Raw genomic sequence first — 72,089 nt, forward strand, 5'->3', positions numbered from 1 at the left:
CGAGCCTTGCCACATAGACTTTTTCTTTTTCTCTCTCCTTTGAAAACAATATCTCTCTTCACTTCTTTTGGTTTTCTTGTGGCCTTACATTTTTCTTTTCTTTCCTTCTTCCATCTTTTTTCCTTCACTATGCCTAAGTCATTATGTCTAGAACAGGGTATCATTTAGGCCTTCTGGTTATACTTGACTCAAACCAGTTTAAGAGAAGTTATTAAGTAGCTACTGTTTACAAAGCCCTATTCTCAGTGATGGATATACAGATATAGGTTTTTTTGCTCAAAGAGCTTAGCATCTGATAGAGAAAAAGAGCATGTACTTAAGTAGCTACATAAGAGGGAAATAAGTGAAAAGAAGATTCCCTAGGCTGCTTGGAGTAAGGAGAACCACCTTGGTGCAGACATAATATTCACCCTATTCATGTCCAGAGAGCTCACACTGGGATTTTCTTGGTTAGATAAAATGTTTGTAGCATCAGTCTAAGAGAATAAGCCTTTCTGCTGGAGCTTTCTCAACTGGGACACAAAAGAACCTTCCTGATTCTGAACAGAAATCAGGAGGTGGAGCCTTGTGATAAAAGCACAAAAATGGGGGTGGGGGGAGCCATTTCTGACATCCTGAGCCTTAAAGCTCTTTGTGAATTGTCATGGAAAACCAGATATACACACTTAAAAATCACTGAATCAAGTTCTATACAATATTTACTTCTGGAATGACACAATGTCCCCATCAGTCTGCTGGACATCTTTGCCTCTATCATTCCCTCTACCTGTGATGCCTATCCAAATTCTTTTACTCTTTTAAGTCCTAGTTCATATGTCAAGTCATCTCTTTCTACTATAAACTTATCTGGTTCTTCCCTTGTACCATTTACTTGCCATTTACAACCCCTGCTTCCTTGTATTGTAACCATTTGTGTGTATGCTAGTCTCATTTGCTAAATGATCAGATCCATGAGCACAGAAGACTTGCCTTAAATCATACTCTGTGATTTGTAGAATATAGTCTTTGTATATAATAACATCCAATAATAAGATCATAAGAAACATAGGATTTGGAGCTAAAGAGGACTTGGAAACTATTAGTTTTTAGAAACCTCTTAGTTTTATTGATGAGGAAAGCAAATGCTCCAAACTAAAACATGTACCCCCACAAAAGAAGTGGTTACTGGGAAAGCATCAATAACTATGCATCCATATGTTTCTCTCCTCTACAAAATAAAAGAACCATTTACAACATGTATTATTTAAGTCATCCTTGATGAAGGTATAAGAAGAGCTAGGGATCTGATAGTGTACAATAGAACACACATTTTGAGTCTCACAATTGATTGAAAAGGTTTCGGAGATCCAAAATCTCACTGTAATCATCTCTAGTTGACTATAAAAATCATTTGATTTGGTATCATAGAAGGACACTTTAATGGCTCTCCTCCAAAACAGCTTTGCCCTCTCCACATATCAAAATCAAAATGCAACAACAAAGATATCTTTGTTTGACAACTTTGTGATCATAAATATCATTTGAGGTATAATGCAAGGTTCCATCTGCTGTCATGGAGGATGTCCAAAGTAGAGTACAAATGGAAGAGAGATTCTCTGCAGATGGTAAGGTCCTTCAATTGCTCTTGTTTGTGAATGACATGGTGTTAAACCCAGTAAGCCCTAAACATTGCAAAGCCTTTTATTTTATTTTTTGTTTGTTCTTAGTTTTTAAACATTATTTTATTTGGTCATTTTCATACATTATTCATTGGAAACAGAGATCATTTTCTTTTCCTCCCCCCCTTCCAGCCACACCTCCCTTAGCTGAGGCACGATTCCACTGGGTATCACATGTGTCCTTGTTCCAAACCCATTTCCTTGTTGTTGGTATTTGCATTAGAGTGTTCATTTACCGTCTCTCCTCAATCATATCCCCTCAACCCCTGTAGTCAAGCAGTTGCCTTTCCTCAGTGTTTTTACTCCCACAGTTTGTCCTCTGTTTAAGGATAGTGTTTTTCCTCCTAGATCCCTGCAGATTATTCAGGGACATTGCAATACCATTAATGGAGAAGTCCATTACATTCGATTGTAACACAGTGTATCAGTCTCTGTGTATAATGTTCTCCTGGCTCTGCTCCTTTCACTCTTCATCACTTCCTGGAGGTTGTTCCAGTCACCATGGAAATCCTCCACTTTATTATTCATTTGAGCACAATAGTATTCCATCACCAACATATACCACAATTTGTTCAGCCGTTCCCCAATTGAAGGGCATCCCCTCATTTTCCAATTTTTGGCCACCACAAAGAGTGCAGCTATGAATATTCTTGTACAAGTCTTTTTACTTATTGTTTCTTTGGGGTACAAACCCAGCAGTGCTATGTCTGGCTCAAAGGGCAGACAGTCTTTTATTGTCCTTTGGGCATAGTTCCAAATTGCCCTCCAGAATGGTTGTATCAATTCACAAATCCACCAGCAATGCATTAGTGTCCCAACTTTGCCACATCCCCTCCAGCATTCATTACTTTCCTTAGCTGTCATGTTAGCCAATCTGCTAGGTGTGAGGTGATATCTCAGAGTTGTTTTGATTTGCATCTCTCTGATTATAAGTGATTTAGAACATTTTTTTCACATGCTTATTAGTAGTTTTGATTTCCTTAACTGAAAATTGCCTATTCATGCCCTTGCCCATTCATCAATTGGAGAATGGCTTGATTTTTTTGTACAATTGATTTAGCTCTTTATAAATTTGAGTAATTAGACCTTTGTCAGAGGTTTTTGTTATGAAGATTGTTTCCCAATTGGTTGCTTCCCTTCTAATTTTGGTTACATTGGTTTTGTTGGTACAAAAACTTTTTAATTTGATGTAATCAAAATTATTTATTTTACATTTTGTGACTCTTTCTAAGTCTTGCTTGGTTTTAAAATCTTTCCCTTCCCAAAGGTCTGACAAGAATACTATTCTGTGTCCACCTAATTTACTTATTCTTTCCTTCTTTATATTCAAGTCATTCACCCATTCTGAGTTTATCTTGGTGTAGGGTGTGAGATGTTGATCCAAACTTAATCTCTCCCACACTGCCTTCCAATTTTCCCAGCAGTTTTTATCAAATAGTGGATTTTTGTTCCAAAATCTGGGTTTTTGGGGTTTATCATAGACTGTCTTGCTGAGGTCATTTACCCCAAGTCTATTCCACTGATTCTCCTTTCTATGTCTTAGCCAGTACCAAATTGTTTTGATGACCACTGCTTTGTAATATAGTTTGAGATCTGGGACTGCAAGGCCACCTTCCTTTGTATTTTTTTCATTATTTCCCTGGATATCCTTCATCCTTTGATCTTCCAAATAAACTTTGTTATGGTTTTCTCTAATTCAGTAAAAAAGTTTTTTGGAAGTTCAATGGGTATGGGACTAAATAGATAAGTTTGGGTAGGATGGTCATTTTTATTATCTGAGAATGTCCCACCCATGAGCCATCAATGTTTTTCTAATTGTTTAGATCTAGTTTTAATTCTATGGGGAGTGTTTTATAGTTGTGTTCATATAGTTCCTGTGTTTATCTTGGCAGATAGATTCCTAAGTATTTTATATTGTCTCCGGTGACTTTAAATGGAATTTCTCTTTCTAATTCTTGCTGCTGAACTGGGTTGGAGATATATATTAATGCAGATGACTTATGTGGGTTTATTTTGTATCCTTCAACTTTGCTAAAGTTGTTGATTATTTTGGCTAGCTTTTTCGTTGATTCTCTAGGATTCTTTAAGTAAATCATCATATCATCCACAAAGAATGACAGCTTGATCTCCTCATTGCCTATTTTAATACCTTCAATTTCTTTTTCTTCTCTAGTTGCTACTGCTAGTGTTTCTAGTACAATATTAAATAATAGAGGTGATAATGGGCATCCTTGTTTTACTCCAGATCTTATTGGGAAGACTCTAAGTTTATCCCCATTGCAGATGATGTTGGCTGATGGTTTTAGATAGATACTGTTTATTATTTTTAGGAAACGCCCTTCTATTCCTATACTTTCTAGTGTTTTCAATAGAAATAGGTGTTGTATTTTGTAAAAGGCTTTTTCTGCATCTATTGAGATAATCATGTGATTTTTGTCGGTTTCTTGTTAATATGGTCAATTATGTGGATACTTTTCCTAATATTGAACCATCCTTGCATTCCTGGTATGAATCCTACCTGATCATAGTGGATAACCCTTGTGATGACTTGCTGGAGTCTTTTTGCTATAATCCTATTTAAGATTTTTGGATCTATATTCATTAGGGAGATTGGCCTATTGTTTTCTTTCTCTGTTTTTGACCTGCCTGGCTTTGGGATCAGTACCATGTTTGTGTCCTAAAAAGAATTTGGTAGAACCCCTTCTTGGCTTGTTCTGTCAAATAGTTTGTATAATATTGGAATTAGTTGTTCTTTGAATGTTTGATAGAATTTATTTGTGCCATCTGGACCTGGGGATTTTTTCTTAGGGAGTTCTTTGATGGCTTGTTCAATTTTTTTTTCTGATATGGGGTTGTATAGGTAATTTATTTCTTCTTTTAGTCTAGGCAATTGATATTTTTGTAAGTATACATCCATATCATCTAGATTACCATATTTGTTGCCATATAATTGGGCATAGTAGTTTTTAATGATTGCCTTAATTTCCTCTTCATTAGAGGTGAGGTCTCCCTTTTCATCTTGGATACTGTCAATTTGGTTTTTTCTTTCCTTCTTTTAATTAGACTGACTAGTGCATTGTCTATTTTATTTTTTCAAAGTACCAGCTTTTAGTCTTATTTATTAAATCAATAGTTCTTTGACTTTCAATTTTATTGATTTCTCCTTTGATTTTTAGGATCTCCAATTTAGTCTTCATCTGATGATTTTTAATTTGTTCATTTCTAGTTTTTTAATTTGCACGCCCAATTCATTGACCTCTGCCCTTCTTAATTTGTTTATATATGAACTCAAGGATATAAATTTCCCCCTGAGTACTGTATCCCATAGGTTTTGAAAGGATGTCTCACCATTGTCATTTTCTTCAATAAAGTTCTTAATTCTTTCTATGGTTTGTTCTTTAAATAGTCGGTTTTGGAGAATCATATTGTTTAGTTTCCAATAAATTATTGATTTATCTCTCCATGTACCCTTACTAATTATTATTTTCATTGTATTGTGGTCTGAAAAGGTTACATTTATTATTTCTGCCCTTTTACACTTGTTTGCAATGTTTTTGTGCCCTAATACATTGTCAATTTTTGTGAATGTACCATGTGCTGCTGAAAAGAAGTATTCCTTTTTGTCCATATTTATTTTTCTCCCTATGTCTACTAACTCTAAATTTTCTAAGATTTCATTCACTTCTCTAACCTCTTATTTATTTTTTGGTTTGATTTATCTAGTTCGGATAGAGGAAGGTTCAGGTCTCTGACTAGTATAGTTTTTCTATCTATTTCGTCCTTGAGGTCCTCTAGTTTCTCCTTTAGAAATCTGGATGCTATGCCATTTGGTGCATACATATTGAGTACAGATATTTCCTCATTGTCTATACTGCCTTTTATCAGAATGTAATTACCTTCCCTATCTCTTTTGACTAGATTTATTTTTACTTTATCTTTCTCAGATACCATGATTGAGACTCCTGCCTTCTTTTTATCAGTTGATGCCCAATAGATTTGGCTCCATCCTCTTACTTTCACCCTATGCGTATCTACCTTCTTCATGTGTGTTTCTTGTAGACAGCATATGGTAGGGTTTGGGATTCTAATCCACTCTGCTATTCGCTTGTGTTTTATGGGTGAGTTCATTCCATTCATATTCAGAGTTATGATTACTAGCTGTGTATTTCCCAGCATTTTGATTTCTACTCCTGGTCCTGCCTTTTCTTCTTTCACTATTTCCTTCTAAACCAATGTTTGTTTATAGTCAGTCCCCCCTAGTTCCTACCCTTATTTTATTTCCCTTTCTAACCACCTCTCTTCTTATTTCCCCCTTATTTTCTCCTGTAGTCTTTTTAAAATTGTCCCCGCCACCCACCCTCTCCCTCCCTTGTACTGCTTCCTTCCCCACCAGTTCATTTTTTACCCTTCTTCTCCCCTATAAGGCACAAATCTATTCTCTTCCCCAATGGTTTGGATTGTTCCTCCCTCTTTGGGTCAGTTTCAAAGCATGTAAGAGTTGAGTATTTCCTATCTCCAACCTCTTTACCCTTCCAGTGTATTGATGTTCTTCCCTCTCCCGCCATGAGCTTCTTTGTGACATATAAATTTACCCTCATTTTTTTCTTTTTCTATTTCTTTTAGTATTTACCTATTTTTTTAGCTCTGGTTGTATATATATACACACACACACACATACACATGTATATGTATTTATGCATGCATATATCTATATACCTATTTATGTCTTGTCCTTTCATCCTATACAGTTTGTCACTGTTCCCTCTAAGTGTAATTCTTCTTACTGCCCAGGTGAGAGCAACAGTTTTTAAGAGTTACCAGTGACCTCTTTTCTTATAGGGATACATATCATTTTAACTTATTGAGTCTCTTAAACTTTTTTTTGTTGTTTTGTTTTTCTTTTTCCTCTCTTTTTAAATTACCTTTTGATGATTCTCTTGAGTTCTGTGCTTGGACATCAAATATTCTGTTCAGGTCTGGTCTTTTCTTCACGAATACTTGGAATTCTTCTATTGTGTTGACTAAAAATACTTTCCTCTGTAATAATATAGTCAGTTTTGATGGGTAATTGATTCTTGGTTGTAGACCTAATTCCCTTTCTTTCTGGAATATCATATTCCATGCCTTTCGGTCCTTCAGTGTGGATGCAGCCAGGTCCTGTGTTATCCTCACTGTGTTTCCATGGTATCTGAATGGCTTCTTCTTGGCAGCTTGTAATAACTTTTCTTTGGTCTGATAGTTTTTGAATTTGGCTATACTATTCCTGGATGTTGTCAGATGGGGATTAAATACAGGAGGTGATCTGTGGATTCTTTCAATCTCCACTTTCCCCTCTTGTTCTAGGATATTGGGATAGTTTTCCTGAATAATTTCCTGAAGTATTATGTCCAGGCTTTTTCTTTTGTCGTGGTCTTCTGGTAGACCAATGATTCTTAAATTGTCTCTTCTCGAACAATTTTCTAAATTGTCTGTTTTGTGAATGAGATGCTTCATATTTTCCTCCATTTTTTCATTCTTTTGGTTTTGTTTAATAATGTCCTACTGCCTTGTGAGGTCACTTAATTCCAGTTGTTGTATCCTGGTTCTTAAAGACTGGATTTCATCTCTGGCTTTTTGGTCATCCTTTTCCTTCTGGTCTGATTTTCTTTGAAGCTCATCTTTTATCCTCTTTACCTTTTCTTTCATCTCCTTTGCTTCATCTTTCATCTCCTTTGCTTCATTTTCCAGCTGGTTGATTTTGGCTTTCAAGACACTATTTTCTTATTTTAGTTCAAGTGCCTCTGTTTCCAGATGACTTATCTTAATTTTTAAGTTCTTTTCCCAATTGTCTTCAGCCTCTCTTAGTTGTGTTTTGAGTTCTTCCACAGCCTGTATCCAATTCGCTGGGATTTCTGGTTTATCGTTTGCTGATCTCTCCCCCTCTGTTCCATTTGCTGAGTGGAAGCTGTCTATTGTAGTTCCTTTCTTCTTTTTCTGTTGTTTGCTCAAATTCACCCCTTCTTTACTCCCTGTATTTGTCTGTGCTTTTGCTCCTCTCATTTTTTAGGTTTTGATGGCTTCTGTCAGTCTCCCCTCTTGGACCTTTAACAGAAGATCTCTTGGCGTAGTCTCTGGTGGTGGGTTGTTGGGGTTTGAACTTCCCTGTCCTCTGGAGGCTTTTGATTGGATTAAAGTCCAGCAGTCAAGGAGATGGGTATGGAGTCTGGGCTTCCCTGAGTTCTGGAGACTTTTTATGAGATTAAGTTCAGCTCAATTGGGCTGGGTATGCTCTGAGTCCAATACTTCCTGGAAGGCTGGAGCAAATATGGAGGATCTCTACAGCTTTGGCCAGGCTGCCATGTCTATGCTCCCTCTCTAGCTCCTTCCCCTCAGTCTGTGTTGGACGCTCTAAACTTAGCACTGCCCTGCTCGCAAGGTACACCCTCCAGACCAGCACCTTTGTCCACCCATAGGTTCTTGCTGCCACTGGAGTCTCAGAGCTCTGTGTGGGAGGGGGAATGGGTCCTGGGACCTTCCTTCTGTCTTCCCCTTAAACCCTAGTGTTCTCGGATTCTGGCTTTTCAGGGGGGCATACCTTTTGAATTAAGTCCAGCAGGAGGGTTCCTTGACTCTGTCTTCTTCTTAAGTTTGATTTTCAGTCCCCTGGGAGCATTCAGTTTGTGATCGGTTAGGAAGGGTCTTCAGAGGTCTGAACTTCTGCTCCTTCTGGGCCGCCATCTTGACTCCCTGCAAAGCCTTTTAGATGAGATCCATGACTGCTTCAGAAGAGTTCACCTTAAGCATTCTCACAGGAAAAGTCAAGTGAATTTGGGATGCCTGCTGCACAGCTTATGATATGCAGATGGATGGACAGCTTTTAGAGCTGGTTCACAAATAAATAAATCTTGGACAGATATTGTGTGTAGACAGTGAAAGGGGTCAAAACTGAAGATGAGGTTACATTGTATTTGGAGAATTGAATGATGCTTTTAATGATTTCATGTTTCTCTCAATATTGGTAGGATACTAATTATCTGGGAAGTATGGAATAGTAGTCATTGCAAAGAATTCAAAGTATATGTTATCACAAAGTCAATGTAGAGATTCAAGATGGTTATAAGGAGGCTGCAGCTTATTACCAGTGAGGACTGATGTAAGAAAAGCAGTATAAAAGATATCAAATAAATATATGAATGTATAAAGAGATGATCTAGTCAAGTAGCAAACTCAAAGGTTGGTTATTTGGTAAATATCTCTCATACTCCATTGGTGCCCATTTAGTGCCAGGCTATCTAACACCCTTTTAAAAAATCTTTATTCCTAATTTATTCCTAAACTTGAAATGAGTTAGCAGGATAGCATGAGAGGAAAACAAAATAAAAATGCTTTTACTCTACAAGAATATAAAATGATATGACAGGATAATAAGAAAGAGTTCTTAATACACAAACTTTGTAATGATATACTCTCAGTGTTTAATCAGAATATAGATGGACATGTTTATTCTAAGGCTCTGGCAGTTTTCTTGTAGAGTCATTTGTTTACATTAATATTGAATATGAATGCTAGAAGAGTAACAATGTGGAAATTTTGGGAAAAACCATATAGGATGTTCTGGGCCAGGCTTGACTCAGGTCAGTCTAGTGATTATGGCATGGGATTATTATGAAGTGAGTAAGTTTAGCTCATCTAACATTTAACAAATAATATGAAAAGGATATTCAGCAAGGATACAGCACTGATTCATTTAGCTATATCCCTCTTGCCTGTTCATTTGCCTGCCTGGTCAGCTGAGTATATTAAATCTAAGGGAAATCTAGCTGGGGTGGGGTGGAGGGGCAATGGGATTTATTCCTTTTTTACTTATGTAACCTAGAATAGTGATGGCAAACCTTTTAGAGACCATATGCCATTAACCACCCCCTGAGACTGCATGCCATGCCTTGCCCTGCTATGAATTCCAGGCATGCTCCCGCACCTTACCCCAGACAGGGGAGGGAGGAAGTTCTCCCATTGGTTTGCTGGGTGGCTGAAGTGAGGAATGTACTCACTGCAGGTAAAGAGGTGGATGGGAGTGGCCCAAGTACTCCACTCTCCTCAAGCTCTGCTGCCTGTGAGCTTCCACCTTAACCCCCTGTGCAGTCCCATTGGGCTGCTGGGCAGAAGGGAAGGGGATGTGAAAAATGTCATCAGCCACGGTGGAGAGGGGGAGGGGAGCAGCTCCACTTAGCAACTCCACTCTGCCTTTCTTGTAATGAACTCTGGCAGGGGAAGGGTGGCATGTGTGTCCTCTTTGGCACACATGCCATCACTGGCTGAGAAGTGTAAAGATTAAAATTTAGGGGAGATGGGGAGACTGAGGCAGGTAGAAATTAGTTTCTCTCTGCAAGGAGTATTATATTTTTTAGAGGTTTATTAAAGGATAAAGATTAAAGAATATAAAAGTAAGAAACATGTGCCTAGGCCAGAGGCCTAGACAAAATAACCTCACATCACGCAAGAGACCGCCTGCTCCAAAACGGAAGTCCAAAAAGAGCCAAGAGCCCCCCAAAAGCCTTTGAATCAGTTTAAATACCTTCTCGATCTCGGCCCAGGTGAGATTACAAGGCATTCTGGGGAAGTGGAGCAAAGGCTCATGGGGATTGTAGTCCTGTATTTGAGACTATTTTTTACAGAAGCTATTTTCAACGTTTATACTTAGTCCCCTGGGACAATTGAGTCTCAAGAATGATTTATTAGAGTTGTTTTGTTTGTTATTAGGGGATGGTTGAGTGATTAACCAGGTGTTTATAAATAAATGTTACTCCTACTACATTCCACACATTACTAATAAAGTTCTAAAAGTTTTCTTTATAGGAAGGAGGTCTTTGAAGGAACTAGCCTTTGACCTGTTCCTGGATAGCTTTGTCCCTAGGGATGTGAAAAATCTGGAATAGACAGCACTAGTGGCCAAACAGTGCAGGTAAAACAGTATATAAAAAGAGAAAGGCAGAAACAAAAAAGACAAAAACCATGTGAAAACCTTCTGAAGGAATTATCAGATACTAATGAGCATGAAAAATAGAAATCCTCGGCTTCTCCTTCCCCTTTTGAAATGACAGAATCCCAGCCCTTCTCAAATTGGGCCATGTGTTTGCAGTTGTCACACATTTGGCTTTCCGTAGGAGTGATACAAAGCAAATACAGGGTGTGGGAACTTTACCAAGTCAATCAAATCCACAGTTTACATACTGATACTTCCAGCCAATGGATCAATCCTCATTAGGGGGTCAGGATCACTCTTTAGTAAGGGGATCCAGAGCTTTTTACTTTGTCTTGAAGTCAGTGACTCTAGGCCCCAAAATATCCACTCTGTCTTCTGATTGCCCCACTCTCTACTCAATATAGCTTTAAAAATAAGAGGCTGGGAGTCATCGCAAATAGTTTTCCTCAAGAGAGTAGCACAAAGTGCATTTCCTTTTTAATAAAACCATCAAGGATCCATGCTGCTCTGTTAGCTAGACTAAAGAAGGCCCAAAGGTGATCAACTAAGCTTCCATATGAGAATAAAAGGAAACACAGTTTTATGCAAACACAACACAAATTAATTCAGTCATATGCAATTGGCAATAGAAAAAATAAAGGCAGAAAAATACATAAAATAAAAACAAAATTTAAATCAACAAGTTTCCCAGGCAGCATGGAGTCTCACAGCAGTTTGCTCAGTTGTACTTGTTCTCAACGGCTGAGAGGGCGACGCAGCAAAGCACTGTGGAGTTCTTAGTGCGTGTTGGAGCACAAAGGACAACACGGCCATCCAATGCAGCTGAGGAAGTCTCCAGATGTAACAATTTTTTGTGCCACTGCACCCAGGCTTCCAACGCTGAGAGAGTGGGACTGTCTCTGTGCATCGGCTTTTCCACTTAAATCTCTTTCACGCACAAGTATCTTTGTGCACACTCATCTATCCTAACCCCGTTCACCCTCTTCAAGACCTGCGGTGATGGCGGAGTGACGATGCAACAGGTGGAGGTGACCACTGGCAGTTGTAGTCACCATCTTGCACATAGGCGGCCCATGGACCAGTGGTCACTCGGTCCTGTGGGCAGCAGGGACATTCGGCAGCATCCTGGTCGACTGAGCAGCCCTCTCTAGGACAGCACTGCTTACCCTAATCAAGGGAGGGGACTAGAAAAGGTGTCCCAAACATTGCCTGCCCTACAAACACCCGGTCAGCACACTGCAGCTGGCGGGTCATCCCCTTTAAGCAGTCGAAATCAAAGAAAAAATACAAAGAAACTCCTACTAGGAGCATGGAACATGAGGACATTACTTGACAGAGAGAATACCCCAAAACCTGAGAGAAGAACAGCTCTAATCGGTAAAGAACTGGCACGATAGAACATCAACATCGCAGCCTTAAGTGAAACACACTTACCAGAAGAGGGATCACTGAGCGAACCCACCACTGGATACACCTTCTTCTGGAAAGGTAGAGCCTCAAATGAAGACAGAATCCACGGTGTTGGCCTGGCCATCAAGACCAGTTTGCTCAAACAGCTGCCAGACTTGCCTGTGGGCATCAGCGAGAGGCTCATGAAGATCCGTTTGCCTCTCAGCAAAGACCGGTATGCCACAATCATCAGCGCATATGCCCCTACACTGACCAGCACAGAGGAGACCATCGAGCAGTTCTACTCTGACCTGAGTACCGTCCTGCACTCAGTGCCCACAAATGACAAGCTGATACTACTAGGAGACTTCAACGCCCGCGTTGGCCAGGACCATGAAAGATGGAAAGGAGTGCTCGGCAAACACAGTATGGGCAAAATGAACAACAACAGCCTACTGCTACTCAGCAAATGCTCAGAGTTCAAACTCACCATCATGAACACTGTGTTCAGAATGGCAAACAAATATAAAACAACGTGGATACACCCAAGATCAAAAGAGTGGCATCTCATTGACTACATCATTGTACACCAGCGAGACATCCAGGATGTAAAGATCACCAGAGCCATGAGAGGAGCTGAATGCTGGACAAACCACCGATTGGTTAGAACGACTCTTCAAATGTGCATTGTGCCTCGCCATCCAAAATGCGCCCAGACAGTTCGCGCATTTTACAACGTGAGTCATCTTAGAGATCCATCTTATTTGAAAACATTCCAGTCCTGCCTGGACAACAAACTGTCTGCCAAGGGACCACTCACTGGAAGCTCAACCGAGAAATGGAACCAGTTCAGAGACGCCGTGAAGGAAACATCAAAGGCAGTCCTAGACCCAAAACAATGCAACCACCAGGACTGGTTCGACGAGAACAACACTGCTATTGAAGACCTATTGAGCAAAAAGAACAAAGCCTTTATAGAGTGACAAAATAACCCAAATTCTGCTCCTAAAAAGGATAGATTCAAGTCTCTCCAAGCCACGGCGCAGCGTGAGATCAGGAAGATGCAAGACCGATGGTGGGGAAAAAAAGGCAGAAGAAATCCAGCAGTTTGCTGATATGAAAAACTACAAACAATTTTTCAGTGCCCTCAAGACTGGCTATGGGCCATTAAAACCCACCACCACTCCCTTGCTATCCTCTGACGGTGACACTCTCATAAAAGATAAAAAAGGTATCAGCAACAGGTGGAAAGAACACTTCAGTCAGCTTCTCAATCAACCCTCTTCAGTCGACCAAAGCACCCTTGACCAGATCCCCCAAAACCTCTCCATTGAACAACTTGATGTCCCTCCTTCGATAGAGGAAGTCCAAAAAGCCATTAAACAGATGAGTGCAGGCAAGGCACCTGGTAAAGATGGGATCCCAACCGAGGTGTACAAGGCCTTAAATGGAAAGGCGTTACAGGCATTCCACATAGTGCTGACCAGCATATGGGAAGAGGAAGACATGCCCCCAGAACTCAGAGATGCCTCCATCGTAGCCCTATACAAGAACAAAGGTGCACGAGCAGCCTGTGACAACTACAGAGGCATCTCACTACTCTCTACTGCTGCAAAGATCCTCACCTGTGTTATACTCAACAGACTCCTGTCATCGGTTTCAGAGCAGAACCTGCCTGAATCACAATGTGGCTTCCCACCAGATGGCAGCACCAAAGACATGGTCTTCACGGTGAGGCAAATGCAGGAAAAATGCCTTGAGCAGAACCTGAGTCTCTACATTGTCTTCATAGACCTGACAAAGGCGTTCGACACACTGAACAGGGACGCATTGTGGGTGATCCTCAGCAAGCTCGGTTGCCCAGCAAAATTGGTCATAATGATCCAGCTCTTTCATGTTGACATGACAGAGGAAGTTCTATCTGGTGAAGAGACTTCCGATCGCTTCAAAATCTCCAATGGCGTGAAACAAGGCTGTGTCCTCGCTCCGGTACTATTCAACCTATTTTTCACCAAGTATTACGACATGCTGTGATGGATCTAGACCTGGGCGTCTACATCAAATACCGGCTGGATGGCTCACTATTTGACCTTCGCCGCCTGACTGCAAAAACAAAGACAACAGAGAGACTCATCCTGGAAGCTCTCTTTGCAGATGACTGTGCTCTCATGGCCCACCAAGAAAATCATCTCCAAACCATTGTGGACAGGTTCTCCACCGCAACAAAACTCTTTGGCCTGACTATCAGCCTCATCAAAACAGAGGTGCTGTTCCAACCTGCACCAGGGAGGCCAAGGAACCAGCCATGCATTACAATTGACAGCATGCAGCTTTCTAACGTCAACACTTTCAAGTACCTGGGCAGCACCATCGCCAACGACGGGTCCCTGGACCATGAGATTAATACCAGAATCCAAAAGGCCAGCCAGGCACTTGGGCGGCTGCGCTGCAAAGTCCTCCAACACAGAGGTGTAAGCACTGCGACAAAGCTCAAAGTGTATAACACAGTGGTCCTCAGCTCACTCCTGTAAGGTTGTGAAACATGGACACTGTACCGGAAGCACATGAAACAGCTGGAGCTATTCCACCAACGCTCCCTCCGGTCAATCATGAGGATCCGATGGCAGGACCGAATCACCAATCAGGAAGTCCTCGACAGAGCCAACTCCACCAGCATTGAAGTTATGGTCCTCCAAACCCAGCTACAATGGTTTGGACATGTCATCCGCATGGACCCACAGCGAATACCAAGACAGGTATTCTATGGTGAACTGTCAGCTGGACTCGGGAAATAAGGTCGACCAAAGAAAAGATTCAAGGATCAGCTAAAGTTCAACTAGAAGTGGGCTGGCATCACACCAAAGCAACTAGAACTCGCTGCCTCTGACAGAAGCAGCTGGCGAACCCACATTCACCATGCCGCCACCTTTGAAGATGAGTGACGTCGATGTCTCACCGCTGCACGTGAACACCGACACCAGGCCACAACTGCACCTCCCGTAACAACTGGTGTCCCAGGCCCCATGTGCCACAAACTCTGCGCCTCAGCCTTTGGACTCCAAAGCCACATGAGGGTACACCAATAGATGATAATGCACAAAGAGAATAGTCATTCTTGGTCACCAAGAGACTACTACTACTACTACTTGTTCTCACTCTGAGAGATGTTGGTTGGTGTCATTGCATTGTTTTGCTCTAGGCGTTGGCTATCATGGAGGTCTTAGTCCAGAGTTCTCACTTGTAGCAAGTTGTATCTGCATTGGTGTGCTTCTTTGTTTCATTGGCACTATTTGGTTAATGATGGTAGCCCCAAGGTACAAGTGGTGATGCTGATGGCTCTGATAAGCCTACTGAAGGTCATGAAATGCCTGGGTATGTTCATATAGGAAATAATTGCTGAATGATGGAGTTCAGTATCAAGTGAAATTTTCATCTTGTGGGAGGGGTCTTGGAGTGTGTTCATCATATAAGATGAGCTCCTGTTGTGTATAGTATTTTAAGTCTAGAAAGGTGAAAACTAAATGGAGGATGAGGAGTGGGTAAAGGTGGTGAATATAATGTGTATCTTCTAATCATGAATGGTTTGTAGAGTCTTGTTTACCAATTCATTTTTTTCTTGAAATCAGGGTTCTCCTGGAATCATGAAAAAAGGCTTTAAATATTGAGAAATACATATGTAAAATCCAAACCTGCACTTCTGGCTAAAACAACTTCTAATATATATATATATATATATACATATATATATATATGAAAAATACATATTTCGTTTATATATGAAAGATATCTATAGGGTTAATAAAGAAAAGTTGGGATTATTTAGGGACATATTACTAACTCTTTGAGATGAGTACAAAGGAAATGTATCATCCCACAAAATATTCATCTTTGTTGCAAGTGAGGATTGAGGTATTGGGCTAGATGGATCATGACTTTGGTCAAAGTTTCTGTTTTAATGATCTCTTGGAGGAGTTAATGATCTGTAGGAGTTCTGGATTTGGAGTCAGAAGGCTTGGATTCAAATTCTATCTCTTCCATTTACTCACGGGTCTTGATTTCCTCATGTGTAAAGTGAAAAGATTGAACTGAAAGAATTATGAGGTTCCTTCTAGCTTTAAGCCTATGATCTTGGTTCATAGTTTAAATGAGTTTATAAACTAGGTAAAAACCCAGATAGGCTGGAATATACAGTCAAATATGAAAAGGAAATGATGTTTAGGAGAGAAGAATGTATATGTTTTTCTTAAGGACTATCTTTGGCTCCTCATATGAAAGGCCTTCTCCAGTGTGCTTCAAGCTCAGAAATCTTACTGCTTCTCAGATACCAGAGCTCTGTAAATGGAGTAGAACAGCCCTTTATTGGTATGATTTGAGGAGAACTAGGAAAACCTTTCAGCCACAAATTTTCACTCTCATACACCTGCCCCTGAAGCTTGAAATTCACTATTAGCACTTTTATTTCTCCAATATAAAGGCATTAGTCCAAGTTAAAATATAGATATTCCTCAGATGGAGATTTAAGCAGCAGTTATTAGCATTAAGGACTTGGTGTGAATAGATTCATTAATAATTTTCCAGTTGACAGCTGAGTAGGTTTTGATGTAGTAGAAAAAAAATGGATAGGGAACATGGCCTTGTGGGGAAGGAGCTCTACTTAGTTAGGCAGACAAAGTAGTCAGATGATTTGGAAGGAAGGGTACCATAAGAGAGGAAAAAGGACCCAAAAGAGAAGGTGGGATGGCAGTGGAAACAAGCAAACTACCTTACAGCTTGGTGAGGGAGTCTGTTTCTGGCAAGTGAATCTTATGCTGTCAGCAGAAATAGATGGCTTATAATACCCCCTTCATTTCTAAAGGTAGGTCACATCCACCCAAGGAATTCCCGTGACATTTACCCACCAGGCTTTGAGGCATTGCCTGTGTACATAACTCCTGAATGTCTAGTTTGTCATGGATGCACACAAACACCTTTAGAACATATGCTCATTCGTGCAAAAACTTAGAGGAACCTCTCCATTGAAGGTCCTTAAGAGATGGTGTCAAGGTTATAGATTTAGATTCTGATGGAAAGTTAAAAACTAAAAGAAGGATATTTCTTCTTGGAAGAAGGTGAGAATAATACATAATGAAGACACAGTGTAGGGAGAAGAGTCATATGAAACAACGCTTTAGGAAGAACCAGGATGTACATATATTGGAGTATTTGGGGGCAACCAAATCCAAGCTAGATTCCCTATTACCCCCAGTTCCTCTTCCCCACCATTTTTACCTAAGAGCTCTAGTTAATAAATGAATGTGGCGACTTCCGGTTAAGATGGCGGCTTAGAGAAAGCTGAAGTTCAGATCTCCGGAAAACCCTTCCCGACCGATCTCAAACTAGAAGCTCCTAAGGCGCCGAAATTCAAAACGATCAACAGCACAGACCCTGGGAACCCTCCTCCTGGACCTGGACCCGGTTCAAAAGGTACGGCTCCCCTTAAAAGCCAGAACCCGAGATCCCTCGGACCTCAGGGGTAGGAGCGCAGAGTCCAAGGCTCCCGGAAGCGGCAGCCGCGCCGGGCTCAGAGAGCAGGGTCTGAGGAACAACAACCCTCAGGGTCTTCTACCCAAGTCCCAGTCCGGGTGAAAGTTACTGCCTGGGGCTTCCGCTGCAGAGAGCCTGTCGGTCCGGGTGAAAGTTACTGCCTGGGGCCTCCGCTGCAGAGAGCTGGTCAAAACAACAGCAACCCTCAGGGCGGGCAAGACAGCCTCACGGGCTGGATCCTGCTATCCAAGTCTCAGTGAAAGTCTGTGCTCTCGGAGCTTGGGGAAGCGGCAGCCCATCCCCCCGCAGGCCGACGAAACAGCCTCACGGCCAGGGATTCTGAAGGCAACTTCCGGAAATCGAGCCAGGGGGAGAGTGTGACCTCGTGGTCCGACCCTTCCATTCCAGTTCCAGTGAGGCATATTCAGTTTAACCCAGGGAACGCGCATAGAACCAACATCTGCCCAGGACTAAAGCCTCTGATCACCAGACAAAGACAAGAAAAGCCAATCCTCCACGTTCAGAGATGACAAACTCCACAGAAGCACAGAAGCCCCAAAATACCAAGAAAAATAAGAAGAAAGGGGCGACTCTGGACACATTCTATGGAGCCAAAATACAAAATACAGAGCAGATAGAAGAAGATATACAAGAAAATTCTCCAAAATCTTCCAAAGGAAATAGAAACTCTCCACAAACCCATGAAGAATTTGAATCAGAAAGGACCAAAAAGATGGAAGCCCTCTGGGAGGAAAAGTGGGAAATGATGCAAAAGAAATTCACGCATCTACAAAACCAGTTTGACCAAACTGTAAAAGAAAACCAGGCTTTAAAGCAAGAACTAATAAAGCAAAGCCAAAACACCAAGAAATTAGAAGAGAACATAAAATATCTCACCGACAAGGTGATAGATCTGGAAAACAGGGGGAGAAGAGAAAATTTAAGAATAATTGGACTCCCAGAAAAGCCAGAAATAAACACCAAACTGGACATGGTGATACAAGATATAATCAAAGAAAATTGCCCAGAGATTCTAGAACAAGGGGGCAATACAGCCACTGACAGAGCTCACAGAACACCTTCTACACTAAACCCCCAAAAGACAACTCCCAGGAATGTAATTGCCAAATTCCAAAGCTATCAAACAAAAGAAAAAATCCTACAGGAAGCCAGAAAAAGACAATTTAGATATAAAGGAATGCCAATCAGGGTCACACAAGACCTTGCAAGTTCTACGCTGAATGATCGTAAGGCATGGAACATGATCTTCAGAAAGGCAAGAGAGCTGGGTCTCCAACCAAGAATCAGCTACCCAGCAAAACTGACTATATACTTCCAAGGGAAAGTATGGGCATTCAACAAAATAGAAGACTTCCAACTTTTTGCAAAGAAAAGACCAGAGCTCTGTGGAAAGTTTGATACCGAAAATCAAAGAGCAAGGAATACCTGAAAAGGTAAATATTAAGGAAAGGGGAAAAATGTTATCTTCTTTTACTCAAACTCTCTTCTATAAGGACTACATTTATATCAATCTATGTATACTAATATGTGGGGAAAATGTAATGTATAAATAGGGGGTAAAGAAAGACCAAATAGAATAATGGTTCTCACACAAAGATTCACAGGGGAAGGGGAGGGGAAGAAAACTCCTATAAGAAGGAGAGGAAGAGAGGGGGGGGGGTTTACTTAAACCTCAATCTCAGGGAAATCAACTCTGAGAGGGAAAAACATCCAGATCCATTGGGATCTTGAATTCTATCTTACCCAACAAGGGTAAGGAGAAGGGAAAACCAAGGGGGGGAGGGGGAGAGGGAGAACAAAAAGGGAGGGAAAGAGAGGGGGGAGGGGGAGGGAATAAAAAGGGAGGGACTAAAAAGGGAAACATCAAGGGAGGGGACAAGGGGGACTGATTCAAAGTAAATCACTGGACTAAAAGGTAGAGCCGAAGAAGAAAAGGTTAGAATTAGGGAAGGCAATCAAAATGCCAGGGAGTCCACAAATGACAATCATAACTTTGAACGTGAATGGGATGAACTCACCCATAAAACGTAGACGAATAGCAGAATGGATTAGAATCCAAAACCCTACCATATGTTGTCTTCAAGAAACACACATGAGGCGGGTTGACACCCACAAGGTCAGAATTAAAGGATGGAGTAAGACCTTCTGGGCCTCAACTGATAGAAAGAAGGCAGGAGTGGTAATCATGATATCTGATAAAGCCAATGCAAAAATAGACCTGATCAAAAGGGATAGGGAAGGTAATTATATTTTGTTAAAAGGGACTCTAGACAATGAGGAAATAACATTAATCAACATGTATGCACCAAATAATATAGCACCCAAATTTCTAATGGAGAAACTAGGAGAATTGAAGGAAGAAATAGACAATAAAACCATACTAGTGGGAGACTTAAACCAACCATTATCAAATTTAGATAAATCAAATCAAAAAATAAATAAGAAAGAGGTAAAAGAAGTGAATGAAATCTTAGAAAAATTAGAATTAATAGACATATGGAGAAAAATAAATAGGGATAAAAAGGAATACACCTTCTCAGCACCACATGGCACATTCACAAAAATTGACCATACATTAGGTCACAGAAACATAGCACACAAATGCAAAAAAGCAGAAATAATGAATGCAGCCTTCTCAGATCACAAGGCAATAAAAATAATGATTAGTAATGGTACATGGAAAACCAAATCTAAAACCAATTGGAAATTAAACAATATGATACTCCAAAACCGTTTAGCTAAAGAAGAAATCATAGAAACAATTAATAATTTCATCAAGGAAAATGACAATGGCGAAACATCCTTTCAAACCTTTTGGGATGCAGCCAAAGCGGTAATCAGAGGCAAATTCATATCCCTGAAAGCTCATATTAACAAACAAGGGAGAGCAGAGATCAATCAATTGGAAATGCAATTGAAAAAACTCGAAAGCGATCAAATTAAAAACCCCCAGCAGAAAACCAAATTAGAAATCCTAAAAATTAAGGGAGAAATTAATAAAATCGAAAGTGATAGAACTATTGATTTAATAAATAAGACAAGAAGCTGGTACTTTGAAAAAACAAACAAAATAGACAAAGTACTGGTCAATCTAATTAAAAAAAGGAAGGAAGAAAAGCAAATTCACAGCATTAAAGATGAAAAGGGGGACAGCACCTCCAATGAGGAGGAAATTAAGGCAATCATTAGAAATTACTTTGCCCAATTATATGGCAATAAATACACCAATTTAGGAGAAATGGATGAATATATACAAAAATACAAACTGCCTAGACTAACAGAAGAGGAAATAGAATTCTTAAATAATCCCATATCAGAAATTGAAATCCATCAAGCCATCAAAGAACTTCCTAAGAAAAAATCCCCAGGGCCTGATGGATTCACCTGTGAATTCTATCAAACATTCAGAGAACAGTTAACCCCAATACTATACAAACTATTTGACATAATAAGCAAAGAGGGAGTTCTACCAAACTCCTTTTACGACACAAACATGGTACTGATTCCAAAACCAGGCAGGTCAAAAACAGAGAAAGAAAACTATAGACCAATCTCCCTAATGAATATAGATGCAAAAATTTTAAATAGGATACTAGCAAAAAGACTCCAGCAAGTGATCAGAAGGATCATTCACCATGATCAAGTAGGATTCATACCAGGGATGCAGGGCTGGTTCAACATTAGGAAAACCATCCACATAATTGACCACATCAACAAGCAAACTAGCAAGAACCACATGATTATCTCAATAGATGCAGAAAAAGCCTTTGATAAAATACAACACCCATTCCTAGTAAAAACACTAGAAAGCATAGGAATAGAAGGGTCATTCCTAAAAATAATAAACAGTATATATCTAAAACCAACAGCTAATATCATCTGCAATGGGGATAAACTAGATGCATTCCCAATAAGATCAGGAGTGAAACAAGGATGCCCATTATCACCTCTACTATTTGACATTGTACTAGAAACACTAGCAGTAGCAATTAGAGAAGATAAAGAAATTGAAGGCATCAGAATAGGCAAGGAGGAGACCAAGTTATCACTCTTTGCGGATGACATGATGGTCTACTTAAAGAATCCTAGAGATTCAACCAAAAAGCTAATTGAAATAATCAACAACTTTAGCAAAGTTGCAGGATACAAAATAAACCCACATAAATCATCAGCTTTTCTATATATCTCCAACACAGCTCAGCAGCAAGAACTAGAAAGAGAAATCCCATTCAAAATTACCTTAGACAAAATAAAATACCTAGGAATCTATCTCCCGAGACAAACACAGGAACTATATGAACACAACTACAAAACACTCGCCACACAACTAAAACTAGACTTGAACAATTGGAAAAACATTAACTGCTCATGGGTAGGACGAGCCAATATAATAAAAATGACCATCCTACCCAAACTTATTTATCTATTTAGTGCCATACCCATTGAACTACCAAAATACTTCTTCACTGATTTAGAAAAAACCATAACAAAGTTCATTTGGAAGAACAAAAGATCAAGGATATCCAGGGAAATAATGAAAAAAAAACACATATGATGGGGGCCTTGCAGTCCCAGACCTCAAACTATATTACAAAGCAGCAGTCATCAAAACAATTTGGTACTGGTTAAGAAACAGAAAGGAAGATCAGTGGAATAGACTGGGGGAAAACGACCTCAGCAAGACAGTATACGATAAACCCAAAGATCCCAGCTTTTGGGACAAAAATCCACTATTCGATAAAAACTGCTGGGAAAATTGGAAGACAGTGTGGGAGAGACTAGGAATAGATCAACACCTCACACCCTACACCAAGATAAATTCAAAATGGGTGAGTGACTTAAACATAAAGAAGGAAACCATAAGTAAATTGGGTAAACACAGAATAGTATACATGTCAGACCTTTGGGAGGGGAAAGGCTTTAAAACCAAGCAAGATATAGAAAGAATCACAAAATGTAAAATAAATAATTTTGACTACATCAAACTAAAAAGCTTTTGTACAAACAAAACCAATATAACTAAAATCAGAAGGGAAACAACAAATTGGGAAAAAATCTTCATAGAAACCTCTGACAAAGGTTTAATTACTCATATTTATAATGAGCTAAATCAATTGTACAAAAAATCAAGCCATTCTCCAATTGATAAATGGGCAAGGGAAATGGATAGGCAGTTCTCAGATAAAGAAATCAAAACTATTAACAAGCACATGAAGAAGTGTTCTACATCTCTTATAATCAGAGAGATGCAAATCAAAACAACTCTGAGGTATCACCTCACACCTAGCAGATTGGCTAACATAACAGCAAAGGAAAGTAATGAATGCTGGAGGGGATGTGGCAAAGTAGGGACATTAATTCATTGCTGGTGGAGTTGTGAACTGATCCAACCATTCTGGAGGGCAATTTGGAACTATGCCCAAAGGGCGACAAAAGAATATCTACCCTTTGACCCAGCCATAGCACTGCTGGGTCTGTACCCCAAAGAGATAATGGACACAAAGACTTGTACAAAAATATTCATAGCTGCGCTCTTTGTGGTGGCCCAAAACTGGAAAACGAGGGGATGCCCATCAATTGGGGAATGGCTGAACAAACTGTGGTATATGTTGGTGATGGAATACTATTGTGCTCAAAGGAATAATAAAGTGGAGAAGTTCCATGGAGACTGGAACAACCTCCAGGAAGTGATGCAGAGCGAGAGGAGCAGAACCAGGAGAACATTGTACACAGAGACTAATACACTGTGGTATCATCGAACGTAATGGACTTCTCCATTAGGGGCGGTGTAATGTCCCTGAACAACTTTCAGGGATCCAGGAGAAAAAAAAACACCATTCATAAGCAAAGGATAAGCTATGGGAGTGGAAACACCGAGAAAAAGCAACTGCCTGAATACAGAGGTTGAGGGGACATGACAGAGGATAGACTTTAAATGAACACTCTAATGCAAATACTATCAACAAAGCAATGGGTTCAAATCAAGAAAACATCTAATGCCCAGTGGACTTACGCGTCGGCTATGGGGGGTGGGGGGGAGGAAAAGAAAATGATCTATGTCTTTAACGAATAATGCTTGGAAATGATCAAATAAAATATATTAAATAAAAAAAAAATAAATGAATGTGGCAACACACAGCGTTAGGAGAGGATGCCCTGAAATCTTCTGGGCTGAATAGTTTAATTGTGATAAGATAAGAAATGGGCAGCCACTGAAGATTTCTGAACAGGAGAGTAAAAGGATCAGAGTGCTGTCTGAGAAAGATTATTGTTACTTTAGTGACAAAGGCAGAAATTAGATCAAGGAAAGAGGGACACTTGCATACAACTGTTATCAGTGTTCTGTCTGTCAACAGTGGCTCAGTCACACATTGCAAAAGCCTCTCTGGGGTTAGTTAGGTTCCTCTCCCCTGGCTTGCTTTTGGTGTCAATCGCCTCAGACTCTCTTAAGGCAGTGCCATTTGTTGGAGACATATTAAGCGTACCTCATTTTACAGTATCTGTCATATGGTACTTGGGATCCAAATTTGCATTTTTTGCTGATCACCTTTCTTTTTCATCTGTGGACCAGGGAGCTCAGTATTTGTAATGCTTTTTGTTTTTATGTGCCACTGTCCCTTCTCAGTAACACCCTCCATCCCATCTCCCCCATATTCTTATAAGAAAATAAAATAGAGAATGGCTAAACAAGTTGTGGCAGATGATTGCAATAGAATACTATCACACTATAAGAAATGATGAGTAGGTTAATTTTTTTTTAAATCCTAGAAAGACCTACATCCAATTATGAAAATTCAAATGAATAAGATCAAGACAGTATTAATATTTAGCAATACATGTTTGATGAATAATGAGACATACTTTTATATATACACTTTTGGGGGTCAAATGATGCCTTTTCTAATGTAGGGAGAGAGAGCTGGGAATCTTTATGTGTCCAATAAATAAGTTATTTACAGAATTAAAAATCAAACTAAAAGCCAATTGGCACAGAAACTTCAAATGACAGTTAAAAATGCTTCATAAAATAAAATTAAATTAAAAATGTCAAAACACATTTAATAAGAACCTGTACTTTGTGCTAAAAACTGAAGATTCAAGGAAAGATAAAAAAAGTTCCCTGCTCCCAAGGAGCTCACTATATATATATATATACACAAACACTATTTCTATGTTTCTGATCTCAACGGTGATGTCTGTTTGTATTGTTGTCAGTCACACCACTGTCATCATTACACACACTCTTCGTTCCTAGGTCTTTGAGCTCTCCCTTTGAGAGAAACTTATCTGTGAGTGAATCTTTAAATAATCACTTCCCAATTTTGATTTTGTAAATGTGCTTTTCTTAAAAGTTGAATACACTTGCTCTGGAGGAACAGATGACTTGTAACATCTACCACTGGCCTTTCAGCAATTTATAGAAAGGGGTTTTGTGATTTTCTCTTTCACAGATCAGGTTCAGGAGAGTGGGGAAAAGAGTTTCCATCCAAATAATTCTTTCCTTTGCTTCAGTTATGTCTCATTTGACCAGCTCTGTCTTTCATTCAGTCATAGGCTATTACATCAACCATCTCCTCCCACTTTTGGGGGGCACACCTAAAGAAGGTCAGTTTCACCTTCTACAAAATTCCAGGCTGGCATGTAGTGATGCATTATAGTGCCTGGATTGGGATCGATGCTTTCAAGACAGGCTGTGCCCAACATCAATTACCTTGGTTGAGAATCCTAAGAGAGAGTAAAAAACAGTGGCTACTGAGTTTATGGGGGTGGTGATCACTTTCCACGGGCACATTTTTCAGGTAGATTAAAGTATATGGGATGACCAAAGTCATTGCCCATAAATATCAAATGATGTTATCTCAATTTAGGGTGGTTTTCAAGAAAAGCATTTCTTTTCTTTTGGAGGGGAGAAGGGAAGGGAGCAAGGAAGAGGAATATGGAGTAGGGAATAAGAGAAGAGAAATTTCATTTTGTGGATTGCGCCTTAGAACTAGAACTAATTTGGAACATTGATGTCTTAGCTGTTGGCATATTAATGTGTATTCAGGAAAAATTTGCTCTCATCCAAGAGGTAAGCTTCATTCTGAGTAGAACAGAAAGCTGTGTGTATGTTTACATGTGTGTATATGTGAAATGCAGATTATTTTCTTCCACATACAGATCATTGGAAAGATCTCTGTAGGTAAGAGGTCGAACAAAGGTTAGAGGATTGTTTCATCCTTAATCCAGTGTGAGACGAAACTATTAGAAATACTATCTAAGAGGAAAGAAAAGCCAAAATAAAAAAGTTTCTACCACTGAGGAATACTGGACCTTTCAACCCCCAGAGAATAAAGTCATCTGTCCTTTTAGAAAATCAGAATAATCTCCACCTAGGGCAATCCATTTTGGGAACCCATGACACCACAGATCAGGGTCAAGACTTGGCTCCCTGGTAGCCCTCATTGGCTTCAAGTTACTAACACCTACCTTATCTTTCTAATATTTTCCAAACCTAAGCTAATATACAAGAGAGCACCCAAGACATTGCTTTATTTTTAACCTCAGTTCCTGCTCTTTATAAAGAATAGTCTACCTTTTTCCAGTACAGGATCATAGAATCTCCAAACTGAGAGGAACCTTAGAGATCACTGAGTTTAAACCAAGAGTGTACAAGAGTTCTAGCTAAGTTATGCCTCCAAATGAGCATTTAGACTCTGCTTGAGGACTTCCAGTGAGAAGCAAGCAATCTGTTGTTTTTCATATCAACTCAGTTCACTTCTTGATTATTTTTCATTTCAACAAAGCTTACCATACTTCTTTATTCCTTCTTTCCATTGCTCTGACTTCTATCCTCTGAGACCAAGCAGAACTCTAACCCCTTCTTTATAGACAGTTCTTCACTATTATTTGCTCTGCCCCAAGGCTAATACTTTTCTCAGCTAAATATCTCTTAATTCTTTCAGCCAATTCTCACCCACCATGAACTCAAGGCCCTATATCATTCTAGTTGCCTTTCTCTGGAAGTTTTCCAGCTTATTAATGACCTTCTGAAAATAGAGTTACTTGAACTGAACTTAATGGTTACTTTAGATTTGATGCAACCAGAGCAGAGTACAATATGACTGTTATCTCACTTGTGGAGCCTAAGATTGCATTGGCTGACTTGTCACACTATTGATTAATGTTGAGTTTACTTTCCACTAATGAAGCAGCTAGGTGTTGTAGTAGCTAGAGTTTGGGGTCTGCAGTCAGGAAGATTTATGGTCAAATCCAATCTCAGATATATAACCCTAGGCAATTCGGTCTAATCTTTGTCTGCCTCAGTTTCCTGATGTGTAAAATGGGCTTAATAATAGCATCTATATTCTAGGGTTGCTGTGAGGACAAAGTGAGGTAATATTTGTAAGGTCCTGTGCCAACTTTAAAGTATTATTATATAACTGCTATTTGTTGCCGTTAATGTTGTTGTTATACCTTCTAGATCTTTTTTATATAAATTGCTGCTTAGCATATCTGTCTTATTTTGTACTTGTGAAGATGATTTTTTGTCAAGTGTATTATCCCTATTAAATCTCATTATTTAATTTTATCTGGTGTTCTAGCCTGCCAAGATTTTTGTTAACATCCTGACTCTGTGATGAAGTGTGTTATCTATACTTCCCAGCTTGGTATTGTCTACAAATTGGATAGGTATGCCATCTTTGCTCTTACCTGCGTCAGTGATAAACATATTAAGTAGCACTGGGCCAAGAGCAAATTCATGGAGCTTTCTGATGGACATCTCCTTTAAAACTGATACCTAACCAATAATGAATACACGTTGATACTGGCCATCCATCTCAGTGTACCATCCATCATCTGACCTTCTCCCTACCTTTCCCTAAAACATGAGATACTTTATCCAAATGCTTTGCCTTGATCTGTCAGTTTAGTGGCCCTAGCAATAATAGCCTCCTAATGTTTCTCTCTTCTCCAGTCTGACCAAGGCACACTCCTGCTCAAAATTCTTTAATGACTCCTTATTTCCTTTAGAATAAAATTTGAACTCCTCAGCTTTATATTTAAAGCTCTTTACTTTCTTCCTCCAGCCTATCTTGCCAGCCTTATTTCAAAACAATGATATAATCTCAGTTTTTGTGAAACTAGCCTATTATTTGTTCTTCCTACCATTCCACCTCCTGTTTCCATTTCTCCACACCTCTTTTAGTTTCTTTTATATTTCTTCCAGCCTCACCTCAAGGGTTGACTAGGATGTTTCCCCTTACCTCTCCACTTGACATTATGCTTTTCTTCCTCAAGTGGTCTTGTCTTCACTTCTCAATGTGCGTGTTATAACTTCCAAATGAATGTGAGCTCACTGCCTAGCAAGGGACATTCCAGAAAGATTTGTCAAATTGACTTGAGTTATTCTAACTGAATTTAAGTACATTCCTTTAAATTTTTTTTTCAACAAAATTGTATTTTTCTCTCCCTCTCACTATTCTACTCCATTGGGAAAGAAAAAAGAAAGACTTGCCACAAGTATTCAGTCAAGAAAACCAAATCCTTTATATTTCTAGGCCTGTGATAGGTAGAGTATCATGCAAACCTTCCTGTCTTCCTTGTGTGTTGGGCACTTCAGAGGGAATCCATAAATATGAGACTAATCCACTGATATATGCATGGGGAAGTCAGGAGCCAGATTAGACTCCTGAAGGAAGAAGCAAAAGGGTCTGTTGCTTCTCAGGGGGGAGGCAGGGTTTACCTTGTGCTATATATTTGTATTTCCCCTTTGCTTCCAGTGTAGCCCTGGGATCACTTCATAGACACAAGTTCAAAAGGATCTTCTTGCTTTTGTTTGCCTTCTATAAACAGTTTCCTCTGAGTGGGAGAGAGACTAATCACTTCTTAGAAACCATGGCATACCACTGCCTCTTCTTCTAAAAAAACCCTTACCTTCTGTCTTAGAATTGATCTAAGTATTGAGTCTAAGGCAAAAGAGTGATAAGGGCTAAGCAATTGGGATTAAGTGACTTGCCCAGGGTCACACAGCTAGGAAGTGTCTAAGGCCAGGTTTGCACTCAGGACCTCCTGTTTCTGGGCCTGGCACTCAAATCACTGAGCCATCTAGCTGTCCCACATACTATTCTTTCTTGCTACTCACCTCCACATCTTAGGGCATCTTGGTTTTCTTACCATCTTTCTACTTTATTCATTTTGAAAAGATCTTTCTAGCTTCTGTTCTACTGAGATATGAAGTTGACTTTCCTCTCTTATTGTTCTAAATTGGCATCTATGTTCTCTTTCCTCAGGAAGGCTATGTGGTCTCCCATAAGCCTTTCAAAGTGATATATTCTGGTCCAAGCAATAACCTCTTTCTCCATTATGCTTCCATCAGTTCCACATCCCCTTCTGAACTGAACATCTCTTTCCATTCAAACAATACAAATTCTGGTGACTGTTTATCACAATTCCTATTTCCAACTCATGTGGTAGGATGGAAATCTCAATCCTACTGTTTAAGTGAAACACACTTTCTTTTGTCCCTTCAATTTCAGTCATACACTTCTCTGAGTATCATGGAATGGCTTCCATGTTTGTACCATGCTGAGGGTTCCATTTGTGGTATAGATTTGTTAATAATAGATTTTATAATATCAAAGAAACAAACAAAAAAAAACAACTCCTGATATCATCCCCCCACCCAATACACATACCAAGTAATCAAGGCAGGATTTATTTATTGCTGCAAGTGCCCCAGGACCTTTAATAAATGTCTTGAAAAGGCTGATGACTAAAATAATTTCCATCTTCTAGATGTGACCCTTACTTAGGTCATTCCAATACCTTCATTTTAGGTACTTCTTTCTTCTGGAAGATAGATAGGAGTAGAGCTTGTATAGACTCCCATCATCAAGCTTTTCCTTTTTCTGGGATTACCAAAATCAGAGCCATGAATGAAGAAGCAACTAACTGTTTTGAGAAAAGAGCCAACTTGATCAAATCCTTCCTCATTGGTGGTTGCTCCACTTACACTCCATTTAACAGCTCTCCTTTGCCCATTTAAGGCCATTTCCTTTTGCTTGGCATTCACTGGAGGGAGAGAGCAGCCCAATACACTCTTCATATAAGCTCTGCTTTATTGAAATTTATCCCCCTTTAACCTCATACATAGTCTAGAAAAGGCTGCAAATTTCACCTCTGCCACTTGCTACCTTTGTAGCCTTTGGTGATTACTTCTCATCCCTGGGCTACACTTCAATTTTCTCCCTGAAGGAGATTAGACTCTATGGTCTCTAAAAATCATTTCTAACTCTAAATCTGTGATTTTTTTCATTCCTTCATTCTAAGCAACCCCAACAATTTCCCCTTTCCCAAAAGGATCTGTTTTCATTCTTTTTCAACTTCACTGAACTAACTTTAGTTCCTTCATATTTATTCTTTTTTTTTTAAACCCTTACCTTCCGTCTTGGAGTCAATACAGTGTATTGGCTCCAAGGCAGAAGAGTGGTAAGGGCTAGGCAATGGGGGTCAAGTGACTTGCCCAGGGTCACACAGCTAGGAAGTGGCTGAGGCCAGATTTGAACTTAGGACCTCCTGTCTCTAAGCCTGGTTCTCAATCCACTGAGCTATCCAGCTGCCCCCCCTTCATATTTATTCTTAAAAGTCTGTGAATTTAAGTTGTACACTGCTTTCCTAATAAGGGACTTTGCTAATATTAAGGGAAAGACCCTCTAGGTACATGACAATAATAGACTTTCTTTAGGGCCCCCATAGAGCTTATGAAGATCTTTTTTCTCTGTATACTTCTGAGGATATTTTAAGTCCTTTTTCATATTCTCACAATAAGTGTGATTTATTACACTTGCATTTTTGCCAAAATTATTCCACTACCTTTCAAATCTGTAATGTCAAAGTACCTTGAATGTTTCAGAGAAAAATAAATTATTTTATTGCATTATTAGGAAAATAATTTATAAAAACATGTAAGATTAGGAAAAATCTTTCACACTTTTTTTTGAAAGCTTGATTTACCTCTCTTGTTAATATGCATTAAAAAAATCCTCCAGGAAAGAATGCAGGCTCATCCTAGCTTGGACCATTCTTGGGGGGATGCTCAAATGGGTTTGTCAAGTATTGATTCAAAACCTGTGCTTACTTGGCTTTTTAAACTGTGGGTCTGTCCATAAAGGAGGGAATTGAACTAGATGACCTCTAAGGCTCCTAACTGGGAGATTCTGTGACACCCAAGGCTCTGCCCAAGGGAAGGGCAGTATTAATTATGTTAAGTATCTATTGAAATAGTTTAGTGTCTAGCTATGTAGATACATTTCATAAGAGTTCACAAGAGTAGGTTCTCTCTCCTCCTGCAGTCAGATTTCTGGGAAGCACTAAGTGAGGTTTGTAGTTTTCATTGATGATGGTTGGTTAAGTAGACCCATTCTTCATTTTGATTACCTAGGTGGTAGAGGCAGATGGAAAGTCACAAGTGGTTGCTTATACTGGCTTTCTGCGTTAATATCAATTGTCTTCAGAAAGAATAGGGATTGCTTTATAGTGGTGGGAGAAACCTGGGTGGAGCAGAGGCTGCATTGCCAGTTCAGTGACTGTTGCATGTATAGAACTCATTGAGACTGAATGAGTGACAATATACTGCTTCTCTGTGATTGAAGGCTTTGGTTTAATGGAATAGTTCTTTCACAATTATTTACCCTAATGAGTGGGGAGAGGTACAGTATCGGACAGCCCATAGCATTTCTGTTTGGCTCTTAATGCTGTCCAAGGGATACAGTCAAGCATTTCATCCAGCTACAGCCTTGGTTTATGGCACTCATATCCTGTCATTACTTTCCCAGGAACAGACTGGATGGCTGTGGGGAAGAGGAGAAAAAAGAAAGAAGAGGCCTTCAGTCCAAAAAATAGCCAACCCAGCTGCCTCTTTTCTTTTATTTCAGAGAATATGGGCTATACTATTTATTTCTATTTTAAAATGAATAGGGCCATGCCTATAGAAGATACAGGTCTTTAATTTGTTTCAATTCAATTCAATACATATTAATTAAGCATGTTCTAAGTGCAGAGAATTGTCCTAGGCACTGGGGAAGATTTAAAAGATTATTTAAGATGGCTCCCTATTCTCAGGAGATCTGTCATCTAGTAGGTGGTTGTGAGTTATGCACAAATCACCCCAGAGCAAATTGAAAGTTTTGGGAAAGTAGAAGTAAAGGGCTTCATGATGGTAACAGTGGTAATAGCCCCAAGTAAATATGTCTTGCTGTGTTTCCTGGAAGCTTTCTCCCTTCCCCCCATTTTATTATTTGTATTTATTATTATTATTATTATTTGTAATTAAACTTTACTTTGTAATGTTGCTCAGGTATTCAAACAGAGACCAGCTGACCACTCACTGAGAATCCATGCATCTGGTCAAGCATTGGCCTGGACTGTGTGACTTTTAATATCCCCTTAGTCTGTCAGACATGGCTGTGCTTTCATCCAGCAATGTAGTTCTTCTGTAGTGAAACAGAAAGAGTATGTGTAGGTGTAGGTGTGTGTATGTACGTATGTGTGTATCTTCTTCAATCACAGTACTGTGATTCTCTTTGACATATTTAATAAGAATAGTATCTCAAATGTCATTCAGATGCTACAGATAAACAACTTCCAAATGTTTTAAAGGAAAAAAATTGGAAGATTTTTTCACATAGAAGGACAGCTTACCTAAAATTGGGATGAGAACATTTTTTGATAGCAAATGAACTATAGACTCTGGAGTCAGTGTCCTTCTCCCACCACAGATCGAGGGAGGAATACCATCCATTTGGTTTTGATAAATCTACCAATTCCTACAAAGATCTGTCACTATCATTTCTCAGATCTTTGAAAGGAGCAGATAGGACTCCTTTTAATAAGTGAAAAAATTCCAATATAGTTTGTGGGTAGGGTTTAGAGAATACTTTTGGGCTCTTCATTTAACCTGAACTTCTATTGGTGACTTGATGAAAAAGCCCACTGTTACAATAATAACTGACGTGAATCTAGGACTAGGAAAGTTGTCACTGTAGTTATTATCATTGTCATTGAAGAGATCAGCAAACTGAGCCTCAGAGATGTGAAGTAGCTTGTCCATAGCCACACAGATAGGCAAAGATCAATACTGTTCATTTACTCTGTGCTGTATATTCTGCAACTACACTAGGATCCAAATGAGTACTCTCAGCTTGGTACTATGGGGTCAAAAATTAGCCCTGAACAGGACTTCCTTTTTTTTACCAGACAACTAAATCACTGGTAGATGAAAGGCATGCTGTGGATAGTTTAAAATTTCATAAAGCTTTGGAGAAAGTAGCTCATGTTCTTGAGAATATGGAGTGGTATAAATTAGACAATAAATATGTAATTAGATGGAATCAGATCTAGTTGGATACCCAGCTTCAAAGAGTTGTACTCGTTGCTGTAGTTTTTCAAGCATTTCTATATACAAAGAAAATGAAGATAGTTCAGAAATGAAATCTTCTATGTGTTTATATTGCTTTTCTTCCTATCTACATAGTAAATCCCATCCATTATGGAAGAAACCAACATGTACATATAAATTACATCTTTCATCTTTCACCTTTCTGTTTACTTTTTGGAGGTAATAGTCACAGTTTATTCTTTGAGTATTAATTCTATGGCTGTATATAATGTTCTCCTGGTTCTATTCATTTCACTGTAATTTCCAAGCCTTTAAATTTTTTTAAAAACCAGTCTACTCTTAATTCCTTATGGCACAGTAGTGTTCCATCACAACCATATGTCATAATTTGTTCAGAAGTTCCCCAATTGATGGGCATTCTCTCAGTTTCCAATTCATTACCCCCACAAAGAAAGGGGCTATAAATACTTTGGAACATATGGGTTACTTTACTCTTTCCCCGATATCTTTTTTATAACTGTCTGGGTGTAATTCCAAATTGCTTTCCAAAATGATTGGATCAATTCACAGCTCCATCAACAATGCATTAGTGTTCCCATTTCCCCACATTCCCTCTAATATTTCTCATTTTACCCTTTTGCCATTTTAATCAGTCTGATGGGTGTGAGGTGATACCTCAGAGTTGTTTGTTTGCATTTCTCTAATCAATAATGATTTTGAACTTTTTTCATATACCTATATATGACTTTGATTTCTTAATCTGAAAATCATCTGTTTATATCTTTTGCCCATTTAACAACTGGAGGATAGCGCTTATTTTTATAAATTTGAAAAAATTCTTCATCTATTTTGGATATGAGACCTCTATCTGATAACCTGTCTATAAAATCCTCATCAATTTTTCTGGTTTACATCTAATATTGGCAGCATTTGTTTTATTTGTACAAAAATTTTCAATTTAAGATACTCAAAATTATCCATTTTACACTCCTCAGTGCTCTCCTATCTCATGTTGATTCATAAATTCCTGTCCAATCCATAAATATGATAGGTAGTATGTTTCCTGTTCTTCTAATTTACTTATGATTTCTCCTTTTATGTCTACATCATATATCCTTTTTGGTTTTATCTTAGTGAATGATGTAATATATTGGTTTGTGGCTACATTCTGCCAAACTACCTTCTGTTTATTGCAACAATTTTTACCAAATAGTGATTCTTATCCCACGACTCATATCTGTGATTTTTGTCAAGTACAAGGTTACTATAATCTTTTACTGCTGTTTGTTGTATGTTTCTTCTTTTTCACTGATCTAACTTTCTATTTCTTAGCCAATACCATATGGTTTTGATAATTACTGCTTTATAATACAATTTAAAATCTGACACTACTAGACTTACTTCCTTTGTCTTTTTCTAAAATTAATTCTTTTGATATTCTTGATCTTTTATTCTTCCAAATGAATTGTTACTAATTTTTTTAACTCAAAATATTTTTGAGTAATTTATTTGGGATGACATTGAATAAGTAGATTTGTTCAGGTTGGATTGTCATTTTAATTATATTGGTGCTGCCCATCCATGAACAATATTTCTCTAATTTATTTTCATCTGACTTTATTTGTATAAAAAGTGTTTTGTAATAATGTTCATGTAGTTCCAGGGTTTGTTTTGGTAGGTATACCCCAGGTATTCTATCTGTAGTTATTTTAAATAGAGTATCTCTTTCTATCTCTTCTTTTAGGACTTTGTCAGTAATATAAAAAATGCTGGTGATTTATCTCAATTTATTTTTATCTTTCTTTTCCACATATACCATCACATCATCTGTAGATAGTGATCATTTTATTACCTCTTTGCCCTTTCTGATTCCTCTAATTTCTTTACTTCTCTTATTGCTATTGCTAACATTTCTAATACTTTATTAAATAATATTGGTGTTAATTGGCATGGTTGTTTTCCTTTTGATCTTTTTTTAAGATTTGATACTTAAGGAGATTTATTTGATTTCCACAGATAACATGATCTAATTCTTGTCCAAAGGGCTCAGAGGAAATCACTGGCAACATTTGCATTAGTAGTACCTGCATGAGTGGCTGCTGAGTACAGATCATTTAAGTATAGTATCAAACTAACTGAAAAGCAAAGGGTTTTTTTTTTTCTAGAGTTAAGTTTATTTCTTCTAACATTTATGCAGCTGTAAGGAAACTGATGTAGGGGACCATAATTTATTTGGGAAACTGCCTTCAAAAAATAAAACAAACTGTGGTGCATAATAAAAGTGAACAAAGTTTGGGCAAAGATCATCTTGGTAATCAGATCAGCATGAAAGAATTGGTCAAACCACCAAATCAGCTAAAGACCAAGATGACATTCAACCCATTTAGTGGTGTAAGAGCCCTTTAGATCTAAGGGATCTTGGGAAGGCTTCCAGCATATACTTATTACAAATGATAATTTTCTGTGTTGTACAAAAGGAGAGGTTACGACAAATGAAATTTGCTAATTGTTTTGGGTAGATGCTTTGGATCATTTTAAGAAAAATGCATTTATAACCTATGCTTTCCAGGAATGAGTATTATATTTTGTAGCTGCCTGCAGCCACGAATTAATATATTTGTGAGTGGACACCTGAGAAGGGAAGTTAGAAAACAAGGGAAAATGGGTGAAGGGGATAGAGAGAGGGAACACAATAAAGAAAGAAAGACTCAGAGATGAAAAGTTCAACAACATAGGCTCCAGCATGCTCACTCCTCTGATGCTGGAAAAGACATGTGCCCCCAATCTTTTATTGGAGAGTCAAGGCATGGGGAATGGGAGGTTGTTAATGAACATATGACATGGAATAGGATTTTTCATTGGCTCAAATGACAACCACAAGATCAAAGAGGAGGAAATTAATCAAACATGTGACTTGGTAAGGAATCTGGTCTGACAAGGTAGGATCTAGGACTTTGTGGCAGCTAATGCCCTGCCCAGGAATTTTCTTGACCTTTGGACTGTAGATTTAGAGAGTGGTCAGAATGAATAGAGTACCAATTAAATACAATGATCAAGAAATAATATGAACATGAGTCTGGTACATGAGCACATAGGTTATAATATTAATACATCAATAATACTTTCAAGATGGGATGCCACATATTTTTATCAAAGGCTTTCTCTGTATCTATTGATATAATGATATGTCATTAATTTTTTTGTCAATATTATCAATTATTTTGATATTTTTTCCTTATATTAAACCCTCCCTTTATTCCTGATATAAATCCTTTTTGGTCACCATATATTTTCTTTGTGACATATTGTTCTAGTCTCCTAGCTAGTATTTTGTTTAGAATTGTTGCATCTATATTCATTAATGACATTGGTGTATAATTTTTTTTCTCTCTTTTTGCTCTTCCTGATTTAGGTATCGGCACCATATTTTGGTTTGGAGTTTGGTAATACTCCTTCTTTACCAGTTATTTTAATTTTTAAAAAATTATTGGAATTAGTTCATCCTTGAACATTTGGTATAATGCATTTGTAAATCCATTTGGTCTTGATGCTTTTTTTCTTAGGAAGTTTATTTATTTTTTGTTCAATTTCTTTTTCAAAAATAGGTTTATTTAGGTTTTTATTCCTTGGTCTGATAATCTAGGCAGTTTTTTTTGTATGCATTCTTCTACTTATCTTTCATTGTTAAATTTGTTTTCATATAATTGAGCAAAATAACTCTTAATAATTGCTTTGCTTTCATCTTCATTGTTTGTATATTCAACTTTTTCATCTATAAAGCTAGTAATTTGATTTTCTTTTCTTTTTCATATGATTGACCCATGGCTTAGTTTTATTGATTTTATTTCTATAAAGCCAACTCCTAGATTTATTTATTAAGTGATTTTCTTATGTTCAGTTTTATTGATCTCTTATTTTTATGATTTCTAACTTGATATTAAATTGAATATATTTATTTTGTTCTTTTTCTGTTTTTTTAATTGTATTCTCAATTCATTGAACTTCTCTCTCTCTGTATTTTATAGAGATATACATTTTCCTCTACTGCATTTTCTGTATCCTATAGGCTTTGTTATGTTGTCTCATTATTTTCATATTCTTTAATGAAATTATTTATTATTTCAATAATTTGTTCCTTAACCCAGTCATTCTTTAAGGTTAAGTTATGTAGTCTTCAACATGATCTCTTATCACATATAATTTTTTATTACATTATGATCTGAGAAGAATGCACTTATTATTTCTTCTTTTCTACATTTAATTACATTTTTGTGCCTTCACATAAGTTCAGTTTTTCTAAAGGTGCCATGTACCCCTGAGAAGAAGGCATACCCTTTTCTGTTCCCACTCAATTCTCTCTAGATGTTTATAATATTTAACATATCTAAGAATCTATTAGTTTCCTTGACTTCTTTAAATTTTTTTGTTAAATTTATCTAGTTTTGAGAGGGGAAGAGTAAAGCCCTCCACTATTATTGTTTTGTTATCTATTTCCCTCTGTAACTCATTTAATTTTTCCTTTAAAAATCTGGTTGCTATAATATTTGGTGTATATAGGATTAATATCTACAATGCTTTGTTATCTAAAGTACATTTTAACATAATTTAATTTCCCTATTTATCCATTATATCCATTTATTGATTATATCCATTTTTAGTTTTAATTTTAACATATCAAAATTGCTACCCCAGCTTTCTTTGTATCACCTGAAGAATAGAATATTCTGTTTCAGACCTTTATTTTGACTCTATGTATGCCTCTCATTTTAAGTGTGTTTCTTGTAAGCCACAAACTGTCAAGTTTTGGCTTTTGATTCATTCTGCTATTCATTTTTTTAATAGGTGAATATGTCATATTCACATTCAGTATCATACTTAGTAGTGTATTTCCTTCCATTCTGTTTTTATTTGCTATTTGTCCTTCTATTCCTTTCTTTTTGCTTTTCCTCCATCCTCAGATATCCAGTTTGTTTCTGTCTACTACCCCTCTAATTGGCACCCCTTCTTAGAAATCTTCTCCATCTACTCCCTTTGTTCTCCTAGTTCAAAACTGACTCACTTTTCTAAGGATCCCAAATTTGTCTTTTCCTCCTTACCTTTTAATTCTTGTCCTATCCACTTTTCAAGAAGTCCCTTCCTTATCCTCCTGGACTATGCCCTTCTATTTTTTGATATGGATTCCATTCTAAAAATCCCTCCTTTATCTTATCCTAAGAGCCCCCCTCCCTTATTCACTTACCTTACCCCACTGTTTCTTGATATGTAATCCCTTCTGAATATCCCTCCCTTTTTGTATCCCTTTGGTCTCCTTTCTATTTATCTTAATCTACTCTTTCTTCTCTTAGTCCCTCAATTTCTTAATCCCTCGGTGCTTTTAGAGCACTCTTGGTCCTTCCTTTATCCAATCTCAGTGCCTCCCTTAGTTGATCTCTCTTCCCTCCTATTTCTCTGTATATTAAAAAGATTTCTACCCTTCTAATTCTGTATGTTATTCTCTCTTTATCCAGATTTAATGAGAATAGTACCTACCAGTTATCAACCTCCTCTTCCCCTTCTCTGTTGTCAGTTCCTTCTCTTATTTCTCCCCCATCTGACTAGCCTACCTCCTCCTAGTTTACTCTACTACCATTTGGTTCATTCCATTGCATTCATCTTGACTTCAAGTCTTCCATCTTTCTATAGGTCTTCAAAATAGCTAGGCAATGATGCCATTCCCAGGGGCCATAGATGAAATTTTCCCATACAAGAATCAAACAATTTGACCTTTTGGGTCACTTATGAATAATCTTTCATCATTACCTTTGTATATTTCTTAGAGATCAAATTTTCTACTGGGTTCTGTTTTTTTCCCTCGGGAATAGTTGAAAATCCTTTAGTTCATTAAATATCCATTACCTTTTATAATTATGTTATTTTCATCTAGCTTCAACCTCTCTCATTTGGTTTTTGATATCTTTTTAAAGCTCTTCCAAGAGTTCTTTTTGAGCTTCTGGTCTTTTATTGTATTTCTTTGTTGTTTTTGAAGTGGGTGTTTTTATTTTTTTGTCCTCTGAATTTGAACTGAGTTCTTTTCAGTCCCCATAGTATGTATTAATAGTTGGATTCTTTCTCCTTTGGTTGCTCTTTTTAATTTTTTTTTAAAATTTTAGTGGCCAGGCCAATAGATTTAATTATTGGATTTTTTTTTGGAGTCCCAGAGTTCCTAGACTGGTGGGTTATATTACCTCAGGTTCCAGAATTTGTGTATGTGTTTTTCCTGGGCCCTATTAAGTTATTCTAGTTTTTATAGTCCAGGATCTGATGTAATCCTTGGTTCTTAGCTCAAGCCCCAGGCCATGATTGACCTCAGGTGTTCCAGCCAGAGCCCATGGGCAGTTCTACCACTGTAAGTGCAAGTAGACAATCTACCTCTCTCTGTGGCAGCAACTACTCTCCTGGGAATGACCACAGCTGGTGGAGCCCCAATTTCTCAACAACCACATTCACTGGTACACACCCTTTCTCACTCTTCCTCCTTCACTGTAGCAGTATAGGATAAGACCGGCCTACAGGCCATGTTCCTTGGGTCTTCAAAGTCTCTCATTTGTTAGCAAGTGAGACTTGAATTCCTGCCCTCGGGGCTTGGAGCCTATAGACTCTGCTGTGTCCAGTCCTCAGGTATGGGCCAGCAGAGATTTCTGGAGCCAAAGCCTCCATGCACATGACTGTTCTCAGGGCCCTCCACCTGGGGATTCTAATGCTATCCTCCCAGGTTGGGGTGGGGGGGGGGGTTGGCAAACTAGGTGATAGGTGAGCCTTCCTCTTTGTGATTTCATGGTATTTGTTTTGGTCCTGCCTCCTGGGCCTGAGGCCAGAAAAGTGAGAAACCTTCCTCCCTAACTGCCCCTGGCTGTTAAACTTTACTCATGGCTCCTCTCTGTTTCTGCTGCTTTTAGCATTGATTCTATGGAGTTATATTTGATTGTTTGGAGGTATTAGGTGGAGGTATTAGGAGGGCAAAAAAGCTTCATGCCCTACTCTACCATCTTTCCACAATATATCTTCTGAAGAATAATTGTTAATGTTATTATGGCAACAGGTCTCTAGAAGAAGGCCTTTAGGATCTAGGCTCAGCCATATACTGTTTAATATTTTTATAAATGATTTCAATAAAGGCATAAGTAGTGTGTCCACAGAATTCATAGATGTCTCTAAACTAGGAAGGATAGCTAACATGAGGTATGATGGAGTTGAGATATAAAAGGATCGTGACAGACTATGATATAGGTCTGAATCTAATAGGATGAAATTCTATAGGGATAAATGTTAAATCTTGTACTTGGGTACAAAGAATCTATATCACAAATATAAAAGGGAATTTATATGGTCAGACAGCAATTATTCTGAAAAAAGATCTGGGGATTTCAGTATGCCAAACCTCAAGATGAGTTAACAATATGATTTAGTTGCCTCAAAACACAATTATATCTTGGACTGCATTAAAAGAGACATCATTTCCAAGTATATAGGGGTAATATCATACTGTACTCTCTCTTCATTAGACCTTATCTAAAATATTGTGTTCAATCCTGGGCCTCAAATTCAGAAACGACACTAATAAGCAGGAAAATATCCAGAAAAGGGCACCATGGTGGGTAAAAGTTCTTATGTTCATGCTTCATGAGATGTAGTTGAAAAGTCATGTTGATTGGTTATATTGAGCCTGGAGAAGAGAAGATTCAAGGAGGATGTGATAGCTTTCTTCAAGTATAAAGGGTTATCATGTAGAAAAGGAATTAGACCTGTTTTGTTAGATCCCAGAGGGAAGAACTAGGAATTTCAAGGGAGAATTTGGTCTTGATGTAAAAGTTGCAAATGATTTGATTGTTCCAAATGAAGAGTGGTGTCCAAAATGGAATGACCTCCATAAATAGTGATTGATTTCCCCTGTGTGATGGTTTTCAAGCAGAGGCCCAACTATTACTTGATGGGTATATTATTCTAGGGATTCTTTTTGTGAATGGATTGGACTAGATAAGCATTGAAGGCATTTCCATTCTGTGATTTTGTGTAGTTCTTGCCTAGTCTGAAGGAAGAAAGAAAAATCCAATCCAATAAATATTTATTCAGAACCAACTGTATTCTAAGTGAGATTCCATGTGGGATGCTGGGAAAACAGATATGAAAAAGTCACTACTGCCTGCAAAGAGTTTCTAAGTTGAAAAGCTGGCTAGAGCAACGAAGACACTGCTATCATGGACCTGATTCTTCTTAACAAGGAAGAAATGGTTAGAGATGGAGAACTGACAGGAACCCTGGGGGAAAGTTGCCATTTCATCATAGAGGGAAGGAATCTTGAACTTCATCTGATATCTCAACCTTTTTTTTAAGAAAGCAGACTTTAAAAATTTCAAAGATAAGTATTCCATTATTAGAGATTCTAAATGACCAAGTCCTAGGAGGGAGAATTAGAAGGTATGCAGAACCAAAGTTCTGACAGTAGAATCACCATTGATCCAAACAAAGAAAAGAAATAAATCCAAATGAACAAAGGACACCAAGATAGGTACTTAGGAAACTATGATGAGCTCAGATGCAAATTGTGGAAGGTAGAACACATAAACAAATATGCATTGTAAAGAATGACATGGACCTGGAAGGAATCTGTCTGGTTCAATATTTTTATCCACTAATTGGATAAAGACATAAGAGGAATACTTATTAAATTTGTGTCTGACACAAAACTGGGATAGATAGCTAATATGTTATGACAGCAAGCTGTAACTGTCAAAGGAAGAGGTAAAGTTGTAGGCTGCTAAAGAGGACACTTGTATGTGTAAGGACAGTTCTGAAACTTCAAGTTATGTGGTCATCTCAGAGGGAAGCTTCCCTTTTATTAGCTAGCCGTTATAGCAGGGTACTGCCCAAAATACCCTTCACTACCCCTCTCTTTTCACCTAGATGAAGTTATAGGAGAACTTTGCTTGAACTGCAAGTTCATGTGCTAGGAAAGCTCACATTTGGGTCCTTTCTTCCTGTAATTCTTCCCTCTGTCCTAAAGAATACTGGGGTTATGTTCCCCACTTTACCCTTCAAAAATAACTTGGTCTTTTTGTGTTATAAGATTTTGGTTCAAAGTTTATGGGTCTTATGAATGGTATTCCTGGGATAGAAGAGCTACTTTGCAAGTCTCTGTTTACCTGTGAGACCAGAGGGATCTAAAGCAGGTCTTGAACTGGTCTAAATAATGGGGGTTGGTGACCACTGAGAAGGATTGACCTAAGCAAATCCAATCTGTCAGTAAACATTTATGAAGCACCTCCTCTGTACCAGGGACTATACTGAGTGCTGGGTTAACAAAGAAATGTGGAAGACAATCCCTGCCCTCAAGGAGCTCACAGTTTAATGATGGCGATATCATGCAAAGAATAATGTGTAAACATAAGATACATACAAGATAAATTTGGAGATAATCAACAGATGGCTGGCATTAAAGGTATTAAGGTATTTAAAGAGTCTGGTGATAGAGGAACAACAGGAAGTCTAGTGTGGGGGGGGGGTGGAAGAGTATGTGGGGAAGGTGTAAGATATAGCCTGTAAGAAAACTGAAAGAGTGTATAGGAAGAAAGGGTTTGAAGGGCCCTGAATAGGACTTTTTATTTGATTCTGAGAGTGATAAGGAGCCACTGGAGTTTACTGAGTATGAAGGTGAAAAGGTATAACCTACCCTTTAGGGAAATCACTTTGGCATCTGAATGAAGGGTAGATTGGAATGGGGAGAAGCTTGAAGAAGTGAAAGCTACCAGAAGGTATTGTAGTAATCGAAGGGTGTGAGATGATGAGGGTTTACACCATGGTGATGATAGTGTAAGAGGAGAGAAGGGGGCATATATATATATATATATATATATATATATATATATATATATATATATATACGTGTGTGTGTATGTATATGAGAAATGTTATAACGATATAATCTAAGGGATTTGTTCACAAATTAGATATGGGAGAGGGAGTGAAAACATCAAGACTGACACCTAATCAGGGAATCCAGCTCGTGTAGGATTGGTGGTAATCTCAAAAATATTCTCTAAATCCTCTACCACCTCCCCACCCCTGTGTTTATGGTCTTACTAGGAAAAACCTAGTACTCTTGACTCTGTCAAAATCATGATCTTGATCAATGAGTATGGTGAGGGGTGGAAAGGGAAAAGAACAGGAAAAACCCAGAAATTTAAGGGGAATAAATTTGAAATCCTATTTTTCAAAGCATTTTCAAAGTTCAAAGCATCAATTTCACAAGAATAGCACTGAAGATACTTAACTTGACTTATATGTCATGTAAAAAGGTCTTGGGAGTTTTATTTTTTTTTCTCTTCTTGGGAGTTTTAGTTGAATATAAGCTCAGTAAAAAGCTAAAGCATTTATTGACTAGAAGTCTGGTTTCTTGCCCACTGGATGCAATGAACCTATTTTCTTCTGCACTGTTCTGAGTATATAGTATTGTATTCAGTTGTGAGTGCGGCATTTTAGAAATATCAAAAGAGAACTACAGAGATGGTGACCAGACTGAAAACTATGCCATTTGAGAACAAAATGGAAAAATAAAAAAAAAGCTCTGGAGTTTTTAAGCTCAGAGAAGGTGTGTTGTGGGAAACTGGAGTAAGCAATCTAATCTAATTCTTCTCCAGTATTTGAATAGTTGCTAGGTGAAAGAGGGATTAGCCTCACTCAGCTTTGTCTCTGAGGGCAGAACTAAGTGCAATGGGTGGCCATTCAAAGGAAGCAGATTTTAGTACTATGTTTGGAAGGAATTTCTGACAAATAGGTAGAAACAATCAATGAATGACTTCAAAAGTAGTGAGTTCACAGTCTGTGGAGCTCTGCACAGGCTGGTATATTGAACCATATAGACCACGTCTCAGGTACACTTGAACTTAACCATTCTGTGCTACTTTTTGCCTTCGTCTAGATATGGCCCAGATCTCAGTGTCCTGCCCTTCTTGGTGCTTAAGTCATATGAGTGAGACAATGATTTCTTCCAACTTTTTGGAGTAGCATTATATCTGTCCTAATTCATTGGTTTAGAATTTCAGAATTTTTTAATGAAAGAATGAATGGAGGTTCAAGGGGGTTCAAAGCTCCAGTGGAATGAATAATTTTAGCAGAGCTTGTATTTCCCATTTCAATGCTGTTGGAACAATTACAAATAGTAATGAAGGTTAATCTATCTCCAAAACATTTTTAATAAGTCAGGAGAAAACATAAACAATTTGAACCCACCTAGTCTAGCTTCCCCTCCCCCTTTTTGTAACAGTAGCCTTGTCCTATTACCTACATAACTGATTCAGATATAATTGTTACTACCATTTATTTTTCAACACAGGAGATTATGAAAAAATACTTGAAAGATTTAATTAAAATCTGTTCTTTCACATTTAATACCTCCTAATGCGTTTAATTAATCTGAATATCCTTAATTACTTCTGTAATTTTTGCCATGTGTAAATAGCTAATTAAAGTATTAGACTACCCTCAAATGTGGCCTAGAATTAAATATATAAATGTTCTCGGGCTGATTAAAGGATTACACCAAAAAAGGGTGGTACAACTTTAGATAAGGTATACTGTATTCTCTTGCTCTTTAGTTTGAAAATTCAGAAACCTTTTAGTACCTTTTCCCAGCAAATGAAAGCTCCCAGTCTGTCATCCTAGATGAAGATATGTGACCAAGAGAGTTTCTTTAAAGCTATAATAACCTTTGGTTGTTGACCCTGGATTTTTCTTCATCTACTCCTTCATGTAATTCACACAAATGTAAGGGACGTTTGCCCTTACATATTGAGAAAATGAAAAAGTGTCCACAATGTCAGAGAAAAAGCCCAGTCCCTCAATAATGTTGGATTAGAGCATAAGGGCCTGGGAGGGCCTCAAAAGGTCCTCAAATCCAATCCCTTCATTTTACAGTTGAAGAAATGGAGACACAGAATTGAAGTGGCTCATCCAAGGTCACATGATCAGGCTGGACTGAGACTATGAAGCTGTAAGGCTTTTTACTTTGTGTTTCATTGAGGGAGACCTTCCTGTCCCATTATATCCTTTTGGGACTGAGCTCTGTGGAAGACAATTTGCTAGAAAGACAAAGTTTTATCTCTCAGCTTTACTTTCATGAATGAGTTCAGTCTCCGAATGAATTCAGTTAATTTTCTAACTTGCCTCTAGCCTGATATTAGGTATTATACCCAGCACAATGGAACACAGAACCTAAAGACTATAGGGCTTATTCATTTAATTAGAGATTTTTTCATCTTTAAATCACTTTGCAAACATTAATTCAATCCTATAATGCCCTTAATATGTATTATTAACCCCCACTGTAGAGATGGAAACATTGACTCTGTGTTTCTGGAACTGAAACAGAGCTGATTCCTTATTTTTTGAAAGAAGGGCCCCTTGGCATGGTGGTGTGCCTTTCTCCAGGGGTCTTCTCATTGCCTGCCTCATTTTCTGCTTCCCTTGAAGAATCCTAGCTGTGTAAAGCTCTTAAGTGTTCTTTAGCAAGGGAATCTGTATTGCTTTCAGTGAAACTCAAGGACCACCATATTGCTAATGACCCAGGTGGTTTACTTCTTGAGATTAGTTTGTACACAAGCAAGAATCTGGTTAATTCTTTCAGTCATTTGCTACTTGGTAGACAGACCTTTTAGGTCCTGCGGGAAATAGGAAGAAATTAAGAGGAACTAAGAAACTTGCTAATAGTAGCTAGGTCTCTCAGTCTATAGAGTGCTGGTCTTGCAGTCAGGAAAGTCTGAGTTCTAATCCTCCCCCAGACTCTTACCAGTTGTGTGACACTATATAAGTCACTTAACTTATTTGCCCCAATTTCCTTATCTAGAAAATTGGGGTAAATAATAACATCTTACTTGCTAGATTTTTTTAAGAAGACCATTTATAAAATGATTTGCAAATCTTAAAGCACTATATAAATGCTAGCTATTAAATATACTTTACATTTAATCCCTGTTAGACTTTGGTTAATGTATATTTTGGGACTTGTTTTCTGTTAGAACACATAAAATAGAAGATGAAACCAGATAGGGCCAGCCTTCAATGAAATCATGGAGTAGTTAAAAAAGGGGATTGAACCCTTTCAACTTCTGGACCATTGAAATATACTGACCTTGAATTCTTTCCTTCAGGGCAAGAGACTGTGATAGCCTAGGTCACAGATTAGCTAATCTGGTAAACAAATTTGTGCAAATGGTAGAGGGCTATTTAAGATGTTCAGGTCTTTTTTGCCCTTTCTAGGTACATTGAAATAATGACCTCTTAGAGATAATGTTTCCATTACCAAAAAAAAAAGAATAAACAAATCAGAACATGTAAGAGCCAAGAAAGGCACTGCTGTAGGCTAGGTGGAAGATTTGAAGAAGACAGATGAGAAATTTGTGTACTAGCTAGGCCTTTCATCCATAACATCTAGTACATTACACTCCTGAATTGCAAAGGAGAATTATAAATTGGAGAAACTAGGGGTGTATCTCCTTGGAGGAGTGAAGACTCAGTGGAGGTGAGAGAACTATTTCAAATATATGAAAGGCAGTGAGAAGAGTAATTTGACTGTGAGTTGGCAGGAGGCAGATTTAGACTCAAAGTAAGGGGAAAAACAATTTCTGAAGGGAAAGATCTTGAAAAGGTTTTTTTAAGCTATATAAGGGAAAAGAAAATCAGGGAAAGGAGGGGATCACTGCAAAGAGTGACTGGGACCATGATAACAAACCAAAGAGTGATATCAGATACAGAGGAGATGACTCAAGTGTAGTTTCAGCTCCTGTTTGAATCACTACCCACAGAGTAATTCAATGTTTTTCCCAGACACCATCATGAATTCCCAATTCAAGTAGATCTCATTTCTCTTCCTACTTTGACCCAAGTGGGGCTTAGTTTATCTTAAGTTGCTCAGAGCTGTTATCTTGGCATCCTTAAGAATTGTAAATTTTCCCTCCTCTGCATCTCTCCCAGACAAGCAGAGAAACTTTGAATGATTAGTTCCTAGTTTACAGTACAAAGACTGTTAAAGAAAGAAGTCAGTTTCCTAGACCATGTTAACTTTTAATGAACCAGTTTATAATATAGTAGAAATAGCAATGGACTTTTGGGTCAGAGGCCTTAGGTTCAATTCCCTAGCGTATTACAAACTATCAATGTCATTTTGGGCAGGGCAATCTCCTTCCTTAGCCCTCAATTTCCACATTATTTTAAGGGGTTAGACTATACAAATCCTTTTTCCTGTGAGTCTAAATTTTTAAATGCTTTTTTCAAGGTGGAATGTGTATACCTTTGACTATTTTGCTATACTTTTATTGGTCGATAAAATTCTGCTCGGTTTATAATGGCTTCACATCTTATCTTGACGAAGTCTGGTCACTTCCCATTATAGTGACCCTGTCCTCGGGTCCTTAGGCCTTAACTGTCCAAGGAATGAAGTAGTCACATTCTGTCCAAGATTCTTCATATCTGAAGAATCAGAATCATAGAATCTTGGAGTTGGAAGGAACCCTCAGACACAATCAAGTCCAACTCATACCTCAATAAGAATAACACCTCCCCGCCCTCTGGGATCTTTCAAAGATCACTGACAGCGTCTAAGCTATGTTACTTTCCAGTTCTTTGGGATTCCAGTTCATATGAGCCTGGCAACATGAATTTCTTGAAGGTAGATAGATGCTCTTTTACTTATTTTGGGTTTCATCTCCTTATTAGACATATTCTTTTTTTTTCCTATTAGACATTTTCAGTCATTATTTCCTCCTGGTTTGTGAGACTCAGCTCCCAGATTAGCTGTTCCTCAAACTGATCTAACACTTGTGAAGGTACAATATAGTTTAGAAAGTATAAAGCCTGGAGGGTGAAAAATGTGTTATTTGGAAAGTAGAAAGAGGGAGAACTCATCTCAGGAAGACAAATCCTTTTGTTTGAGAAAGTCAGCTAAAAATTATCTGAACAGATCCTTGCTACGGTCATGATTAAGTAAACTCAATCCTTGATAAAGAAAATTCAGGAATCTTGGGAGAAGAATACAGTGTTTTTGCTCGTTTGTTGTTTGTCTCACCCCCCAACCCCCACCCCATTGGCTTATTATAGTTTTGGGAGAAGAATTAAAAATGTATCTGAGTACATCAAGTACAAATTGATATGGAAGGCAAAATTAAAAGAAGTCCGAAAATATTATTGAAAACCAGTGACTTTTTTCATTCTCTTCTTCAGATATTAAAAATAAATTATATCCCGGCAATGACCATGAACTGTAAAATTCCGTATGTTTATGCCTTTCTTCTAAAACCATGACTTTAAGTCATAGAAAAAGAAAATATGCTGGCAAATCTTGGTGATTTTTTAAAATCTTGAAACTGTGGAATTCTCTGGATCGATGACTGCAACCAAAGATTTACAGTCTCTCTCACTGAAAGCTTGAAATCGAACAGTGGTGTGGTATTGTAAAGTCGACAAGGCTGTAAGGAGGTATGTGAAAGATTGCAGTCCTGGAAACCTACCAGAAACCTTACATAAACAAAGGCCTTTGGCTACTTAGGTTACAATTAAAAGGTCAGGCAAGCAATCGACAGCAGCAGGCCACTAAATCTGTATCAGTTCAGGTTGTGCTCTTGCCCTGTGCCACACTCTCCATCACTGATTAGATGTCAGCAACCTAGAATGCTGCCTAGTCCTGCGGCCCATTTACTCCACAGCTTCCTGGTCCCCCACCATCACCCCTACTGTTCTCTAGGCCCTCCTTTCCACTTCTCTCACCTCTGTTTCTATGCGCCCTCCTCCTTAACCTTGTGATTTTACCCAATGCCATGCTTTGATGGAAGAGTTTCCCTCTATGATATGCATATATCACAGAATAGAATAAAACATAATTCCCTCTTTGTGATATTTGATGAGAGATCATCCAATTATTGATGAAAGATCTCTGATAACTGGCCATCTCCTACTTCCTGAGGCATCTTATTTCACTTTTGGATAACCTTAATAGTTAAGAAATCTTTCCTTAAATTCAAATAAAGATATTTGCAAATTCTACCCATTGTTCTTAATTCTTCCCTGTGAAATCAATTAGTGAAATTCGAACTTCTTCCACATGTTGAAACTATAGTTTCCTGGACATAGGTATTATGCTCCCTTTCTTCCTACCAAGTCTTCTCTTTTACATGGTAAACATCCCTAGTTTCTTCAACCACTCCTCACCTTGTAGCCCCCAGTAGTGAGAGCAGGCCCTAATAAAATCAGAGCCATCAGCTAGAAATAACAAAGCATGTAGTCAGCTTCTTTTTTATTTAAATTAAACACATTTTCATGGCTGGACATTTAGTATTTGGGGAGAGGGAAAGTTTGCTTTTCTCATGCTGAGGAGCAGACTAGGTGCTTTGTGATTTCTAGCTGATGGCTCTGATTTTATTGGGGTCTGCTCTCACTACTGGGGGCTACTTCACTTGACATGGATTCAAGGCCCTTTGTCATCCTACTCTGAATGTTTTCTAATTTACCCATCTCCTTCCTACAAGATGGTAGCCATAACTGAACATAATAATACATATGTGATATAACCACAGTAGGATATTGTCACTTTCCTCATCCTAGATACAATACCCCTCAAAGTAGCATAAGATAATGTTAACTTTTTTCCTATTTTTTTGCATTACTGAGCCTTACTGAGTTTGCATTCAATTAAAACCCTCAGATTATTTTAGAAAACTGACATGTAACCATGAGTTTCCCAGCATAATGCTTATGAAATTGTATTTTGACCCAATAAGCAGGATTTTGCTCCTTTGTCTATCAGATTTCATCTTAGTAGGTTTTCCCTAGTGTTCTAGTTTACCAAGATCTTTTTGGTCTTATCACATCAGATCTCAGTGATACCTGTGAAATCAAATTGGCCTTCTTACTTGAGGATCTCTGTTTCATCTTGGTAGTTAACCATACTTTGGGTATTGGTAACACTTGACAACCTGAAACTTTCCTTGAATTTTGTCTCCTGTGAGTTAATCAGCACCTCTGCTTCATATATATCGCAACAGCTGTTCTAACACTCATGTATTGTATTTATCTTGGTAATTTTTTCTGAGTATTCCCCCCAACCACTTCTATTTTCATTTTAAACTTCTCTTGATCATAATTTCAAGACTCTAGAAAAATACTGATTTTACCACACCTGTTAGTGGTATTCCACCCATAGCTCAAGATTCTAATCATCCATTGTTTTAAGCTGTGCTCCAGCAATCCAAATATTATGCTTAAGAAGCATTTTAAAGCACCTATTTACTTCCTAACTCTTCATTTCTTTCCTAAAACCCTTACCTTCAATCAGGGGTAATGATTTTTAAAAATTCACCTTTGGTGACCCTAAGATCTTTATTTTCATTCCAAGAATTTCATAATTTCTAGCAGAGTTTTATAGAATCTTTCTGGCAATATCATTGATTTGATAAATCTAAGAAAGTTTTCTGTCATGTCCTGGATACATGTCCTGAGAAGATAGCCGACCTTCCTATTGTTTGAGTCATTTCAACAGATTGCCAACCAATGAATCTCTTCTGACCCTTATTGGATGATATGTCACCTGGCAGCACCTATGTACCCACAGCATATTTCCAGGAGCACAAAGAATGACCTCTTTTTAGGGCCCAGATTATTCCATCCCTTTATCAGTTACTGAACAGGAGGTATAGAATCTTATTTCCCATCCCTCCATGTTCTATTCTTCAACCTTTCATCCTCCTAAGACAGACAAGAGTCTGTTATGCTACTTCCAATCCTCCTCCTTTTTTTATAGAGTGCTGGGCTTGTAGTAAGGAAGACCTGAGTTCAGATGTGGCATCAGACACTTTGTGGTCCTGGAAAAATCACTTGACAGCTGTCTGTCTCTGTTTCCCCAGTTGTAAAAGGGGATAATAATAGAACTGACCTCTCAGTTTTTGTTTGAATTAAATGAGACAATACTTGTAAACTTAGCTCAGTGCCTGACACATAGTAAGTGCTTGATAAATTTTCTTCTCCTTTTCCCTTTTATTTTTTCCCCTATAAAAATTAAATTATGTATCTAATAATAAAAATGTTATATTTTATGAAGTTTGTTAAGGATTATTAGAAATCAAGGATACAAAATAAAAACCACGTGCCCATGGCTGATTAGCCAATTCAAAATCCCCACACTTAGCTTACTTGCTACATCATTGCAATGGGAGAGAAGAGAGCGTTGTAAACGTTACTGCCAGTTAAATACCAATTGTGATCTCACCTACATGGAGACTCAGGTGAGATTATAGGGAATTCTGAGAAGTACCAAGAACTTCTGGGGATTGAAGTCTAGGGTTCAAAATCTCCATTTATATATAACCCCCCCATGATCCTATTGGGGAACCAGTTTCCCCAAAGGGATCATGGAAACATAATCAACTTAAAGATTGCAATAATTTGTGGATAAAAGGAAAAGAGAACAAAACCAATAATTGCTAGGCACATTGACAAAAAGCCAGTTAGGGGCAGTCCCCATTGGCATAAGAGTATACATATAAAACGCATGCATTCAAACCCCACACAGTTCAAATCACCACATCCCAAAGTTCACTCTGAATCTTCTGATGCAGCATATGGTCTGTGGAGGCATCTTCATGATGTCTTCTCCAAACAATTCACTTTCTGGATTTGGAGAGGTAGCATGTTTCTTAACCTTAAATTACTCTCAAAAGGAATTTAAACTTTGAAATTTAAAATAACAATATTTTATACATACCCGTCCCCCCGAAGAGGGTGATTGAAAAACACAGGGATCCCTTAGGGATGCATGGCTGAGTTATGAGGTAAATGAATCAGTTGGCAAGAGAAATAAAAAACAACAAAAATCCAAATTAAAAGATAATTTATGGATAAAATATAGACTATCAAAGTCTTATGTGTAAAAATTCTAAGTATAGGAAAAATAAATCTATAACAGGTCCTTGAATCAGGGTCCAGTTAAAATGATATAAGCAATTAAGCATTTACCCAGTCAGTAGCCAGGACTACAGAAAGGTGCCACATTATGAAAGACAGAAAAGGGACTAGATTATAGGAGCCAGGTAGGAGCCAAATTTGAAATACTTGGTAGAATGTAGAACAAGAAAGACCTGCCTTTAACACATGTTAAACAGCCACAACCTCGAACCCCAAACATGTTCAAGTTCTCCCTGTCTTGGCTCAAAATGACATCAATCCCACTGAGATTGGTTGGTCTTTTTGGCCTTGTGCTCAATTGGCACTATGCAGTTTAGCTTTGTGCTTCTTTGTCACTATGCAATGTCTCTTTTTGTATTCTCTTGTCCTGGAATCAGACAGAATAATTAAGCAAAGTACCATAATTTTTTTAAACAATTAGTGGCATCATTTTTATAGTCTCAAGTTTTTTGGGTATGCATTGACATTATAGCAAATGTATTTTAAACTTATATTACTGCAAAATCAAACAAGTTAAAGAAAATCTTAATACTGGTGACATGTGCTTCAAATACAAAAGAAGAGAAAAAATAAAAAAACTGAAATAGTACATTGCCCATGCAAGAAGAATATAATAATAAAAGTGTTTGAAAAATTCAAAAATATAGCTTATGATCACTGACACACTGTGTCAGCTAAGGAAATATAGAATACAAGATTTTCACCAAAAATGAGATCCATTTCCTCTTCATACCTGGCCATGATCCACTGTGAGTACAAACAAATGAATTTCACAAGGTAACATTTTTTTATGAAGAACAGCACTATAGCATGTAATGCACATTCAAAAAGGTATCAAAATCCCCAGAGTTATAATAGCCCATTTAATTACAATATCAAACAAAGCTACTATCATATTTAACATGAGTCTGCTGTATGACATATAAAGAAAATGGATACTTGTCACAAGTTTTTCAGGTGTAGCCATATTTCAACCTTGGCTGAGATTTTTAAAAGAAAGTAAAACTTATTTGGGTCTAGAACATCATCAAGAAATCTGAATATCATTCTGATGAAAGAGTAAAGTGAGCTGAAGAGTTATAAATGAGAGATGCTCCCTTTTGGGGAGTCATCCAGGGGTACCATGCCCTGGGATTAACTTCCCAGCTCCTTTGGTATGAGACTGTGATGTCCCATTCATTCACATTTTGGTAAATGTGGGAGGTGGGGATTATAATTGTTTTTCACTTCAGCTACTAAAATGGACCTTACCTCCTGTTAGTGGCAGACAAAATGATCAGAGTTGTTGAAAAAAATCTAAAAATTATGTCTAAAAACCCCTTAAAATCAATTTGAGATATTCAGCTCATTAAATTTTCCAAAGGTTGTTATACAATTTTAACCAGTTTTGATGAAGTCCATCCATCCTCTATGTGACAATTTACAAATTCAAAATAGAAAAAAGGCTTTTTTATGGGCTCATTCAATAATATTTGTTCAGTATAGTCATAGGGGAAAAGCAATAGAATATAACAGTAGTTAAAACCCAGTACATTAAAACGATTCAGTGTAACAGAATAGTATTACATACATTAATATATGAACTTAAAACCAACAAAATTAAATCTTAAACAAAACAATCAGCAAAATGCAATAAAATACAGACATTTTTTAAATAAAACATTGGAGTCCAAAAAGTCTTAAAAATATAACCTCTGGTCTCTTTAAAGTTTGTGTTTGTGTTGTTTTTTATTCATTTAGATTTCTTTTGTCAGTACTGTGGGATCTCCCATAGAAAGGGTGGGTTTTAGGAAACTCAAATTGAGCAGGCCCAAATGGCAAAGAGTTGCAGGGAGATGAATTTCTCCCCCGAATGTCTGGTAAGATAAGTAACAGAATCAGTGCACTCAAAAATATCCTTTGAAATAGGCAATGCACTGCTCTCTCATAGAATATGCCATACTTGTAATCAATTTCTTGTTTGGAAAAGTCTCTTCTTTCTCCTCCTCCCCCCACCTCCCCAGTCCTCTGCCACTTGGAGGCTAATTGTTGCCTAAGGAAAGAACACCTTAGTTTTTTACCAGTTTGTGATTCCGAAGACACAGGAGCAGCTACCAACAGCCTGTGTCCTGGGGCTGGCCTGGGGCAATCTGGCTCAGAGGCTGGAGATCATCTGGGGCTGGGGCTGGGGCTGTGGTCCAGAGCGAATGGCTGGAGGCAAGAGTGGATGGCTCCACTGCAGAAACAGGCAGCAGGAGCGAGCTGAATCAAGAGAGCTTTGTGAGGGGGGCCGAAAAGCCTTGGCCAGAGAAACGTGGCTTAAAAAAAAATTATCTAGGCTATCTTTAAAAAAATTGAGAAGTTCTCATCCAATCTTGTGGTTGCCATTAATTGTAACAATTAAATTATATCTAGTAATAAAAATATTATATTTTTGAGGTTTATTAAGGATTTTTAGAAATCAAGGATACAAAATAATAACCACATGCCCATGGCTGATTAGCCAATTCAGAATCTCTGCACTTATCTTACTTACTACATCATTGCAATGGTATTGGAGAGCCTAGAAGAAAGCGTGGGAGGCTTTACTGCCAGTTAAATACCAATTGTGATCTCACCTACATGGAGACTCGGGTGAGAGTATAGGGAATTCTGGGAAATACTAAGGACTTCTGGGGATTGAAGTCTAGGGTTCAAAATCTCCATTTATACACCCCACAGAACATTCTGCCAGATAACTTGGAGAGGTGAAACACTCTGTAAGCTCTCACCTTTGTTTTTTGTAATGGAGGACTATTTTTACCCTGAACTCACAGAAGTTTTTTGAATGCAGCATATATACAAATATTGCATTATATATTCTTCACTGCAAAATCCCCCTTGCTCTTTGTACTTCCTGAAATTAAGACCTATAGATACCAATCCTATAGTATTCTTGTTGGTTGTTCTTTTGACTAACTCCTATGGTGATCTGCTTTGTCAAACAACCAGAGGGATTAGACGGAGGTCTTTTTTGTGTGTAGCCTTCTGCTTGGCTTTTCTCTCAACACAAGCTAGTTTGTTAAGTTACCTTTGGTTAGCAATTAGTAGCTTCCTTCTAAATCTCCTTCTGGTATAGTGAGAGCCTACATTTTATTCTCTCCAGATAACTAAAGTCCCAAAGTAGTAACTTTGTTAGGTAATGTCAGATTGGCAGCAATGATGAAATGCTAAAGGTTGGAATCCAGGAATTCCTAATGTAATGCCTACAGTCTCTCTCTTTGTGCTCAATAGGCTGCTTTCTTGCTTGTCAAAGGCGTGAGTACTCTGATTGTCTATGTTGGAACAAATGTATTCTCTCTGCTGACTTTGCATTCTTGGCATAGCCCCAGTATCTCCTCCTCATCACAGTAGTGGTGTTGTGTCCCACCTCCAGCTGGCAGAAGTAGTGCCCATAGTGCCTTTGTCAAACTGCTGTTACAAGCTGTGGCACTAATTGCCTGGCAAAGGGTGCCACAGAGGAGAAATGCCAGCACCTTCCCCCTGGAGATTCAGTTCCTATCTCTGGAATATGCAGTCAGAGTCTGGTCTAGGGAATGAGATCTCAAGCCCATGTCTGAGTATGGGGCTTATTTGCTGCTGTTTTATCATTGACACGATCAGGTAGATCTTTGATGGAAAGTTGTTGATTTTTTAAAAGAAAATTTGAACTTTCAATTTCAAAAACTGCAAATGAATATGAATGTTTGGCATGCATGGTCCTCAAAGTTTTGCTTGGTTTTATTTCTTTCTCTGTCCTAGAGGATCTTTTATCTCCTTCAATTATTTAAAATGAAGTTAGCTAAAAATGCACTAAATGTAAACTACTGTAAATAATAAATACCTATCATTTAATATGCACATGGCTAGGATATAGTAGAAATACCACCAAGAAAACAGTCAGGCCCTAACAAGGCTAGATAGTTTCATTGCACTTCATGGCTGTTGACTGAATCCCTCCTTCTAACCTGCCAATTCATCTGGCCATTAGTCATGCCACTGGAGGCAAGGGGTCTAGCCAAGAGTATGTGAATACATCTTTAGAAATCCATCACCACTATTAGGAGAACTACTTGAAGAGCATATGGTGACATGGTCCCAAAGAACCCCAACTTTGATTTTGATCTTTTTCAAATCTCAGCTCTATGACTTAATTCCCATAGTAGAAAATGCTTTCATTTTGGTCCTGAAACAAATACATTAAATAGAATATATAGTTTTCCTCAAAATTTTCTGTTATGCAAAATGATGAATACATTTTCCTGCATTAGAATTAGAGATGGCCACAACTGGAGAGAGGCCTTCATATCCAACCCCTATATAAAGAAGAAGGTCTTTATAGAAGAGGTTATCAAATACATGGTCCTCAGCCATGTGTCACCTGAATGAGATCCAAATGTCATTAGGAAATATTGCACAAAATAAAATAAAATAAAACATAGTTAAATTAAAATTAAAAGCTAAGTCAATATGCAGCCCCGAGGGATCCTTATGTATAGATTATTTCCTAATTTCTATTTTAAGTTTGATGTCACTGCTCTACAACATAAGCAGTAAATGGGCACCCAGCCTTTACTTGAAGGTGGGCAAACTTCCAGCTTAGGGCCCACTATCAGCTGAGGGAAACCCATTCCCTTTTGGGGTAGCTCTAATGATTAAAAGCCCATACTTAAACTTACACCTCTTTTTTTCAACTTCAATTTTTTTCTCATTGTTCTGCCACTTGGGGCCAAGAACAAATCTAGTTCCTTTTTCATAAGTAGTTATCATGTTTTCTTCCTCCATCCCCTGCCCAAGTCCTCTCTTATTAAGGCCTAATATCCACTGCTTCCTTAATCACTGCTTATAGGTTATTTGGCCTCTTTCACAGACTTTGGGCAAGAGAAAACTGGTAGTTTCGTGGCATTTTTTGGCATCCAAGGAGATTTTGACCTCATTTTGGGGATGAGTTTTTTGTCATTGAAGATACAGAGACTTTTGAATTTAGACCGATTTCATTTTTGAAAGGTTCTCCCCAGGGGTCCTCAAAATCTTCCTGAATAAGTTCTATTTCCTTTGTCTTTGTGGCATTTTGACTGAATTAGCTAAAATGATAATATCTCCCTAAAGTACAGGTAATTGCAATTGGTGTCATTTGGGCTAAGATGTGTAGCCTACTAGTATTTAGGAAACTTTGTTCTGGATGGATTTATTTCACATGGATGATGTCCCCTCCAAAATTTCAGAGCATCTTTCACTCTTGCATACATAAAATTCATTTAAGGGAGTCAAAAAATAGTTCAGTTTTTTCTCAAAACAACAGTTGCAATTCTCCTCACTTTTAGAGAAAACATTAGCTCCAACTGTGGCTGTGAGATTGTTTTGCTGATTCCCCTTAGTGATTTTTTCCTCCTTTCTAAGCTGTTAGAGTTATGAGTTAGGAAATACATATGCAAAATTTTTGTGTTTGTCTATGTGTATATGTTATTCAATGTTGCTGTTTTCCACATACTAAATTTTATGAGCTAAAATGGCATGTAAGACTGGAATTTCAAAGACCAAGAATATTTAGCTTCATAAATTTCACATTTGAATTCATCAAAGTATATTCAGATTTTGCCAATTACCAACTGGCAAGAAAATCATAAGGATAAAATATTCATCAATTGTGGCAAAGTACTTATTTTGCTTAGCCTCAGCCTATGTGGTTTGGCCACATGTTTGGTGGCACAGATTCCTTTTTCTCCTAGAAGCAGCAGAAACAGTAGCAGCAGTAGGAATTGCCCCCAGGTGGGCATTGTTTTAAGTAGTCCAACCCAGTTGCCTGGTGTCAGGGTCACATGACTGAGACTATGGCAACTCTGGCTCCTGCATCCCTTATTTCTGGCAGTAGCAGCCACAACTTTCTGCAACCTGCTGCCTACAGATTTGTGGTCTGGTCTCCTCACATGGTGCTTATGAGGAAAGTACTTTGTAAACTGAAAATGCTAAAGAAAAAATGTTGTTATCATCATGAAGTATTGGTTCTCATTTTTCCCTTTGTCTTTCTCAACTGTTGGTGAAATGTTAACTACATGAAGTAGCCAAAGGGGAGAAAATGTGCCTGGTGGGTTGTTCTGTTGGTTTGTTCTACAAGGCACATAAGTTTTATGAGATGCAAGATATGATAGGCTCTTCTAGAGGAAAGGACTTCTTTGGTTTGAATTGGGGTGGCATTAGGATTGTGTGCTCAGTTGTCATGCTATACACCAACATTAGAATATTTGGAACAACTTTTGAGCATGACTTGGGAGAATTCTGATGAAAAGCTGAAGTTGAAGTAGAGAGACATTTGTGTGTGTGTGTGTGTGTGTGTGTGTGTGTGTTTATGATTTCAAAGTTCTCGGTTCCATTGAAAGTGAGTTTCTAATAAAGAAGATGATAAGATGAATGATAAAAAATACCACTGTCACCCTGTGACCAGCACTTGCAACCATAAATATGTAGCCGTCAAAGCATTAAGACCACATCCTAGCTACTGTTCTTTGTCTAATACTTTTACTATTTTCAAATATTAGAAGCACCTTTTTTTAAGTTTCCAACTATTGAAATTGGCTTCAGTGTTCAGTTTCAGGTTCCCATATCCTGTTTTTGATGTGCTGAAGTGGTTTGCTTTAAATTTGGACAGTGACATTAGGAACACAGGAAACTTGCTCATTTGTCATGCCATGTGATACGTACAGAAAGAGAATCAGCTATGGAGTCAGAGGACCTGGGCTCGAATCTCATCCTTGCCACTTGCTACTTCTGTCACCTTGAGCAAGTCACTTTCTGTCTCTGGGTCTGAATTTGTTCAACTTTCAAAGAATGATGTTGGATTAGAGACCTCTAAGGTCCCTACAAACTCTAAATCCAACGACCTTGGAACTTCCACATTTATCAGTGCCAGAGGAACATTCATTAGAATTCTCCATCAGTGGAGGAGAAAGACAGAGGTCTCTCTGAGAGCACCTCTTCAGTGGCTTGTCAGAAAGCTCCAAATTTCTACTGTTTAGACAGTTGTAGTCATAATTTAAGACAACTGCTGTACTCCCTTAGAATTAGGAAAGGTATTCGTCAAAAAGAGCTGTCTTCAGGAAATGTTCTTAGTTTAAAGTGCTTTTCAACCACTGTTTGTCAAAAGATGTTTAAAATATGGGGTCTGGGGGGCAGAGAGCAGAAAACATATTTTATGTGCCTGGTTATTTTAGAAATCCCTCCCAAGACTCAAGTAGAAAAATATGACAAGTAGTACTTGAGTGAATTTAAATACATGGACACACCTAAAATATCACTGGGTCTGTTTGATGTTGAACAGTTTCAAAAGTACTAAACTGTAAAGTATAGACATCTACTCCTGATGCTATCACTAAATCCAGGTGTCCTTTCTTAGATTCTTTCCTCTGTTATCTCATCGTAACATTCCAAGTTATGGATTCTTTCCTTTTCAGTAGTCTCTTCACTAATGTCTGCTATGACACCTTACTGGCTTGCTTCTGCTACCATTTTCCCCACCTCTCCTCTATTTTTTCAATGGCTCTTTGTCTTCTCATGTTACTTAAATATCAGTGTTTTCAAAAGCTTTTGTTCTCAGCCCTCTTATCCTCATTCTTGGTAATCCCATCTCCTTTTGGGGCTTCTGATGAGACATCTGTGCATATGATTCCCAAGGCTTGATCCCTAGACCTTCTTTTCTGAGCTCCAGATGTGTGTTTTATTGCCAAATGAATAGCCTCACCTTGAGGTTGCCTTCTCACTTGAAACTCAGCTGAGTACATGCAACTTCCATAAGCGAAAGCTGCTTCAGAGTCATTTCTCACAGTTAGGGAATGTGTAATCCATGTCCAAAATAGAGACCTGAGACATCCTCATGTCTTACTACAAAAGACGTGGGGTATAGTCTAAAGCAGAGGAATCACCCTGCCAGTTGTGGGGACAGAAATGACAAAGGATCATTGGAATCTTTCGCTTGAGGGCACCCTGGAATAGTTTGTCAAATGTCTCCCCCCTAGGGAGCTTATTGTTTTCCAATCAATAGAGTAGGCTAGAATGGAAAATTAGAATGTGCATTTCTATCAGTCCCAGAATCTATTATTTAATTGACTTTATGGAAGGTATATTCTCTATTACTTGTTGGTTATCTCCTGGGTGATTTTAAAAATCACTTTTTGAAAAATGGGCTGAGTGATTTATAAACACATTAGCTATATTCCTTAATTTCCTAGGAGAAGGATTATCTGATTGTGTTTATATATAGTAAAAGCTCAGTAATTTTGGACTAATTGGGGTAAAGCTTTCTAAATTAGTCAGAAGTCTGATTTATAAAATATTTTTAAGGAAATGCATTTCTTATTTTCAATTAAATACAGTATCTTAGATTAGTAGAAGGCCCCATGAGACATACTGGAATGTCTTAGTAAGAAGGATTTATAATTAGAATACAAATAATTTTTCTATAGAGAGTTATTTCTAAAGTGTTGATGGTACTTGAAAACAATATCCACTCTTAAGGATTTTGTTCATTCCCTTCTGTATTCTTGTTTACATTATTAGGAGCAACAAATTTGCTAAACAAAGAAAAACTTTGCTTAAATTCTGTCCAAATTATTATAGATTTTGAAAGAGTAATAATGATACTAACAATAGCTAACATTTATATGTACTTGAAGGTCTGTAAAGTGCAGTATATAGATATAGAAACAGTCATGAATATAGATATATATAGATAAATATGATACTCCAAAAGTCTTCGTACAGTTTTAAGCTCTAATAATGTCAGTTTATTTTTAATCTTCTTTTCCCTTAATGACTGGGAAATAGTCAACCCCCAAGTGGCTAACATATAATTTAGTTTATTGTTCAGAGGGAAATGTGATACAGGTGTCCACATGTGGATGGGTCTGTGGTTCCTTTCTTGAAATGTAACATTTAGTAACCTCTCTAGTCATATGTAATGTGCTTTCTAGTTAACCACAGTGACATCTCTTTCAAAACTTCAAAATGGCTGATTCCATTATGAATTCAGGGTCTAAGAGAATTAGAGATTTCCTCTTTCAAATGGCCACTTGAACAGGAAGCAGACCACATAGCTCCTACCTACCTACTTCAGCAAAACCGTAAGGCTTATACAAGATAATATAAAAATAGAGAAATCCAAAGAGAAGCTACAGTGACTTCTTCTACTACATTGCTATATAAAAAGTCACCTTGGGGAGCTGCCATCAAACCTTGGGATGAGAAAGGATAGCTTCCCAATAGGGCCAGAGATAATCAGGCACTTGTTTAGCCTATAACACATTGTACCTTTCTGTGCAGAGCCAACCGGAAAAGAGAGCTCCTCTGAGAAAGTCCCAAGGTGATCTGAAAGCCCCATAGTAGGAACACTGGAAGCCCCAGCAACATATGGGGACAACAACATTGTACTGACAGCTCAAACCTGGATGGCCCAGTCCCATGGGCTCTGAGTTCACTAACACTTTAAATGCTCATAGCACAAGAAACACCAGACAGTGCTCTGAAGACCTCAAGATCAAATTGGGGCAAGTTGTCTGGCAACGTACATTGAGACCAAGCCAGGCCAAACATCCCATCCCAAAGTGTAGCAATAGGCAGAGTCTGACCCTGGCACAAAGGTTCAATTTAGGGACTAAAACTAGAAAGGTAAAGTTTTGAAAAAATTCAGACATATGAAAATTATTACAAAATAACATAACAATTGCAAGTAGAAACTCAAAGTAAAAAATACTATTTTCCACAAGAACTTCATAAAACCTTGAAAATATAAAGTACAAAAAATTTTAAAATAGATGGAATAATTTTTTTGAGAAAAGAATTGAAAGGAGGATAAGGAACTTAGAAGAGAAAATGGTAAACCTGATCCAAGAAAGAGAATTCCTAAAAAGTAAAATAAACATAAGGCAATAACACTGTGAGTCAACAAGAATTATTAGTACAAAAACCAAAAGATTAGCAAAATAAAAGATAATGTAAGATATCTGTTTTTTTAAACTGGCCTGGGAAACAGGTCAAGTAGAGTATAGGTAACCCTTCCACATCACTGGGTTCAGGGGCATGGTTCCTGTGTGCCCTTGAAAATTCACATTTTGGACCCTCCTTTCATACCAAAGAAGTAGTCTGATTTTTTCTTTTTCTTTTATTGTTTACAGTACCTTATTATAAAATTTGGGATAAGTATTTGGTCATAGGCTATATAGTCTCTAAGCTTTTTCTTTGCTATCTATTGACCTTTGTGTGTCATCTGTGGCTTCTGCAAAACTTTCCTAAAGTTCCCATTTAATTTTTTTATGACAGCCCTTGATATTGAAAGTCTGATGGGTTGAGTCTCAGTGTGAAAGGGATACCTGCAATTGAAGAATCATTGGACTTCTTGAAAACCATGAACAAAACAAAACTGGGCCTGGACCCTGTATTTCAAGAAATAAGAAAGGAAAACTCAGTTCTATTTTAACCAGAGGGCAAAGTAAAGATAGAAAGAATCCACCTTCTGAAAGGAACCCAAAAGGAAGAGTCTCAGAAATGTCACAATCAAAATCCATAGATCCCATAGTAAAAAAAAAAAAGATGCATAGCACCAAGAAACAGGTAGTTTGAGTAGCAGGGAATCATATCTCAAAAGACATGGAAGTTTCTACTAGAATGAATGAATGAATGAATCGTTAATTAAGTGCTTACTCCATATAAAAGCTTTATCTAAGTGCTGGGAATACAAATAGTAAAGTCAGACAGATCCTTCTTTCAAAAAGTTCACATTCTATACTATTGTGCTCAAAGGAATAATAAAGTGGAGGAATTCCATGGGTACTGGAACAACCTCCAGGAATTGATGCAGAGTGAGAGGAGCAGAACCAGAAGAACATTGTACACAGAGACTGACACACTGTGGTATAATCGAAGGTAATGGACTTCTCCATTAGTAGCAATGCAGTAATCCTGAACACCTTGGAGGGATTGACAAGGAAGAACACTATCCACATTCAGAGGAAAAACTGTGGGAGTAGAAACACAGAAGAAAAACAACTGCTTGATTACATGGGTCAAGGGGATAGGATTGGGGATGTAGACTCTGAATGAACATCCTAGTGCAAACATCAACAACATGGAAATAGGTTCTGGTCAAGGACACAGGTAAAACCCAGTGGAATTGCGCGTCGGCTGTGGGAAGGGTGGCGGGAGGGGAGAGAGGGAAATAATGTGATTCTTGTAACCAAGGAATAATGTTCTACTTGACTCAATAAATAAATTAAAAAAATTTTTTTTTCAAAAAATGTAAAAGAAATTGACATTCTAATGGAAGAGACACCTGTCGAAATTTCAGCTGCAAGTCAGATGAAAGGTTACTTGGTCCTTAAGGTTCAACAGCAAAGCAGATTTAAATGCCTCCTTTGTAATATAGTTTCTTCTGATGAATTCATATGGATTATTGATCTTGAACTATATTATAGGACCAAGGACCTTATTGACAAGAATTTTCTTCTCTGACTCTTTGGGAGTTGTCACTGTAGCAGATATAGGAAGTCACCAGACTATGATTCCATAGGATTGGCTTGCCAGGAAGATGGCTGCAGACACTAGGTTGGAAACTCTTGGATTTAGGGTCTTTGGCTTTCTTCATTGGGGTGCAAGGGAAGATGATGGTTAAAGTGGTGGTGGTTTAATATGCCTTGCTTATATTGTCTACTATCTCTCCCTCCATCTGTATTGCTGCTTTAGCTAGATTGGTTCCTCAGTGCTTTGAATGGCAGTTGCTTTGTCCTTGGTAAGGGATGGCTGGCTCCTCCACATGAACTGGTTCCTCTCATGATCGCTGTGAGAACTGGGTTGGAATCAGTAATCAGTTCTCTAAAAAGAATAATGGGCATTACTTATAACTACCTACACATTTTTATCCATGTATGCTGCTAGCAACTAAAACATAACATATAGAGTACCTACCTCAATGTTTTTTTTTTTACCAAACCAATTCTTCTCCTAGATTCAGAACCCTTTTCCTCTCCTCAATTTCTCTATAGATTTTGATGGTACCACCAGGCTCCCAGGCATCTCTGTTGGAAATATCAGAGTTTTCTTGATTCCCTCATCTCCTCATCCTCCATATCCAAGCAGTCACCAAGCCCTGTTGATTCTATTCCTTCAAGATTGATCAAATCCATATCCTGTCTATTGTTCTCATGACCATTCTCATTTCTTTTTGAAAATAACATTTTGGTTTTGCTTTGCCTTTATTTCTCTATGTAATCATTTCCTTCTTAGAGAGAATACTGTATAACAACTGAGAGAAATGTGCTATCTTATCTCTTTTGGAGGGCAATTCTTGGTCTATCTGCCTGATGTACAGGTTAGATCATGAGTGCAGCCAAGTACAATGCAATGAAAACTGGGCTTGGAACTGTAATGTTCTGGTAAATGTTTAACAACTAGCCCTTGGAAAAAATGTATAATGAAGGAAATACTTTTCAGCTTAATCAGCATTATTCACATTTTCTCCATTACTTTTTAAAATCTAGGTAATGAGCAAAACAATAAATCAAGCTCTGAATTGTAGTGTTTTCCAATTTTCTGAGTGTAAATGCTCCCAGTTGGTTTAAGCTAGCTCTGAACCCCTCCTCCTTACTCTCCACAGAAACCTGAGTTCAAACCCTCTTAACCCTTTTAGCCTCACTTTCCTTATCTCTAAAAAGGGAATATACATACCAACACTGCCTCCCTTACAGAGTTGTTGAATCAGTGAAAAAAACAAGTATTCAACACTTAGTATGTACCAGTATATACCAAATGCTGGAGAGGAAAACCAAGCAAATTAGATAGCCTGTGCTTTTAAGGAGCCTACACTCTAGTAGGGGAAGGCAATAAATGATGGGAAACGAGCTGAAGAAGAAGGGGCAAGTAGTGTTAAGGCAGAAAAGGTTAGGTGAGACTGGGAATGTTAGCCTTGGAACTTGAAGGCAAGGTAAGGTGAATGCTCACTAATCAGAGCCCAGTGTCCCAGGGATGAAAGTATGGGTTTCTGTGGGACAGGGAAGCAGCCTGACATGGAGATGGCTGGGAAGTGCATAAGAAATTACTTTTTATGTTTTAAAATGCAATATGTGGGGGCAGCTGGGTAGCTCAGTGGATTGACAGCCAGGCCTAGAGACTGGGGAGGTCCTAGGTTCAAATCTGACCTCAGACACTTCCCAGTTGTGTGACCCTGGGCAAGTCACTTGACCCCCATTGCCTAGCCCCTACCACTCTTCTGCCTTGGAGCCAATACACAGTATTGACTCCAAGATGGAAGGTAAGGGTTTAAAAAAATAAAAAAAAATGCAATACAAATGAGTATTGTGGTTATTATTACCATGTCAATATCCATGCTCAGTAGCCTTATACTTCCTGTTAAATAGAGTCCTAACTTTTTTTTTGGCTGGCTTTCAAGGCCTTTCATAATTTGGTCCCTACTTATTTTTCCAGCGTTTCCAACATAGCTACTCATTGTTTTCCAAATGTGCATTGTACTTTTCTATCTCTGAGCCTTTTTTCAGGTATTCTTCTGTATTCCTTGGATGTTCTTGCTGACCCTACCCAGTTGAATTATATAGCCATCCTTCAAGTCTCAGCCAAATGTTACCTTCTCCATGATGTCTCTATGGTCCGTCTAAGAAATCTTCCCCCTTCTTAACTCCCAGTAGCACCACTGAGCAATGAAGAATTTCCCAAGAGCTCTTTCTGAATGCTTTGGGATTTATATATCACACATTACTGGAGAATCCAGTCATAGTTGAAGTTAGTCTTACTAGATGATTGTGGCAATCTTATTTTCTATAGCTTAGATACACTGAATTGCTTCTAAGAGGGGGAGAACAATTGATTTTAGAATGGGGTGCCTTAAAAGCATTGAGTAACCAATGTAAAGAAGACCCATCATGGTAGGCTTAAGGCATATAGAAGAAAGAACCCAGCAATACACTGAAGTCAAATTTGAAGAAATTTAGCTTTTGTTAAAAATGAATTGAGAGGAATACAAATCAGATTATACAAATGGTGAAGTCTGAAATCTGAACAGTCACCTTCAAACTAAAAGCTTTGGCCTCCAGTGCGAAAAGGATTTGTACCCTAAGCAGGTTCTCCTGGAGAAAGGCCTGCTTACGTGTGCATTTTTAGCACCAACAGACCATGATATATAATGGCAAGAGAAGAGAGAAGTTTTCTTACATAAACCATGATGAGTAGAGATGGTATTTTGAAGTCAGAATGGGAATGAGAGGGAAAAAATCCAAACCCTATGATACTGTAGTTGCATTTGAGGGAAAACAAACATTAAAAACCAGCTCATCACCAATAAAAAAGTATTAGCTGGCAGCCTTAAGTTTGGTTCATTTTCATTTGTTAGCAGCACATAATTCTAGATGTTATGTCTTTCAGGGACCTAGTTTTGTTTGCAATTTTATTACCAAATGAGTGTCTATGGATTCATTTTCTCTCCTACCTTGTTCTCTTTGCACTACCTTGTTTATCTTGCTTCACATCCCACAATTACACCAGAGAAGGATATACTGGTTTGTGTACCATATAACTAGTATTGAATACTGATTTGATGTAGGTGACTCCTGAGAGAGAGATTGTGTAACTTAAATATAATTTGAGCTTTCATGGGCTATAGATCATTTATGAGTAGAAACAGAAATCTTCTAATCCTATAACCCTTTCAGATACTTTTATAATATCTCTCTTAGTTGACCAGTTCCTTTAACAAGGTTAAATAACAAGTGTATATTATTAAATTAAGGAGAGTCCTGTTGAATAAAACAAGCTTATATTTTAGTAGTAAAGATTCTCAGAGGTCTGATTTTTTTTATGCTAAGCCTAGAAACCAAGTACTGAAAATGCAGGAAAGAGGTTTTCTTACTCAGTCTTTGTGAATGATGTTCTATGTGCTTAAGCAAGGGTTGTGTATCTGATTTGCCCTGTCCATTCTCCCTAAACTAGATATCCTAGGAAATGATCCGAGGTCTTATGGGTCCCCAGCCACCCCATTATTTGGAAATATCCCAAGAGGCTCTAGAGAAGTTTGAAAGAGAAAGAAGCACAAACAGTTGGTACAAAGGGATGTGTGGTCACCAAGACCCAACTAGAAGGAAGTTGCAATGTTTTCAAAGACTGAGCTAGTTTCTGTGAGGTGAGACTGAAGGATTCTATAAGAAGGGGAAAATCCAAAGGAAGGTGCTTTGTTAGTATTGCTTTGGCAGTCGATAAAGTAGGATCTTTAAGAATTTGACACAAAAAGGAGCTGTGGAAGAATTGCCCCACCTCTGAGGGATAGCTTTAGTTGTAGGATGTGTTGACTATGATACTACCAGAAGACTGATGAAAGAGGGCAAGGCCTCTGATCATTGGGAGTGGAAGGTCAGTAAAGAAATGGTTCTAAATGAAGGCTCAGTGACATACCTTGGTGACTGAGAAACAAATGAACACATTGGGCAACATTTTCTGGAAGCCAGAGAGACTGTAGGCATGGTGACATAGAAGGTAAAGCACTAGAGGAAAATGACCATGAAACCAAAAAAAGGAGCTGTACTGAGGAGTCATATTGGAGAGAAGCATAGAAATCATAGAGAATCAAGCTGAAAGCTACAAGAGACCTCAGAAGCCATCTGTTAAAATCAGTTGTTTTGTTTTGTGATTTTGCAGTTTGGCACATTGAGGCACATAAAGGTAAAGTGATTTTCTTAAGGTAACCCAGGTAGTGATACCCATTTGGAAGACTCTTGTATCCAATCTCAGGTCATCTAGTTCTAAATCCAGCTCTGTTTGCCATGGATGTTCTATCTATTGCATTTTTAAAGTTGAATCCTAGCATCTAAGAAGTAGAACTAGAAAGAACCTTTAGAGGCCATTTAGCCCAATCCTTTCATTTTTCAGAAAAGGAAACCCAGGTCCAGGAAAGTAAAGTATCTGAAATTCTGCTAATCACTGAAGGAAAAGGTAGGTTGGTCATTACTGTATAGTATCTCCTTGGGCAATATGGCTTCCATTTCTTTGCATTAACCTATGAATAAGCTTTTTCTTTATTTGATGGTTATATGCTTGTAAGGAGTGTTGGTACCAACATATTGGGTAGTTCTAGATAATTTGGTTGGGGTGGAAAATGAGACAAACTGTACCCAGAAGGGCCCCAGACATGTGCCACCTCATTATTATGTATATTTTTCCCTTTGTGTGTTGTCTTCTCCCATTAGAATGAAATCTTTTTTAGGGCAGGGACTTATGTTTGTGTCCTCAGTCTTAGAGAGTATATCAGTCCTACATGTCATGACTGAGGTTCTGACACAAGGATTCCATAAATATTCTTCCTGTTTTGTCCTCATCTGACACAATTGAAACCCCAATGGATCCACTTTATCTTTGAAGGGAACATTGTCATAAGGTATAAACCTTTCCAGATGAAAGTTGGGAGTCTTCTCAATCCAATGAAAGTATGAGATCTGCTTTTGCAGCCAACCAATCCAGCCCTACCTACTTGCTGATGGTATAGTTTGACTGTTAATGCACCTTATTACAAACCTTCAAATTAGGCACTGTCAGGAGAGATAAAAGGGGGTGGATTTAGATTCAAAGGAACTTTAATTAGACGTAAAGGTCAGCAATGGTGGCCAAAAGTCAATGCATCTAAATTAAGTATAAACTTCTCTAAGAGAATATGCTAATCTTTCATGTAAAGTACTTGTCAGGCTGATCTTGGCACCTATCCACAACAGTTAAACTATTTTCTATGATGAAATTTTAACAAATGGCAATCCCAGGGTAATTTGCCTGTCAAGTAAATGGAATGTCATTTATTTCTACAAATGCTAGAATTTCACTTGCTGGCCATCAGAGCATATGTGAGAGCCTAAGTATGTGGGGCATCACTTTCCTTTTAAAGTAGAGAATTAGGTTATGCAGCAGGATCACCTGGAAGACTTAAGTGTTTGTTCCAAGTGAACACCAGTCAGTGTGATTTGTTGATCTTTTCCCCCCCTTTTTGGCTTTGTTTTGTTTGTCAAGAAAAAAAAAACAACCCAACCTTGCAGGTACTATAAATTATTCTTTATTACCCTTTAATTAGGCTACTCCTAGAGATGCTTGGTTATAATAGCTGTTAATATTTCTGAAAGTTAAATTAAGATTCTACACTGTTAGTGAGCAAACTCATTAAAGACATGAAAGGATGACAGGATGAAAAAGGATTTACATTTGTAGAATCTCCTGTAAAATTATTAGAAGTGACAGGTTCCATTTTTTTTGATGCTGGAATCAAGGTAGCATGTCTAAACCATAGTGACACCATGGTTGGATTCTGCATAGCTGAGAACTAATAGGAAATTAATAGACTGTAATACGGGCCTTTTGAATTTGCCATAAGGGTGATACTTTGATGTGTAAGAACAGAAGGCATAATTTCAATCTTTGTTTAGTGTCCTGGACAGCTAGCCTCACTAGCATCTAAGTATGGGCAGGATTAGAAATGTGATGGATAGTCCCACAGTACCTTCCTGACAGCTTTTCTGTTCAAATACAAATTTCTGTCACAGCCCTAGAATGTTTGAAGGAGCATTCGGAGATGAAATATCGTAGCTGCAACAAGCCCAGTGTGAAGCTATTATGTTTTGAAAGGAAAAATAATTACAAACTGTACATCTCCTCAGCACATATCTGTATTAATAATGCATAGTAATAAATACGCTGGAGTATACTAATGAAATGTTATTGAACATTAAAGTTTTGGAAACCATAGGGTTATGAATCTGTCAAGAAAAATGTCAATGCATCTGTCTAGTTGGAGATTTCAGTACCTGTTTTAGGCAAATAAATATTTGGGAGTGTTGGGAGAGACCATGATTTATACCACCTTTCATGATGTCTACTCAGTCCCTTAAAAAAGAAATTTGAGATATTTCTAACTTGATTTTAATCTACAATGATCAATACATCCATCTGTGTCCCCTTCTCCCTATGAAAGTGTTCAATTTGACTCCCAAGATAATTTTGAGCCATACAAAAGATTATCTGAAAGTCTTTCTAGGAAACATCACTATTTTCATGTGGCTGTTACATCATTCCTTTCAAATGAATAATTTTCTTCAAAGTAAGAATTGAAAAGAAACTCATTTCTCTAAAACAGAAGTTAAGTAAGAGCAATGTTCCATGACCCATGAAGTGAGTCATGGAAATATTTTCCACAGCATTGCTCTTCTGGCACATTAGTTTGATTATGTAAAAGTTGTATTATCTTCTTAGAGTGTTTCTTTAGGTAAGTGTTCTCTTCACAACCAAGCTCAAAATTTGTTATAGAAATTCCCAGTGTGTCATAGGAGCAAGCTATGCTCCTTCTTGATAAAACGCATAGCTGGACTTCTATTAAAGTAAAGAAAAAGCGATTTACTCAGTTCATCTTTGTTAAAACAACACAAGTTGCTTGAGCATTACCCCACAGTCTGCTCTTTGAGAATATAAGACCTTTTCCAAGTAGGTCGTAGCAATGGTTTATCCAGTGCAGTTGTCCAACTGTCAATGTGGTACCAGTAGATATTTGGGGAAAAGTGCAGTAAATGAACCTCATGACACCATTTCAGAATCAATCCGGAAAATAGGACATACAAAGAAGTGTTGAGGATGGCTGCTTGTGGGGGATGGGATGACAACTGATGATCTAGAGAAGATGAACTTATTTTGCTCCTGCATTCTCTGTAAAGAGAATGATTTTCGGATGAGAAAAAAAGTGAATCACTTTCGCTCCCTGGGAGTTGATAAAGACAGTAAGAAGGTATCTGGTTGTCCATGATGAGTTCATATCACTTGATCCAAATGAACAACATCCTCAAAAACAAAAAAATACTGGGAAATGTGACTCTTAAGCTCATTTTGAAATATACTTAATAGACATTGAAGACAGAGGAAGGCACTACATAACTTAAAGGGGACAAATGTCATCCTGATCTTTAAAAATGGGAGGAGAATTAAGCCTGCAAACTAAACTAAAAGGCAGTGCTCTTGTCTTTCATTCCAGGCAATATCTTAAAACTATATTATTAAATGGATGATTACTAGACAACTAGAAAAAGGAAATAGAGTTCACAAAGAACCATTATGGTTTTATCAAGTCATGCCACACCAAATTTCTGTTCTTTTTTTGACAAGTTTGCTAATGATATACTATCAGATTACTGTATGTGTATCTACCTATATTTTTAGCAAAATATTTTATAAAGTCTCTCATTTTCTTATCGTGGAAAGATGAAGGGATATGAATGAGATGATAGTACAATTTCCTAGACTGGGAATTGGTTGAATTCCCAGACCCAAAGAGTAGTCATTAATAGTTCAATATCAACTTGGAAAATCTCCAACGAGGAGATCCAAGGATCTGAGCTTGGTTTTTGTGCTGTTTAATATTTTTATCAGTGACTTGAATAAAGACATAAATGGCATAATTATACAATTTGTAGATGACACAAGGCTGGGAGCAATGGTTCCCATGTTAATGATTTTTAAAAGTGCTTGGCAGGTTAGAGCATCGAACTGAATCAATGTAGGTGAAATTACATAGAGATAAATGTAACATTATTGACTTCAGTTCAAATGATCAAATTCATAAGTACAAAATGGGAGATAGTGACTAGACAGTACCTAGTCTAGAAAACAGTGGGAGTTTTATTTGACTTAATGCTCTCTGTATCATCAGTGCAATGTGAGAGATAACTAAGAACACAGAAGCAATATTAGGTTAAAGAGAGACAAATTAGGAGAGCATGGAATAGTTTACTTGTTAGATCTATGAATAAAGACACTATGATCAAACAAGAGATATAGAATATTACAGGATGTGAAATGGATAATTGTTATTAAATCAAATTTAAAAGATTTTGCACAAACAAAACTAATTCAGCCAAGATTACAAGGAAAGCTAGAAACTGGGAAAAATGTGCAGCAGGTTTATCTGATAAAGACCTCATTTCTAAAATTTATAGAGAATTGAGTTATGTTTATAAGAATGTAAGTCATTTCCCAGTTGATAAATGGTCAAAGGATATGAATGGGCATTTTTCAGATGAAGAAATCAAAGCTATATATAGTTATAAAAATATTCTAAATCTTTATTGATTAGAGAAATGCAAATAAAGCAACTCTGAAGTATCACCTTATGCCT

This window comes from Monodelphis domestica, chromosome X (assembly GCF_027887165.1).
Source record: "Monodelphis domestica isolate mMonDom1 chromosome X, mMonDom1.pri, whole genome shotgun sequence".
Taxonomy (NCBI): domain Eukaryota; kingdom Metazoa; phylum Chordata; class Mammalia; order Didelphimorphia; family Didelphidae; genus Monodelphis; species Monodelphis domestica.